The sequence below is a fragment of the Procambarus clarkii genome, chromosome 13, assembly GCF_040958095.1.
Source record: "Procambarus clarkii isolate CNS0578487 chromosome 13, FALCON_Pclarkii_2.0, whole genome shotgun sequence".
Classification (NCBI taxonomy): domain Eukaryota; kingdom Metazoa; phylum Arthropoda; class Malacostraca; order Decapoda; family Cambaridae; genus Procambarus; species Procambarus clarkii.
In genome coordinates this window covers 7,067,343-7,139,431 of record NC_091162.1, presented here as the reverse complement: position 1 = coordinate 7,139,431, position 72,089 = coordinate 7,067,343, and the positions used below count along the sequence as shown (strand labels likewise).

General features: G+C 41.9%; 2 protein-coding genes across 20 annotated transcripts in view; one reads left to right on the top strand and one right to left on the bottom strand.

The window, feature by feature from the left end:
* LOC123757310 (tax1-binding protein 1 homolog) overlaps positions 1-6,960 on the bottom strand; it is a 57,600-nt gene extending 50,640 nt beyond the window's left edge. For 5 of the 19 annotated variants that reach the window (XM_069323584.1, XM_069323585.1, XM_069323590.1 and 2 more), the window contains exon 1: positions 5,400-5,481. In XM_069323584.1, the coding sequence (XP_069179685.1) occupies positions 5,400-5,466 (67 nt within the window). In that variant the 5' untranslated portion in view covers positions 5,467-5,481. Of the gene's footprint in view, positions 1-5,059; positions 5,085-5,142; positions 5,349-5,399; positions 5,482-6,920 lie in introns of those variants that run through there. The other 14 variants (XM_069323581.1, XM_069323583.1, XM_069323588.1 and 11 more) reach the window with 9 other exon arrangements.
* Positions 6,961-13,441: 6,481 nt separating this feature from the next.
* LOC123757311 (Dihydrouridine synthase 3) lies at positions 13,442-51,339 on the top strand. The gene is made up of 12 exons (XM_069323565.1): positions 13,442-13,667; positions 16,399-16,508; positions 19,398-19,626; positions 24,151-24,253; positions 30,526-30,972; positions 31,709-31,903; positions 32,333-32,449; positions 39,246-39,422; positions 39,799-39,958; positions 41,423-41,574; positions 44,860-45,038; positions 48,240-51,339. The coding sequence occupies exons 1-12, from the start codon at positions 13,621-13,623 to the stop codon at positions 48,307-48,309; spliced, it is 1,986 nt and encodes a 661-aa protein (XP_069179666.1). The 5' UTR covers positions 13,442-13,620; the 3' UTR covers positions 48,310-51,339.
* Positions 51,340-72,089: the final 20,750 nt, after the last annotated feature.

Below are 72,089 nucleotides of genomic sequence, written 5' to 3'. Positions count from 1 at the left end.
TGTATATATCTCAAAAAAAAAAAAAAAAAAAAATATTCATGTTTGGTTATTAGCTTTATTTTTTCTGGATTGTATAAAATTAATAATACAAAAAGTGGTCCATCACTCTCTCCAAGTATACATATTGGTACTTTTGACCAAATAGTTACTGTAAGTACAGTATTATAATTTCATGAGGATGGGGTGATTTCAAATATTTATGACTTGTAATACTTATGGCCTGTTATTTAGTCACGTGACAAGATTAAAAACATGTATATTTTTTGTTTAATTAGATAAAAAAAAATTGCAGTCTGTGCAGCAGTTGATTCACTAATGATTTTATTAAATATAATCAAATGCAACCCATAAAATTTAGGAATTTAAAATTGGTAACAGCACAAACAGTCCTGGCTCAAGGTACCTCAGTATGCCTAACAAACTTCCAGTTAGTAGGCCTAGGGTTTGGTCTTATGTCATTACTGTACTTAAACCTGTTTTTGTATCATTTTCAGGCCAAATATATTGTATCATACTGTATACAAGGAGTGAAGCACTCACTGTTCCTGTAGAAAAAAATATGGTGTCCCATCAGCTTAAATTGGCTAGCCTATGCATGGGTTCCCTAAGATCCCATAGGAGGTTTAGTCAAATCTTACCCAGTCATTTTGAAAAAAGTTCATTTCATGGGTAAACCATCATGGGTACAAAGTGACACATGCTCCCCATATATACTAACATCAAATTTGATTAATTCACCCATCTTTTACACCCAACTTCCTACAGTCTCCTACATTTACTACAGATAAACACAGTTTATTAAGTGCATAATACTATTTTAAAAACTACAGAACTCATTTTTGGATGGATTTTAATTGTGTTACTTTGTGTGTGCAGGTTGTCTACAAGGTCTCCTTCAGTTATGTCGCAGGCTTTGGTTCAGACTCAATCCTGTCTTAGTTTTTGTGATGCATGTCACTTGGCTGGTAGTGTTTCATCTTGTATGTTTCTTCATAGGAGTTATGGTTCCAGGATCAATCATATGTATTTGCATCACAGCAATGGAAGGGTTGTTTCCTTTATCACTGTCCCTATTAGCTCCTCAGACCATAGTACTGTATGGTGGTGATGGGTGTGTTGGCTAGGGACCAGGTGAGGGTGGGTAGAGGTTGGTGGTAGTTGAATTGTAGTCTTATCCAAAGTCTAATTTCTTTTCTAGATCCTCCAATCTCATGACTGGTATTTGGGTGTCTGATGACACAACCCTGACAGACACAGATGGTATCTTAGGTTGTGTTCGGAGTGGTCTGGAGGAGCTGTACCAGCCTGTGGAAGGTGATGCTAGGCAGAGGGATGTATCTTTGGACACGTGTTTGGAAGCATTTATGTTGGGAACGGGTGTAGTGCTCAACAAGGAGACTTCCTTGATGGGGCTTGATAGTTATGTTTGAAGTTTGGATGGCCAAGCTCCTGGGTTTGGGTAGTCAGTTCTTTACAGACTCTTGGAATTACATGGTGTCAGTCCTATGGGGCAACATTGTGGAGGCAATGGAATGATGTGCAACATACTGTCTTAGTCTCTACGTCCATGTTGTCATCCAGGCACTTGACGCTGCTTCAGAAAGGGTTGATATTGAATTGTAGGGGGCTCTCAATGGTGTGGTTTGTTGCACATTATTTTCCTGCCACATGAGGTAACAAGGGCCATTGAAATGTTAATCTTTAGATGTATGTTGCGTGGGAGATATCAGTCAATCAGGCATACCACTCTATCTGGATTGTGGGAGTGGTGGGATTCAAATTCAAAATGTGTATAAGACTTTGGCCAAATTGTTTGTTGTATCTACAAGGGTGTCTGAGTGCTGGGGTGGGATAAGTATGCTGGGGCATTATTATTGTAAGTTAATGGTGAGCTATTTGCTGTGTATGACCGATTATGTTGAGCTTAATTATGTTTCTTTTGCCCCCCCTCCCACCTCCTATTGTATTCATGTGTATTTAATGTTTTATGGCAACTTTGTAAAGTGGATGCCTCATTCAGCTTATCTTGTAAAAGTGTTTATGGTATCCTGCTTCTCTGTGTACCCCCGCTATGGAGGATGCATTACCCCTTTACGATTGGCATGGGGTGTGGAGAAATGTGAATTTTACGTTTATTGTGCCGAGGCAGCATGAGATTGTACTGTATACCATTCAATCTATGACTTCCCACTAATGCTAGGCTGCATATGTTGGGCATTCAAGATAGTGCTAATGGTGTTTTATGTTATGAAAAGTCTACGTTTCATGTGTTTTACTCTTGTGAACTTAGGGCGGCGTTAGTAGTATGGTTGAAGCACTTTATCACAGCTCTGTGTCATCCGAGTGTGCATGTGGAGTTGTTGACATGTTTGATGTTACAGGACAGGGTCAGGTTTAATGTGTGGCATTTACACTTGTTGCTTTGAGTTAGGATGTGTTTTTTGTTTTTTGTTTTTGACCAGTATAGTAATCTCATATGACTGTCCTTACTTTTGATTCACAGTTGACTTTTCTGTGGTATTTTCTGTTCTCTGAAAATTTTTTGTATACTGCAGTGTTTCAGTTATAAATTTGGGGTTGGATTTAAAATTTACGTTACTTTTGTGACCTTTGTGTACATATTCTCTTGCATTCTTGTGACTTGCACTTCTGTATGTCCCTTATAAGTTCTCCCCCCCTCCCCCCTTCATGCATTTTTTTATATAGTATGGGTAATGTGACAGCCAGTTGGATTGGTGTGGAGTACGAGCCCTGCGAGGATCCATGTTTGTACATTAATGTTAAGATTGCCTACTTGTAATTACTACTTGATTTTATATTATTTTTATGGTAGAGTTTGTTGTGCTAGGGTTTTGTCTTTGGTTATCTGTACATGAGGATATAGGTACATTAGTAGTAATGCAGATTTTTATAGTTTACAATATGAAGATGTCAACAATATTAAGAGCTATTTGGACATACACTAATAAAGGAATGTTCCCTATGGGTTCAGAATGTTTGGTAATATGTTTATTTGTGATGTGTGTGTCTATGTATGTATTAACACGTTGTACTGAATGGGGTGAGAATAGCTTGAGCTACCTCATCCCTTTGTGTGTATTTTACCTCAATAAACTTATTTCAATTTCAATTTCCCTATGGGTACCTCTTTCATGCAATGTTTTTGTTATTGTATGGGTACTTTAGAGAGTTGGTTAGTGAGGTTCCAGGTCTGTACACTGATTGATTGATTGATTGTATGTAACTATTGTTTGAGCTTAGTTATGCTAAAGGTTTGTCGGTTGTAGGTGAAGATATTTCCTCGCTTTATTGTATGGACATATTGTATTATTCAACCCGTCCTCCTGTTTACATAGTACTTTTTGTAACTACAGTATGTGCACCATAATACAAACATTGACGTAGTAAGTAATTAGATAGTAGAATTTTGTACTTTTCACTTTATCGAGTCCAACAAAAATGAAGCCAAAAAACAAACTTAAATATTCCTAGGTCTAGTATAGCACACACGTGTACTATATCAGGCCTCAGATAGTGTGCATTAGGCCTAGGAAGTTTAGGATAGTTTGTCTTTGCAACATAAGAAAATTGTTTTTCCGTTTGTCCAAATTCAATACAGTACTTGTACTGTAATACCACTTTCTACTTTTTAATTGCATTGTACATCGGTACATGTACTGTGGTCCTCATCCTTCCTATAAGTACAGTACTGTACTATTAAAACAGAAGGATGGGCTGTATTATTGTATTTTAAATAAGAGAAAACAAAAATTACAGTAAACACATTAAAGCACACTAAAAGAGAGTGAAAGGTAAGTGACAGAATGATTAAGAATTTCATCCTAAAGAGTGGAAAATTGAGATGCAAATCTTAAGATTTAAGTACATACAACAAACCATCCACATCAACCTCCACTTGCAATAGTTTTACCCACATAGACAACATAACTAAAACACATGTGTGTTGCTGTTAATTATTTTATTTATATATACAAGAGTTCTTACATTCTTGTACAGCCACTAGCACGCATAGCATTTCGGGCAAGACCTTAATCCTATGTTCCCTGGAATACGACCCCGCGTGAAATCGGTTAACAACCAGGTACCCATTTTACTGTTGAGTTAAATAGAGGCTACAGTTAAGGATTTACACCCCAGTAAATCCTCCCTGGCCAGGATACGAACCCAGAACAAAGCGCTCGCAAAATGCCAGGCGAGTGTGTTAACCACTACACCACGGAGACTGCCAAGTTTACATCTCACACCTCTCTTGTTCAAGTAACACGCACACAGACCTGCCTGGAACACAGCAAGTGTTGTACGCTGCACACAGGGTGAAGACAATGACACAGGGGTGAAGACAATGACACAGGGGTGAAGACAATGACACTGGGTGAAGACAATGACACAGGGGTGAAGACAATGACACAGGGTGAAGACAATGACACAGGGTGAAGACAATGACACAGGGGTGAAGACAATGACACAGTGTGAAGACAATGACACAGGGTGAAGACAATGACACAGGGGTGAAGACAATGACACAGTGTGAAGACAATGACACAGGGTGAAGACAATGACACACAGGGTGAAGACAATGACACACAGGGTGAAGACAATGACACACAGGGTGAAGACAATGACACACAGGGTGAAGACAATGACACACAGGGTGAAGACAATGACACACAGGGTGAAGACAATGACACAGGGTGAAGACAGTGACACAGGGTGAAGACAATGACACAGGGTGAAGACAATGACACACAGGGTGAAGACAATGACACACAGGGGTGAAGACAATGACACAGGGTGAAGAAAATGACACACAGGGTGAAGACAATGACACACAGGGTGAAGACAGTGACACAGGGTGAAGACAATGACACACAGGGTGAAGACAATGACACAGGGGTGAAGACAATGACACACAGGGTGAAGACAGTGACACAGGGGTGAAGACAGTGACACACAGGGTAAAGACAGTGACACACAGGTCCTGCTGGAGACAGCAGCAGAATACCTGGTCCCGTAACCACAACAATCCTTGAACCTTAACCTCGGTTATGTTTGCTGTTGGAGCTACAAGCTCTCACTCGGAGGTGGAGTGTGAGGTAGACCTCTCCCCAGCTCTCCTCTCACCGTGGCAAGGTAGAGCAGTAGTGGCGGCGCCACACTCAGGACCAGTGAGGTGGCCACAAACTGTACACAACAACACAACACAATGACTGAGTGTTGCACCATCTCCCCTTCACCACCTCCTCCCTCACCATCACCACCCTCACCATATATCACCGCCTCGCCACCCTCCTCGCTCTCCAACACGCCCTCCCTCATCTCCTCCCACCACAAAATAGTAATATTATGGTATAAAATTGATGTGGTAAATCAATACTCACTCTCAGCTGCGGCTCCAGCCCATAGCGATGGATACACACACCAGGCTCGCCAACCCTCCTCACTCATAATGTGTACATGTGTATATAACATTAATCATTGTGTAACTAGCGTCAAAAATTGTTATTTGTTTAGCTAAATGAACTAGAGGGTTTAGTTCCTGAAGCGATTATGTGCCTCTGTAATTCTTTACACCACCGCCCACGGGAAGGGTATGGGGTGCATAATTAAAGAAATTGAATGAATTATCTCGCTCATTATCACTCATCCCACTTATTTTCAATTACAATTACTTACAAATGTAATTGCTAAATATAATTACTGGCGTGATTTTTAAGTCCAAGTGTTTATCTTGCGTGAGTGCTGAGATTGGTATGCATGATTGATAAACATTTAGTGACAGGTTGACTGACAGTTTTTATTTTTGTTTTTTATTTAACAAGTTTAGGTGTACACAGCAATGTGCTGCTGCTATATGCTATATGAAAGATTGCACAGTGTATATCTAAAACTTGCTATAAGTTTATCAAATATTCCCATCTGACAGGATGGTTAGTCATACATGGAGTCAAGCGAGAAATGACCTGTCTTAATACAATATCTCTCCAGTAATTTGACAGCCACGAGAATTGTTCAAAAGAAGGACAATCTACAGTATAATTAATGGCATAGCCGCTGGAACGAGGGAGGAAATTATCAGGGGAAGACGCCAAGCCATTACGACTGTATAGCACTGGGAAGGGGTCAGGATATAAGCATTGGGGGATGGGACGGGGGAAAGGAATGGTGCCCAACCACTTGGTGGACGGTTGGGGATTGAACGCCGACCTGCATGAAGAGAACCGTCCCTCTACAGTCCACCCTAAGTGGTTGGCCTAGCCCCTGGAGCGAAATATATATATGCGTAGATAATATGGAAGAGTCATTTAAGGCAACGGACCTTAGGACTGGTCGAGATATATTTTTATTTGTATTTATTTATATATACAAGAGTTCTTACATTCTTGTAATAATTAAATAATTCAGTGCTTGGCCAGCTGGTATATATGTACAAAAGGATAGATTATATTAGTTGTTATTGTTGTGTTAGATTCAGCTTTTCTGAACAAAAAGTTTCAAGTATAGCACGGGCACGGGCTATGGCAATATAAATTATATTGGTGAAATTTATGACTTAAAGTACTAACATTGGGTGAGTGGGTAGCACAAGATGCAGTGTCAGTTTGGAGCACAAGCTGGGAAACTATGAGGATGAAATTATGTACTCTTTAAATAATTTTACTCTTGAGTAGAGTATAGGCTGAGCAATTTTGTTTAATTCATTAGGGAGTGATCTCCATACACTGGGTCCTTTTATTTGCATGGAGTGTTTGTATAGATTCAGTCTTACTCTCGCTACCTGTCATATCATTTTGTAAATATTATCATAAAACAATTACATTTCTTGTAAAATTTGATGTCACAATGAAGTTATGGTTGGCAAGACACAGGAGCAACGAACTAACCTTGGGACAGGAACTCACCTGGCATATAAAGTCCTCCATGACGCACTGGCTGCAGTGCCTATTGCTGCTTACTATAACCATAGCTGTTTTATCAGTTTGTTATCAATAAATGCGAAAGATAAGCCGCGTGACGTGATAGCAAGAAATTCAAGCTAAGTCCTCCTTGTTATCTCAATAAAAAAAACTGAAATTGCTCTAAAATGATAAGCTCTCAAGCATTTAGTATTTTTAATTTGTATTATTGTAAGTACAGTACAGGGTTTATTATGGACCCCCAAATATTTATATTATGAATGATTGAGTAAGGTTAATATAGTGACAAATAATGAATTAATGGACCACAATGGTTTTATTAGTGAATTATGTATAATGATGTTCAGATATTTATCTATTAACCACTTGCAGGCGATGAGTCACAATAACGTGGCTGAAGTATGTTGACCAGACCACACACTAGAAGGTGAAGGGACGACGACGTTTCGGTCCGTCCTGGACCATTCTCAAGTCGACCATTCTCCGTAAAGGACTTTAGACCTCCTGGCCTATTGTACCACCAACTGTGTAACTATTTTATTGACTCAGGTGTTCTGGGCGACATCCTAACAATTTACCCAAAATTTGCTTGTCCATTTTAAAGAATGAAGAACAATTTCTATTTATATTCTAAGCTGTATCACTTATGAACCCATCCCTGCCCTTGTGTGGCAGTGCACAATAGAAAGTTGTTTTCACATATCCACACATTAAAACATTGATTGTAACCATGATATATATGTGCTTCAGCCTACAGTTTAGACCTATTGTCTTATGTATGACCCTCTGTCCTGCGTGACAGTGAATACTAGCATTATCCTCAATTTAATAAGACTATCAAAATCCTCAGATTAGGCAAAATTGTAATTAATTTTGTCAATAAAGATGTTAATAATAATAAACCATTCTCACACTCGACTTAAGAAGAGTCCAGGAGGGACCGAAACGTCGTCGTCCCTTCACCTTCTAGTGTGTGGTCTGGTCAACATATTAACTACTTGGGCTGGACGATAGAGCAACGGTCTCGCTTCACGCAGGTCGGCGTTCAATCCCTTACCGTCCAAGTGGTTAGGCACCATTCCTTCCCCCCGTCCCATCCCGAATCCTTGTCCTGACCCCTTCCCAGTGCTATATAGTCATAATGGCTTGGCGCTCTCTTCTGATAGTTCCTTTCCCTTCCCTTCCCTTTTTTAATCACTCTGAACGTATCCATGTGTATCTATTTAGTGGGCATGGGAAGTAAGTAAGTAATTATCAAAAGAAGGCACCGAATCGGGAAGGCTATGTAGGGCGCTAAATATCACCAAGGATGCCAATATGAGAACAGAAACGCATAAGGCGAACGATATCGAAAGTATCCGAGTCACCAAGAATTCTATCAAGGGACAATTGACCGCGAGGGACGGTCGGAAAGCAAGACTCACGCTCGTCCTGGAAGTCAGGACATTCAACAAGAATATGCACGACTGTAAGAGGAACAATGCAATTTGGACAATAAGGAGCAGGGCGGTGCTCCATTAAGTGACCGTGAGTTAAACGTGTATGGCCAATACGTAACCTAGCCAGAGCCGTTTCCCACCGCCGGTTACGGTGGTAGGAGGAAGGCCATGGGGACACATGACTCTTAAGAGTATGCAGTTTGTTACCAGTAACAGAAGACCAACAAGCCTGCCAACGGGCAAGGATGGAGGCATGAATAACTGGGTAAAAGTTGGAATAAGGAATACCTTTACGGGAGATGGGACAAGTGCTGATAGCTTCCTTAGCGGCAGCATCCGCACGCTCATTTAAAGACACCAACATGGCTGGGAACCCAGCAAAACTCTACCGACTTAAATTTACTGGAGATAAGAAACAGTCAATGTTGAATCTCGATGACCACCAGGTGGACCGGATTAAAGGACCCCAAAGCCATGAGGGCACTACGAGAGTCAACTACCACCACAAAGGAGGATTGACACTGGGAAAGCAGGAGACGAAGAGCATAGAGAATGGCATAAAGTTCTGCTGTGAAGATGCTAGCCTCCGGAGGAAGGCGACACATATAAGTGTGGTCAGGAAAAACAACAGAGTAGCCAATACCGTCCGCAGACTTCGACCCGTCGGTGAAGATGGGAATGGAGCGAGAGTGAGAAGAAAAGTGCTCAAGGAAAAGGCGTTTCAGAACTGTAGGAGGGGTAAAAGCTTTAGTGATGCGGGTCAGGGAAGTACCTAATTTGGGAAGGGGGACCCTCCATGGGGGCAAGGATGGAACAATACAAGGAGAAACATTGGTCATACGAACCGAAAGAGAATCTTTTAAGCGAGACAAACGGACAGAAAGAGGAAGGTGGTGAAGAGGAACAGGAACTACAGGAGGGGTAAAAGTCAAAGTACGTCAGAGGCGAGAGAGAGTTTGGTGTACCAAACCTTGAGATTCTTCATGGAAACTCTTGTACCAGAGTTCTCCCTTTCTCTGGGGGTCTGGGGGGATCTGGGGCGTGTCTGGGGGTGACTGGGGGCAGGGGGGATCTGGGGAATCTGGGGGGTGTCTGGGGGATGACTGGGGGCGGGGAGGATCCGGGGGATGTCCGGGGGGATCCGGGGGGTGTCTGGGGGGTGTATGGGGGGTAAAAGAGGTCAGGAGGGGTGCTTGGGGGGCTACTGAGGGCTGGGCTTCTAGGAAGGTAGGTAGGAGGGTCTGGGGTAGGGCCTGGGTAGGTAGGTCTGGAGTAGGAAGGGCATACTGGGTCTGAAGATTAGGGAGGGCATAGAGGGGTTGGGAGATAGCGTAAGGTTGGGAGTCAGATAGAGGTTGAGAGGTTGGGAGGGGAAAGGATAGAGGGGGTGGGGGGAACCTCCCACCCCCCTCGCAAGGGTGGGGGGTCACATGGAAGGAGAGGGGATGAGGAGGGTTGAGGGCTAGATAGGCTTTGGGTGTTGAGGGGATGAGGCTGGGTGGGTTCTTGGGGTTGAGGGGATGAGGGCTAGGTGGGTTTTGGGGGTTGAGGGGATGAGGGCTGGGTGGGTTTTGGGGGTTGAGGGGATGAGGGGGTCCTTGGAATGTGGGATGAATTTGACTGCAGTGGGGTCAGAGGGGTCAAGGGATGTGTTGGGGAGATAAGCAGGGGCGGCTGATTTGGGGAAGGGGTGACCTGAGAAGCAGGTGTGAGCTGGTTAGCATGGGGTGGATTAGCACTGGGGTGTGTAGCTACTCTCAAATGGGAAGAGTTGTATTGTTGTTTGCTTGCTCTGTGGGCAATCTGTTCCTCCTTCGACATGAATTTGTCAATATATACGTTGTAGTAATTTTCGCTACCTCTGAGTAAGTGTTTGTGATGCAGTATGTAATCCACTGCCTCTTCGTTAGTGAACTGTATCAGGACAGGTCGAACAAACCTATCGTCCCACAAACCTATCGTCCCACGTGGTGGTAGAAGGGTTGCTGCCGGGGTGAGGTCACGCGGTCAGAGTCCGGTGAGGTCTGCTCCACACTACACACTGCCACAGTACTTCCTCAACTATTTTGAATTACGCTATTTAAACTGTTTCTCTTCACTACCTTATGGCTTTGGTCAAAACCCAAGGTTTTTTCATTAACTTGTACACACTTATTCACTTCGAAGTTGCCTGATTACCCCTCCCACTCCACTAGTAAATAAATAAATAAATAAATAAATAAATGTTTATTTAGGTAAGGTACATACATAAAGAGATTTTACAAAGTTTGTTGGGTTAATAGATAGAGCTAGTACATACAATGCCTAAAGCCACTATTACGCAAAGCGTTTCGGGCAGGAAAAACATTAATGACTAAAGCTTAAAACTAATGGGTAAAAAGAATAAAATGTGTTGAGAACAAATAAAAATAGAGGTAAAAGAGGGGGGAACATAGTTGAAAAAGCAGCACAAATACAATTACAAATTATTACAGAAAATTACATTCAAACAGCGTTGTTTTGAAAACAAAAAACAAAAAACATACATGGGTTGACAACAGAGGGGTAAGGTAGGTTACAGGGAATTTATTAGGTAGTGCTTCGTTTTTATCTTAAACTGGTTGAGAGAGGTACTGTCTTTAACATGGTTGGGAAGATCATTCCACATTCTGGGTCCCTTGATTTGAAGAGCATTTCTAGTATGATTAAGTCGTACTCTAGGAATATCAAAACTGTATTTATTTCTGGTGTGGTGCTCATGGGTTCTGTTACAACCTTCAATGAATCTTTTGAGGTCAGGATTGGCATTACAGTTCAGCGTTTTATATATGTATAATACACATGAGAGAATGTGCAATGACTTATTATCTAACATATTCAGAGATTTGAGTAGGGGTACCGAGTGATGTCTGGGGCTAGAGTTGGATATTGTCCTAATAGCAGCGGTCCGTCTAATTACCACAAGCTACCACAAACTACACAAACTTCAGAAAGCTTCCTGGCAATACGTTAGTAATGAATAAATATGATATATTTACTCATTATAATGTTGGTGCTGAATGTACAACACGAAAAAACATAATTTTAATCTGAAAAACCCATTGTTGATGTGATGACTTATATTGAATTTTGTAACTAGCTCATCAAGATTGTAACTTGCTTAGCTAAATGAATTGTGGGGTTCAGTCCCTGAGCCCATTATGTGCCTCTGTAACCCTTTCCACTACCGCCCACAACATGGGTATGGGGTGCATAATAAATGAACTAAACTAACTAACTAACTAACTAAAAGTATTCAGCACAGTTTTGGCATTTACGGCTTCGGCGGGTAGGCGGTTTTCACCTTGTGGGTGAAAAAGCCTCTCCTGTTCTCAGTCTTACATTGTGGCTTGTCGAGATTGGAACCCTTGCTCCTTGTTTGTGTTACATCTGACCTTCTGAAGTAAATATCCGGATCAACATTATTTATTTTAACTTGTTCAGTATTTTAAAATAAAAACGTGTTCAGTATGTTAAAAAGCTTCAATGAGATCCGCCCTGTCATGCCTGGTTTGCAGTGTTGTTAGTCCCTTGGTCTTCAAGCGTTCCTCATACGCGAGGTGACTTACCTCTGGAATGACTTTTGTTGCCCTGTGTTGCACCTTCTCCGGAGCAGCTATAGACATATAGCTGATATTTCTATGTAGACATGGAAAGACTTTGAATCTGTATTGTTTTGATCATGATTTTTTTCGTAGTTTCTTTTTGTTTGATCTGATTTCCTGAATTAATTACCTGTTTGTATATCTCATAATCTATCTTGTTCTTTGTGGACTAATACTTGCTGCTCCAGAGATTTCGCTTAAACAATAGACATCCATCTAGTTCTCATTCTTTTCTTCCTTTCTTTGTCTTGGCACATATATTTTTTGAACAAGTTCAGTGATGATATATTTAAAGATCTCCCATGATGCTTTCAGGCCTTGATTGCCTCTTCAACATATCCAGTAAGTTTTTTGAGGTTCCTCTTTCATTCCATGATAGTCTCCTTGAGGATAATCTAGAAGGGCATCCTGGTCCGGACAATTTCTTCAGAAGGTCAGATGTAACACAAACAAGGAGCAACACTCTCAAGCTCAACAAGCCACAATGTAACACAAACAAGGAACAACGGTGACAAGCTCAACAAGCCACAATGTAACACAAACAAGGAACAACGGTGTCAAGCTCAACAAGCCACAATGTAACACAAACAAGGAACAACGGTGTCAAGCTCAACAAGCCACAATGTAACACAAACAAGGAACAACGGTGTCAAGCTCAACAAGCCACAATGTAACACAAACAAGGAACAACGGTGTCAAGCTCAACAAGCCACAATGTAACACAAACAAGGAACAACGGTGACAAGCTCAACAAGCCACAATGTAACACAAACAAGGAACAACGGTGTCAAGCTCAACAAGCCACAATGTAACACAAACAAGGAACAACGGTGTCAAGCTCAACAAGCCACAATGTACCACAAACAAGGAACAACGGTGACAAGCTCAACAAGCCACAATGTAACACAAACAAGGAGCAACACTCTCAAGCTCAACAAGCCACAATGTAACACAAACAAGGAACAACGGTGACAAGCTCAACAAGCCACAATGTAGGACTGAGAACAGGAGAGGCTTTCCCCCCCCCCACAGGGTTATTAACCCGTGGAACCGTCTACCCGCCGAAGCCGTATGCCAAAGCTCTGAAATTTAAAATCCAGCTTAAAAATATCACCAGGACAAATCGGAGTACTTTCAACATGCCCCAGTCTTCCTTTCCTCGTCTAGGCCACTAGACAGATAGTGGACCTCAGGTAAATTCAGGCAAATTCAGATTAAGATAGCCGCACATGGTTGTGCTCCTAAGCTAAAAGAAAAGAAGCTAAAAAAAAAAGAAGCTAAAAATTCTACTCTCATCGAAGCTGTTTATAAATTAGTTCATGTCACCTATAAATGTTTCAAATATTACAGGTAAGAATACTGCTATGTTATTTATTAATGGTATTAGTGTTAGTGTGAATGGCGAGTTGATTTAGGCTGGTGGTGGTGATGAAGGTTTAGGCTCGTGGTGGCCACAACACAGCAGCCGCCGTTGCCTGGGCCAAGAGCACGCTGGGGGGCGCATCCGATCCCACGATCGTCGTCGCCCCTAAATCAACACAACAAGAGCACGCTGGCAGTCTATATATTCTATATATTCTAAACGTATATGAGGACGCTGTTTGTATCTTCAGCACCCACACCATGAGCAACATAGACGTTACCGACGTGGTGGCGCACATCAAGCAGGAGTGAGGAACATGGCCCCTATTCTGTCTTGTGAATGGAAACGAGACGAATTTTCCTTTAGGCAAAGTTGGAGGTTGTAGCGTGCCCTGGGAGTAGGCAGTACCCTGGGGTAGGCGTGCCCTGGGGTAGGCAGTACCCTAGGGTAGGTGTGCCCTGGGAGTAGGCAGTACCCTGGGGTAGGCGTGCCCTAGGGTAGGTGTGCCCTGGGGTAGGCGTGCCCTGGGGTAGGTGTGCCCTGGGAGTAGGCAGTACCCTGGGGTAGGCATGCCCTGGGGTAGGTGTGCCCTGGGGTAGGCAGTACCCTAGAGTAGGTGTGCCTTGGGGTAGGTGTGCCCTGGGGTAGGCGTGCCCTGGGGTAGGTGTGCCCTGGGGTAGGCAGTACCCTGAGGTAGGTGTGCCCTGGGGTAGGCAGTACCGTGGGGTAGGTGTGCCCTGGGGTAGGCAGTACCCTGAGGTAGGTGTGCCCTGGGGTAGGCAGTACCCTGGGGTAGGCAGTATCCTGAGGTAGGTGTGCCCTGGGGTAGGCAGTACCCTGGGGTAGGCAGTACCCTGGGGTAGGTGTGCCCTGGGGTAGGCAGTATCCTGGGGTAGGCAGTGCCCTGGGGTAGGCAGTGCCCTGGGGTAGGCAGTACCCTGGGGTAGGCAGTACCCTGGGGTAGGCAGTACCCTGGGGTAGGCAGTACCCTGGGGTAGGCAGTACCCTGGGGTAGGCAGTACCCTGGGGTAGGCAGTACCCTGGGGTAGGCATGCCCTGGGGTAGGCAGTACCCTGGGGTAGGCAGTGGGCACTGGTATATTGAACCTGTCAGCTGCCACCACTGGACATGTCGCACTAATGTTGTTAAGTGCCATTTATATTGCTGTAAGGCAAAATGAACTATAGGAAATTGCTTCAAACTCAGAATATAACAGGTTATAATATATGCAGATACAGGTTACTGTGTACCCAAGACAGTTCAGTTGATTTTAAAACCCACCTAACCAAATGCAATTTAACTTGACCCAAATTTATACTAACATAGTCTCAGGATATGTTCACTTTTAGCACTTAATGAGCTTGTTTGGAGCACTATATGAACTGCCTCAAATCCATCCAACAAAATCAGCCCTATAAAATTGTTTTCCATTAAACAACATACAGTCCATTGTTCTGCTCTCCAAATATTCTAAACATAATGGTGTGCTCATAATATTTATAAGGCCTCCATTGTTTGTCAAAAAAAAGTGAAACTTTTCCTCGAGGTTACCTTACCTTGTGGTTACCTTGCAATTATTTTGGGGCTCAATGTGCCTGCTGCCCGGTCCTCGACCAGGCCTCCTAGTTGCTGGACTGGTCAACCAGGCTGTTGGATGTGGCTGCTCACAGCCTGTATGTAACATAATACAGTGCATCAATATTGCAAAAAAATATGTAGGACTATTATTTTTTATTTTTTACATTTCCTAAGTCATTTATGCAAACATACAATGCAAATAAACTTTATTAAAAATTGAAGTGCCTAATTTCCTTACCAAAGTACTCCATCCTATTATTCTATTTTGATTATTATTAAATCTGTTATCTTGAGGTTATCTTGAGATGATTTCGGGGCTTTAATGTCCCTGCGGCCCGGTCCTCGACCAGGCCTCCACCCCCAGGAAGCAGCCCGTGACAGCTGACTAACACCCAGGTACCTATTTTACTGCTAGGTAACAGGGGCATAGGGTGAAAGAAACTCTGCCCATTGTTTCTCGCTGGCGCCTGGGATCGAACCCAGGACCACAGGATCACAAGTCCAGCGTGCTGTCCGCTCGGCCCGGTAGGAATAACAATAAAATAATGAAGGAAACTAGGTCTTTTGGCCCATGCTGGTCAGCTCCTATTTGTACTAATATACAATGTTCATATTTGCATAATCTTCCAATACTGTCCCACAGCATATAATTTTATTACCCATGGGAGTCATATAGACCATTTAAACAATATTTTTCCATTTACATATACAGTTGAGAAATTATAGAGAAGGATGATAAGGCCAACATTTGGTATCAGACCTTTCCCATGAACACAGATTGAAGTGTTACAATCTGCAGTCGTTAAATGCGTGATATGGGGAAGGAGGGGAAGGATGTAAGCACTTGAAAATGACGGTAACTGCAGAAGGCCTATTGACCCATACAAGGCAGCTCGTATTTATATCCACCCAATCCCATTCATATACAGTATATGTCTAACCTATGCTTGAAAGAATCAAGGGATCCTACTTCTATTATGTTGACCGGACCCCACATTAGAAAGTGAAGGGGCAACGACGTTTCTATAGTTAACTTCTATCATGTTATGTGGTATTTGGTTCCACAAATCAACAACTCTATTACCAAACCAGTATTTACCCAGGTCTTTCCCAAATTTAAACTTATCCAATTTATACCCACTGTTATGTGTTCTGTCTTGTGTTGATACTTTTAATAACCTATTAATATCCCCTTTGTTATGTCCATTCATCGACTTGTACACCTCTTATCATGTCACCCTTAATTCTTCGCCTTTCTAGCGAATGTAATTTAAGCTTCGTCAATCATTCTTTATATTACTAATTTCTAATTCGGGATTAACTTTGTCATCCTATGCTGGACGCATTCTAATGAATTTATATCCATTCTATAGTACGGCGACTAAAACTGAACTGCATAATTTAAATGGGGCCTAACCAGGGCAAGATATAGTTGAATAAACATTTTATTGGTTTTGCAGATTCATCATACCTGTGGAGACACAAGCTAACAAGCAAGAAGCTGCTGAAGCCACAGCAGAGAGAGAGGACTCGACTGATGAACCTCCAAACAAGAAACAGAAGCTAACAGGTAAACAAGTTGATGGCATTGTGGTGCAGCAGGTGTGTCTGTACAGAGGGGTATGAGGGTAGACTTAACCCTTAAACTGTGCAGGCCATTTTGACATATTGTCTGTCGTGCACAAGAAAAAAAAAAATTCATTTTTTTTTTATCTTGACATAAAACTATGCATGTTTTCAAGAGACAATCTGATAAATATCTGTAGGAAGTACTGGACTCATCTGGGTTGTGGATATGTGGGCCTGTGGGCCACTGCAAGCAATAGCCTGATGAAATATGTTATTACCACAGAAGCCTGACCACCTGGCTGGGCTTTGAGAGTAGAACTCTCAAAACTGGATATAAGCAAGCAGGATTTAATTTTCCTATTGAGTCAAGAGTATGAAATAGCTAACTGAAGAAAAGTGAGATCAGATGTTTCTTGTTTTGCACTATAATACGATTGACTGATCACTCACCCCTCCCGATGTTGACTTCTGTCCATTCTATATACCCATAGGTTATGCTTTAGTAATGGAGTAATTTCTTTTTTATTCTCACTAGCTTCTATTGCCTTTTCTTTAGTAATAGATAATAGGTTATTCTAGGTCTTGTAAGATGTTAGTTCTTTATCCCTGATGTTGGGCATGATGGCACAACACTGACACTCAAGGTTTAAAAGCACCGATTCAGAAGGACCACAAGTTGCGATGAGGCCTCTGATAACTTTTGTATGCCTACTGGAAAAACAGGACCAGAATCTGGGTGCCTCAAAGAAGCATGGGGAGCATTGGGATCAGAGATCAACCTGCTACCAAGGTGAACTACACATAAAGTTTAAAGTGTTGCCAAACAAGCCAGTGCTCATAGAGAAATAAATAAAAAAACATGCATAGCTAGTGAGGGAGCTGCACAAAAATTGGTGTTTCATTACATTTAGCACTATTTATTTGTTGGACCACTCGCTGGTTTTCCTTAGCTACTTCGCAAGAGCACTCTATAGAGGATAGTCTTTTTGAAAGGGAAATGTTAGAAAATATGTACAGTGGCACCTCGACTTACAATTGCCCCTACTTATGATAATTTCGAGTTACGATGTAAATTTGATCGAAAAATGCGACTCGACATCCGATGGTGTCGTCGACTTTCGATATTTGTTGGTACACGTTCGGGTCGACTGAGCGCGTGGTTCCTGGTCACGAGGTCCGACCTGCCTCAGTTTACTACAGCTGCCCGCTTAGTGACGATCGCGCCTATAAGAAATTCCGCGTTTGTGATGATTTTTTGCATTTTGAACATTAAAGTAATTATTATATATCACGCCATGAGTCCCAGGAAAGTCAGTGATAAGGCTCAACATATGAAAACCCATGTAAGGATGACCATAGAGCAGAAACAGGAGTACAGAATGTCTCTTCCTCAACAATTAAGAAAATGTGTGCAGCATGGGAAGAATTGCAAACCTTTGCTGAAACGACTCGCCCAAATCAAGCTGCAGTAGGCCGTTGCCTTAACCTATTCAATGACACTGTGATGCATCATTACAGACAAATGCTAAAACGGAGGGAAAAACAAATGTCTTGACAAATTTGTAGTGAGACAAACAAGCACTGAACCACAACCAGGTCCTAGTGGTATGCAGGCAAAACGTGCCAGGGAGTGTATACTAGAAAGATCGTCACTGCCTGATGTTATAATGGAAGGGGACTCCCCTTCCAAACAGTAACAACTCTCCTCCTCCCCCTCATCACCATCTTCCATACACCATCAAGAGCCCTCCATAAAGGTAAGATCAACTTAGGTACTGTATTGTAGTTAGAAAAAAACATTGTATTCAGTATAAAATGTATTTGTATGTTAATATTTTAGTAGGCGGGGATCGGATTAATTCAATTCTCTTTATTTCTTATGGGAAAAATCGCTTCGACTTACGATATTTCGAGTTACGATCCGTCTCTGGGAACGGATTAGCATCGTAAGTCGAGGCCCCATTGTATACAGTACAGAAGGGCCATGGTGAGGACATCCTAAAGGCAGCAATCAGCCAGCACCAATTGGACTCTCAGAAAGCCCTAGTCATGATACTAGCAGTATTGAAAAAATGTTAGCTAATAAAGTTACAATAGCAGGATACTTAGACAAATTATGAGTATGGGGATAAACATTAGGCCGAGTGAACAAAGTGAAACCAGATTCCCTAAAAACACATCAACAAAATAGCTGCCAAATAACTTTCAGATCTAAAAAAAAACCAGGGCTAAGACTGGCGGTGTTAAATATGCCAAGACAAGAAGCTAGAAAGAAAGAGACAGTATGATCCGCACATACAAAAATAGTGACAGGAACTGACACGGTTGACAATAGGAGGAAGTTTTGAAACATGTAATTTCAAGAATGGTAGGCATATATTCACACTAAGGAAACAAAAGTGCAGAAAAAATATGAGAATTCTCTTTTGCAAACAAAATTGTAGTTGGTTGGAACAAGATGCCAAAAACATAAGTACAGTAGTTTCAAAGCATAAAAACAAAGCAAAGTTTTATACCCCAATCGAGAGAGCGTCGGCCTCACACACGTGGGGTTCATGGTTCAAGACCCATACAGCCCAGGTGAATGGAATAATTTCAAATCATTGTATGACAGATATAGAAAAGACAGGATGACACGAACAATTACCAAAGTGGAGTTACAGGACGAGAGCTGTACAAGTATTAATGGTTGTTGTTGGGTTTAAATAGAAGCTAACTTGCATAGGCCAATAGGCCTTCTTTAGTTTGTGTTCTTATATTATGTATACTCTAATTTATATGTAAAGTGTTTTATTATCATTGTACTATTGTTGCTTTACCTGTTACAAAAATTGCTGTATTTTAATGACCTATGATTTCTTTCTTTCAAAATATAACTTTTTTCTTTTAGGTACACACAAAAAACGCCCCAAGTTGATAAAGGCACCCAAGAGTAGCAAGTTGTGTAGGTCTGTGTGGTGTTTACGTGTGGGTGAAGATGTTAGTGGCAAGTGCACGTTTCCAAAATGTGACTTCATGCATGATGTGGCTGCATTCTTGAGTACCAAACCTGAAGATCTGGGATCAGTGTGTCACAACTTCCGGACATATGGCATGTGTCATTATGGTTTCACATGCAGGTAGGCAACGGGTAAACAATTGACATTTTGCTAGGGAAGTGATTTTTGTGAATTACTGTACAGTATATACCACTTTATTAAACTAGCAAGGAATGTTTAAAAGAAGTAAGAAAAGTAAAACTACTGTAAGCTAACAAATAATATGATGTGCTACTTTCTCAGTAGTTAGTCAGTTACTATACTATCAGCCAGGGTCTGCCCAGAACTCTACATAAATACCAGTCCCTCTGTGATTTTCTCTCCACTGTGGCAAGTGCATTTTACAATACTCTTGCCATGTGATAAGGAATAGAATCTATAGAAGATTATTCTCAATCCTCCATCAGAGCAACTATGCTATGAAAGAAAATAGGAGAAACAAACCAATTCAAATGATATTGAGGTTGCCAAGACATAAAATAGTATGTTTTAAACTACTGTAACTACTGTATTAGTCTTCACCTGACCACCAGCAGGTGATAACCCGAATTCCACAAGGCTATCAGGAAGCCGGCAACCTTACTCAACCTGGCCAATCATACAAGCTTGGGAAGGTGTGGGAAGGGAGATGTGCCAACCTAGTTGCTGCTCCGAGGGTACAATCACTAACTACCCTATTTCTGAACTAGCTTCCTTGGTTGCTCATCAAGACACTCCACAGAGCAAACTCCAGTTCATGCACATAAACAGGATCTCATGTGAATTAGCATGAAAATGAAGAGTGCAGAAGGACCAGAGAAACTAATGAGCAGATGTGGAAGATCCAGGGACTGGAATAGGCATTAGTGTTGGTGGGTGAGAGGAAGTCCAGAGCTACGGAGCACTTGAGGGCAAGGAAGATGAGGCAGTGAGCGACTAGCCAGCACTCGGTTCAACCTCCTAGTTCTCTATGCTCGAATCTCTTGGCAACCCATGGATAAAAAAAGTGGTGATGGCTGTAAACTTGCGTATATAGTATGTCCAAGAATAGAGGTAAAGCAGAAACATCTTCACCAAATCGGAGAGACGAGCCTTAGTATATGGAGGCAACGGCAGGTATTAAGAAAGAAGGCTACAGACTGAGAAACCAGAGACCCACATAAATAGCATTGCAATGATGCCATTGGACTGAATTGATGATAGAACTCTAGATAAATAGGTCAGGCCTGTGCCACAATAGGGCCTTTCACACGAAACCATGTTGAAAGTCCTGCATCAGGCCATATGGTAGTGTCAGTTACTTCCGTATAATAATTCACAGCAAGAAATCTGTCTCCTCCTTGAATATTGGGACCACATCAGCCTTCCTCCAAGTAGTAGTGACAGTAATCACATGTTGATTGATTTATTGAGTATTCATATTAGTGGTTCATAGAGCTCTGCTTCTCTCTGCACTTGTTCAAAACGTCTGAACACCTCATCTGTGTCTGGTGATTTATTTAGTTTTAATTTTCTAATTTGTTTAATCATGTTGACTATTAATGTGAATGTATGATACAGTAATTAATTTTTGTCACCATCTTTATATTGTTTTCATGTTGGGAAGGCTGGCTAAGCTTTCATTGGTAGACATGTAGGCAAATTCATTATTTAGCATATTGTTAATTTCTGTCTCATCATTTATCAGCCGGCCTGCATTTGTCTTTAGATGCCCTCTTTTTCTACCACTTAGTCTGGTAAATCTGGAAAAAAGCCTTCGGGATTTGACTTTGCATTTCATCCCTTTTGCCTTTTTTTTATTTTCCATTTAAAATGTTTCCTTTTTATTTTTCTCTCAAATTTATTAGGTAGGGGTCTCTAATTTTGTTTATCCTTTATATTGTACATACCCTATAAAATATAAAAGTTGGTGATGACCAGACCACACACTAGAAATTGAAGAGACGACGACGTTTCGGTCCGTCCTGGACCATTCTCAAGTCGATTGTGATGAGGACAGGTAGGGACAGGAATTAAATAGGCAAGAGAGAGCTGAGGAGGAAAGTCAGGTGTAGGGGATAGTAGTAATGAGAACTGCAGCAGGCCTATTGGCCCATACGAGGCAGCTCCTATTATAACCACCGAAGGAGATGGTAATAGGAATAAGAAGAGGATAGCAAGGGAGCGTAGAAGACAATGAACAGAAAAAGGGAGAAGAGAGAAAGAAAGGGAAAGAGAAAGAAAGAAATGGAAGGGGGAAAGCTTATGTTAAGTCACGTTTGTTAGAAAGATTAGAGCATTTGAGTATATACTGTGAAAGGGAAGAGTCCACAGCAACAAAGCCAGGACTCAAGTTCATGTTGGGTACATTGTTAATAAGAGCCGATTCTACAAGACGGCGTCTGTGTAGAGTAGAGGCAGGAAAGATTATTTTGGAGGAAGACCAATCAATGGGATGATTAGAATCCCTCACATGGCAGAAGAGAGCATTGTTAGTGTCTGCAGACTTAACACTTCTCTTGTGTTCTTTAAGTCTGTCATTCAGTGTACGGCTAGTTTCGCCAAAGTATTGGAGAGGACAAGATGAACAGGAAATAAAGTAGACACCAGCAGCATTAGAAGCAGGAGGAGCAGTGTGAACTAGATTGCTACGAAGTGTGTTAGTTTGTCGAAAGGCGAGTTTAATGTCAAGAGGACGAAAGGTATTGGTAAAAGTTTTGAGTTCAGATATGAAGGGAAGGCATAGTACAGTGCTACTAGTGTTGGAAGCAGGTTTAGGATGAAAGAAATTTCGTTTAGCTTGAGAGTGGGCACAGTTGATGAAATGCAAAGGATAACCAAGGCGAGAGAATGATTTGTAGATAAAGGTAAAGGATCTTGGTTGTTTATAATTCTCAGGTCAGACAAAGCAAACAGGGCCTTTTGTTGGTAAAGGTAAAGGATCTTGGTTGTTTATAATTCTCAGGTCAGACAAAGCAAAATACCAACTTTATAAATGTTGGTATTTTACTCTGTTAACCATTTGGGATCACTATTATCCAAATGAAAGTCTGTTAGGGATATTGTTTCCCTGTTCCATTTTAAGTGTGGATAAAATGTTGTATTCTTCATCTATTATGGTGAGATTAACCAAGGTCCATTCCTCTCTAGAGGAGTGAACCTCATCTGACCCAGCTAGTCTACTGGAGTTGGATCAGTTCTTAGTTGGCCACAGTATGTCTTCTGGAAATTTGGGACCCGAAGTTATAACTAGTGTTCTTTCACACAGTCTCAAAGCTTGTACCATTACCATTGTACCATTAAAACAATTCCTTTCAAGTTGGTAATTTACCTTAATTTATCATGGCAACCACTCACCACTAACACTGAATCTTGACAAAATTCCACATAGGATAGGAATTGCTTACCTTTTCCTAATCATATCTAGCGCTAACTTGAATCTATTTAATAATTTCTTACTTCGTCTCCTCCAACATTATCCTGTGCTCATCCTGTCAACTATCTCGGTTATCCCAGCCCCAGGAAAACACACCTTCATCCTCTTACATGTATGTGAACCCCTTCAACAAAAGGCCCTGTTTGCTTTGTCTGACCTGAGAATTATAAACAACCAAGATTTTTGTACTTTGTTGAGATGTTTCATTGCCCTACCTGGATTATACCTGGAAGGGTTTTGGGAGTTTGTCTATTTCTCAAGCCCAATCCAGTGTCAGGCCTAATTTTTTAGAGCTTGGTCTAACAGGCTGTTGCTTGAGGTCGGCCTTCAGGCCCTCATATCCACTACAACCTGGTTGATATAGTATTTCTTGCAGAAAACAGTCCAGTTTGTTCTTGAAGTCCACTTTTGTTTCAGGAATATTTCATATATTTGCTGGGTGGATATTCAACAGCTTTGGACCTCTTATGTTTATGCAGTGATCTCTGATTATGCCTTCTTCCATATTGTTGACTCCAGTATGTTGCTATTTTACTGTGCATATTTGGGACTCGGCCATCTAGTATTTCCCTACCTGGATTGTGCCTGGATGGGGTTCTTGGAGTTGTTCTACTCCCTAAGCCCGGCTTGAGGCCAGGCTTGACTTGTGAGAGCTTGGTCCTACAGGCTGTTGCATGGAGCGGCCCACAGGCCCACATATCCACCACAGCCTGGTTAGTCCGGCACTTCTTGAAGAAAACTATCTAGTTTTCTTTTGAAGGTGTCTGTTTGTTTTTCTGTTGGATCCCTACTTAGATTTTACTCTGCAGCACAAAGAACTGGTTGGGAGGCCTCCACTGTTTACTTTCTTATGGTTGTTCCACCATCCATATATAGGATTCATTCTACTACTTCTTGTACCTACTAGCTATCCCGTTTAACCTCCATGACATTGTTTTGCCCCTGTCTTGTAGTTTTCTGCACTGATGTCTACTCTTTCTTACAATGTTCCCTGCCATCTATCAGCCGATGTACTGCATTCCTCTCTCTGTTGATTTTGACCATGAGTGACAAGCCAAGTTGGAACAGTGCCTGGGAGAAAGTCATGGGGTAGGCCATTACTGTTCATGGGCCCCCATTAATCCTATGACAAGAGAACACTGGGAAATTTGTCTATCCACTTCACTCACTAGCTCATGTCATACCTCATAATGCTTTTAATTATATTGCAGATATGGTAGGGATCACATTGAAGATTTGGGTAATAAAGTCAACAAGGAAATCTGGGCTAAGTATGAGAAGAGCCCAACAGTCAGCAATGTATTGCAGAAGGAGGTGTGTATTTGAGTTTTTATTTGAAGTAGTTTTCTGTGAAGAGCTCCTCCGGCTCCCCGGAGCTATACCGAGCTGATGTGTATATATATTAGACCGTGTCAACAGTCAATCGCTGGAGTTCTAGACCTACTGGGGACCACAAGCCAGAACCTGGCCTCCTCAGAGAGGCACGAGGAGCAATGGCCTATAGACACTCCCCCATGTGGTTGGAAGCAGTCTATGTCTGCTTTCTATCAGGTCATGCACCCAGAAAGTTAGGAATCCCAAAACAAACTACAGCTGGTTAAAAATTGCAAACCGAAAGCCGAACGAGCAGGCAGAACTCCCCAATCAGAAAACAAGCAAACAAGCATGACATCACAGCTGCCGTGTCGGCTACCCAATCCTCAGTTCTGAGAATGTATTGGGTGAGGGTCAATCGACTGGCTCCAATCCTTGAGCAGTGCTGTGCCTTGTGGTGGTGTACGAGCCAGGAGTAATTCCAGAAGTACTGGGGCTGCATGCACCTAGGGTCACCTTCCCTAGGTGCCCTGTAAGTACTGCCCTTGTGGTTTAGGGTTATCTTCCATAAGTCGTTCGGGGACTACCTCCGCAGGGTTCTTTTGCTGCTCAGTGATTGCCCACCCTTGGGGTCAGCTGGGGTTGTTCCTGCCTCTGTTTGCCCTTGGGTAGGAGGTAGTATCGTCGCTGGCTGGGGCGCGAGGTAGTGTGCAGCTGTCTGATATACGCATAGCGGCTGGTTCTGTTACCTTGGAGACGTTGTGCTTTTGTGGGTTTTTTTCTTTTCTTTTTTGTTTTGACTGCCTTGTGTGGCTATAGGTCCACTTGTATTTTTGGTGGCCCTTCTCTAGGCCCCCCTGTGATTGTACTCGTCGTAGGGGGTTCAGCTTTTAGTATGATTGCTTTGTAACTGGAATAACCAGTTATCAGTACCTTGCCTGGGCTTCCCTTAGCAGTCAGCCTAAGGACCTGGAAATTCCCATTGAGGCTCATTTGTCTGGTGGAGGAGTCCTCTGAGTCCCACTCACCTCATGCGAGTTTGAAGGTTGCTCTGTCCCTTTGTCTCGGGGTGACATTCACCGTCTTTGTCTGCCATGTTGCCTCTTGGGTCATCTTAAGAGGTTATCTTGAGATGACTTTGGGGCTTAGCATCCCCGCGGCCCGGTCCTCGACCAGGCCTCCTGTTTGTTACACATCCCCCAGGAAGCAGCCTGTAGCATCTAACTCCCAGGTACTTTACTGCTAGGTGAACAGGTGCATCAGGGTGAAAGAAACTTTGTCCCGTTTGTCTCCGCCTGCACCAGGTATCGAACCCGGAACCTCAGGACTATGAATCCTAAGTACTGTCCACCCAGCTGTCAGGCGCCTGACAGCTGGGTGACACCTGGGTGACACCTTTAACCCAGAGTCTTGTGAGTGGTGTTCCATGTGTGTACTCCAGTTCACCCAGTCCGATAATACTGTTGATTGGGCGCAGGCAGCATCTGCATTTCATGCATGGTTTAGGTGAGAGGAAGTCTCACCTAAACCTTAGGTTGCTGCAACACTCTAGGTTAATTGCATTTCTGGATGCCCGTGGCTGCCCTGCTTTGGTTATAAGGACCCGGACTTGGGGGTGTTAGTCGCATTGACTCTGGTTTCGTCCGCACCCTCTTGTCCTTCCCCTGCTGTGGTTCATCCTTCTCCCCCCTCCTGCTCCCGGCTCCAAACGTCTGAGGGTTTCGGAGTCAAGGCAGGGTCTTCTTAGTGGTGAGACTTGGGCAGCTTCAGGGACTGCCCCTTCAGGATCGGAGGAGGAGGCATTCGAGCCTGCTCCTCCTGGCTTTTGAGTCGCGCCAGCGGGTTTCTTCATCCCTGAGCCTGAGGATGGCTCAGCCCCGAGTCCTGATGTGGAGGATCACGGGGCTGGGGAGGAGTTGGGGGGGGGGGCATAGGCCCCGTTTGACTCTGCTTGGGGTGTTGGTGCTCTCAGCAGCACGGGGCTGCTTGTTACAGGGGGAGGGTTTTTTCTATTCCCCCCTCCCTGTACGAGTTTGATGTGGGTTCGACTCCTCCCGGGTTCGGTTCTGGGTTACCTTGGGTTTCTCGGTTCCCTCCTTCCGGAGGTTTTCGGCTTCCCGCATCCCGCCGAGGGGGGTGTGGGAGGCCCTTGCGGCTTACCTCCAGCAAGACCTGGATTACACCTCGATAATGGATCCTTCTTCTTTTAAGTTTGGCTCTCCTTTTCCTTGCTGGGTGCATTATGAGGTGCCGGAGTCTTCATGGCTGGCATACTGCCCTTTCTCTTCGTTGGGGGTTTGGCATGCATTCTGTCGGACCTGCATGCTTGAATGGCAAGAGTTGATTACAGTCGTTCAGGTTTACATGGGGGCGAGTTTAAGCACTTCAATGTGTGCTTGTGCGCCCCCATATTTTCTCGTGATATCGGCCAGGTGCAACTTCACGTGTAGGTTAACTCCCTTTCAGCATCCCTGGTGGTTGTGGATTTGCGCGCCCGTGGGCATTTGGCTTCGGTCTTGTGTTTCTTTTTCCTACTGGAGCTGTCTTTGGTCTGGCTCGAGGAGGATATGGAGGAGCTGGGTTCTGGGCTGGTGTCCTGGGTGTTTACCTCAGCAGCTTGGGCGTCGACTCCCTTGATGAAGTTGAATGCGCCGATTCTGAGGGAGGCGGTGTTTCTGTTCTTTGCTTCTCGCCTCACGTGGACTTTGCCTTCTGGACCTCCAGGACGCATGTTGGTATGTCCCGATTCATCCGAGGTTCATCCCACTTTATGACAGATTTAAGGAACACAAAAGAAGTGTAAAGTCTGCAGACACAAACAATGCTCTCTTCTGTCATGTTAGGGATTCTTATCATCCTATTGATTGGTCTTCCTCCAAAATAATCTTTCCTGCATCTACTCTACACAGACATTGTCCTGTCGAATCGGCCCTGATACACAACATACCCAACATGAACCTTAATCCTAGCTGTTGACTCTTCCCATTCACAGTACAGTACTGTATATACTCAAATGTTCTAAACTTTCTAACAAACGTGACCTAACATAAGCCTACCATTCCTTTTATCTTTCCTTTTCTTTCTCTTGTTTTCACTTACGCTCCCTTTCTTATTCCTATTATTACATCCTTTATTACACCTTACCTTCCGTACCTTTGGCCTTGCTCTCTTCTTCCTCTTAAGATTTCCATCTCACCTCTCTCTCTTGCCTATTTATTGCCCTTGCTTCCTTCGCCTCATCATAATCGACTTTATAATGGTTCAGGACGGACCGAAATGTCGTCGTCTCTTCATTTTCTAGTGTGTGGTTTCGTCAACTTAATATACAGTGGTACCTCGGTTTAAGAGTTTAATCCGTTCCTGGAGACAGCTCGTATTCCGAAAACTCGTATTCCGAAGCTAATTTCCTCATAAGAAATAATGGGAAATGAATTAATCCGTTCCTGATTACCCCAAAAACCCCACATCAAACTAAATTTTATACCTAATTCATCTAAATAAACCTACAAAACTATGTTCAAGTTATTACTTACCCTTGTTGTTGAATGCTGTAGGCGTATGGAAGATGGTGAGGAGGGGGGAGGAGGAGAGGTGTTACTGTTTGGAAGGAGAGTCCCCCTTCCATTATCACATCAGGCAGTGAGGACCTTTCTGGTGTGCACTACCTGGCACGTTTTGCCTAAGTACCACTAGGTCCTGGTTGTGGCTCACTGCTCGATTTTCTCACAACAAATCTGTCCATGGAAGCTTTTTTTTCCCTTCTTCGCAAGCTGTCTCTGTAGTAAGGCCTCACATTGTCATTGAAAAGATTAAGGCAACGGCCTACTACAGCTTTCTCTGGGTGAGTCTTTTCAATAAAAGTTTGAATCTCTTCCCACATCTGACACACCTTAATTTCTCCAGAAGGGACATTCGCTACTGCCTCATCCTCCTCCACTGGAGAATCATCAGCTGCGTCGTCTTGCTGTTCCTTTTGAAGGGCTTGGAGTTGACCAGACCACACACTAGAAATTGAAGGGACGACGATGTTTCGGTCCGTCCTGGACCATTCTCAAGTCGATTGAGAACTTGGTCAACATACTTCAGCCACGTTATTGTGACTCATCGCCTGCATACGGCTTGGAGTTCTTCGGTGGTCAGTTCTTCGTTGTGTTCTTCCACCACCTCCTCCACATCATCACCATCCAATTCCAAGCCCATTTGTCGGCCCAGAGTAACAATTTCCTCAACAATAGGCGCATCATTTACAGGCTCAAACCCTTCAAAGTCTAGTTCTTTCACACATTTAGGCCACAATTTTCTCCAGCCAGAAATCAGGGTTCTTTGAGTCACTTCTTGCCAGGCTTTGTCAACGAGTTTTAAAGAACTACAAATGTTAAAATGGTGTTTCCAGAACTCTTTGAGGGTGAGGTTTGTGGTTTCAGTCACTTCAAAACACTTCTGGAAAAGTGCCCTTTCATACAGTTTCTTAAAATTTGCTATGATTTTCTGGTCCATAGGCTGAATTAGAGGAGTGGTGTTAGGAGGAAGGAACTTTATTGTGAGAAATTTACTGTATCTGTGCATCAATTCATCTTCCAATCCTGGAGGATGAGCAGGAGCATTGTCGAGGAGAAGCACGGCCTTGAGTGGCAAATGTTTCTCCTGCAGATATTTTTCTATGGCAGGGCACAGCACTTCATTCACCCACTCTGAAAAAATAAGCCTAGTCACCCTTGCTTTTTTATTAGACTTCCACATCACACACATTTGGGTTTTCTGCACTTTATACTGTTTGAAAACCCTTGGATTTTCAGAATGATACACTAGCAAGAATTTAATTTTTAAATCGCCACTTGCATTTGAACACGGCACAAGCGTAAACCTATCTTTCATAGGCTTGTGTCCGGGCAAGGATATTTCCTCCTTGGTAATGTATGTCCTCTTAGGCAATCTTTTCCAAAACAGTCCTGTTTCATCACAATTAAACACTTGTTGCGGTAGGTATCCCTCAGCCTCTGCAAACTCTTTAAATTCTTCAATAAATCGTTCAGCGGCTGGTTTGTCTGAGTTGGCTGCCTCCCCATGCCTCACAACACTATGGATACCACTTCTTTTTCTAATTTTTTCAAACCATCCCCCTGCTTGCCTTAAACTCTTTTGTATCTGCATCACTCGTTCCAGGGGTTTTCTTTACAAGGTCTTCGTGCAGTACCCTGGCTTTCTCACAAATGATGGCCTCCGAAACACTATCACCCTTTAACTCCTTGTCGTGTATCCAAATTAATAACAACTTTTCCACTTCAAGTATTTGTGGTCTTTGTTTCGTGATTGTTCTTACGCCTTTTGCCACTTTAGCACTCATAATCTCATTTTTCTTCTTAAGTATAGTGCATATTGTTGATGTGGCTTTGTTGTACTGCCTACAAATTTCAACAACACGAGTACCATTTTCATGCTTCCGAATGATCTGTTGTTTTTCCTCTACTGTCATCCTCACATGAGCTTTCTTGCCTTGATCCTTACCACTGGCTTTCTTGGGACCCATGGCGAGATATATAATAACAACTTTTATGGTCAAATGACCAAAAATCCAACAAAACACTGAAAATCCGGGTGAAGAATTGACGTGGGATAGTCACTGGGCACGAGGCACTGGTAAACTGAGGGGTGAGGGGCGACGATCGCCGTACCACCACGCGCTAGGTCGGCCTGTACGCGTATCAACAAACTCGTGTTCCGAGGTAACCCGAGGTTACGTCAAGCCATCGTCTCACATTCAGACTCTGAGTGTGAGATGATGGCTTGATCTGGGAATGCCATGTGCATGCTGCATGCTAGGCTGAATGTGTTATCTTGAGGTTATCTTGAGATGATTTCGGGGCTTTAGTGTCCCCGCGGCCCGGTCCTCGACCAGGCCTCCACCCCCAGGAAGCAGCCCGGTCCTCGACCAGGCCTCCACCCCCAGGAAGCAGCCCGTGACAGCTGACTAACACCCAGGTACCTATTCACTGCTAGGTAACAGGGGCATTCAGGGTGAAAGAAACTTTGCCCATTTGTTTCTGCCTCGTGCGGGAATCAAACCCGCGCCACAGAATTAAGAGTCCTGCGCGCTATCCACCAGGCTACGAGGCCCCTTATTACATGAGGCCCCCGTGTGCATTAACAATTATTATTGATTTATATAATACAGTAATATTCTTTATGTAATACTGCACATTTTGATGTACAATGACTAACGTTTTAAGAAGCTGTTTAAATTAACATTTGTAACAATGGTTGCTTAATTACAGGTCCAGCAAGAATTACGAAAGCGGCAGTATGATTTCACAAAAGCATTACAGGCTCATCGGAAAGCACAGTCAGAAGTGGCCAAGAATAATACCACAGACAAGAACAAAATTCTAGACAAAATGCCAGACGAAACTCCGATAGAAAAAAGTGGTGCTACAACAGAGGACCAAGGTGGTGACGAGCAGAGTTTATTAAATGGTTCTCAAGAAAATGCAGACAAGTCGGAAAAAGAGACTGTGCTGCTTGAGGTCCATAAAAATGGCTCGGATAGTGAAAAGGTGGAAAACAATACGTTTGACGGTGAAGTACCCCAGAGGGACGAGGGTACTGTGAAGCACAACACTCAAGCTGCAGAAAAGGAAGCAACGCATGCAAGAGATAATAATTTTCTCGGACCAGCTCCTGAAGAAGATCTAATTAAACTCAATGCTAGAGAAAAAAAGAAGGTATGTTAATTTAATTTCTTGCCAAGCAAGCATAAATAATTTTTTCATTATATGATAGTTCAAAACTAAAATTTAAGGAACTGATGCTATCCACTAAATATTTTATTCATAAAAAATACTGTATACTTAATGTACTCTAGTGTCATTACAGTGATGCTAAAATTTCAGAAAAATGCTTGCTTAATAACCATTCTATTAGTGTCTTCCTGATGAAACTCTTGAGCACTGTGTAGGCAGATCTTTATCAAGGAACCAGGCAAAGATCACTTTGGCCAACCACCCCCATCACTTCAGATGATTGCTTAACCAGTTTGCATTTCCTTGTCATTGCAAATCATCTGACAGAGGATGCAAGTAATGTTTGTTTTCTTTTTGTGGCTCGATAGGGCAAACATTTTCAAGCATTCATTTATTTTTATTTATGCCCTTTAGTACTTATCTCTACTCTAGAGCATTCATTCCCAAACATTTTGACACAAAATTCATAATTATAACACACAATAACTTGAAGTGTATAAACATTTTATGCATTGCTGAGTGGGTCCCTGACATGACCAGACCAGTATTGCACCAGGTGTGTGGCGAGGGGGGGGGGGGAATATTCATAGAGCACTGGACGATGATAATTTTCTGGATATAAATATTTATTTGTACAGATTGCAGAGGAGAATTAATCTTATGCTGAAATAGTACAGTATTATGTTTATTACTAAGTTTCTAATTTCTACATATTCAGATTGAGTGGAGAGGCAAGACCTACTTGGCTCCTCTCACCACACTGGGAAACCTGCCGTTTCGTCGCATCTGCAAGCAATATGGTGTGGACATAACATGTGGGGAAATGGCACTTGCCTCGTGTCTTCTGCAGGGGTCTCCTAGTGAGTGGGCCCTGGTCAAGCGCCATGAATCTGAAGATCTTTTTGGGGTCCAGGTATTTAATTATTTTTGCAAATTTAAATTAAGAATTATTTTTGTAAAGATAGCATCATGATATAAAGGTATAAATGGTACATGAAAGTACAGTATAATCATTCAACAAAGTAGTTTCTCAAGTTTAGTTAAGCTCTCAGCTCAGAAGGATCCATAGTATTGTACATGTATTAAAATGTGCAAAAACTTAGGTGTCTGAATATGTTTAAAGGGAGGAATATTAGCTCTTTTTCATTGAGTGTAAGGTATTAAAAATGTCAATATTTCTTGTTATTAATGTGAACTTGGGGAATGAAATCAAAGTATGTCTCTTGATAAAACAAAATGTTTGAACTGTTGGTGGTTCATGACCTAGAGCATTTAATGAAATATTCAAATGAAGTTTTTAAATTTGTGGCATTTTGTACAAATGATTTATATTTGGCTGTAGGTGTGTGGAAGCAATGCAGAAACCATGATTAAATGTGCCCAGCTTTTGGATGAAAATACTGATGTGAACTTCATGGATATCAACATGGGCTGTCCTATTGATCTCATCTATAAACAGGTGTGTTACATATAAACAAGGTTGTGTGGTGTGCCTACTGAATGGATGGTTGTATGTCAAATTCTTCGTGATGCTAGTTCGGTATTCCTCCAAGGAACACCTTATAAATTTCACCGAAATAATTTCTGTGTCCTTACATTTGGCTGCTTGAAATAAGATCCCACTGTATCCTTAAACATTATCATGCAGTCAGGCTACATTCAGAAAGACATCAGAGAAGTCACTGGGGAAATAAATAAATTAATTTAGCCAGAAGGCATGGCAGGATGTGCAGAATACCCCCCCTCCCCCCATTGAAGGGCAGATAGGTATACAATAGGTACTCTGAGAGAGAACTCTATCAACATCAGAGGCCGAGACTGTTCAACACGCTTCCACTACACATAAGGGGCATAACTGGCCCACCTCTCACAGTGTTCAAGAGAGAGAGAACTTTATAAACACCTTCAAGTCCAATAGCCTGGTTGACCAGTCCAGCAACAAGGAGGCCTGGTTGACGACCGGGCCGCAGTGACGCTAAGCCCTGAAATCATCGCAAGGTAACTGCAAGGTAGCCCAGAAATGACCAGCAGGGTTTAATTCAGACAAATTCCAAGCCCTTCCTAACTTTCACTTGGCAGCATTGGGCATCCAAGGGGAGGTCCTTGGAGCGTACCTCTGGCAGGACCTGGTTTCTTCTTGGTGTTGGATCCGGATCTGAGTTCAGTTTCTCTTACCCTGCTCGAGGGCATTTCATGGTTCCGGTGCCTTCCTGGCTGACAGCCTGCCTCGTTGACTGGTTGGTGTAGGCTTCCTCCTGGGGTTTGCTTGTCTGCTGGCCAGGGATCTGGTTCTTTCCCAGCTGGCTGGGTTCGGGTTCCTGGTGACTTTGCGGAAGTCCCAGTTGGTTCTGTCCCTGGTTCGGCCTTGGCTGGGCCCCGTGTGGGATTCTCGGATGGCGTCTGTCTCTCTCCCTCCTGCGGCTTTACTTCAGCTGCAGTCCCGCTTTCAGCTGTTTTTGAGGTGGACCCGGGTCATGCGGCAGTTGCTAGAGCAGCTGTGCGGGAGCCTGAGCTTTGCCTTGCTGGTTTTCCTGTGGGGCAGGGTTTGGTTTCGATGGCTGTTCTGGCACCTTCGGGTCAGCCCCTTTCGTCGCTCTCGCTGGGTTCGACCCCGGGGTCCTTGCATTGGTTGCTGCGTCTCCAGCTTCCTCTTCGGTGTGTTTCAGGGTTCAGTGCCATGGTGCATTCCCTTGCCCTCCTTCGATGTGTTTCCGAACGCCTTGTCCCTCGGCTGGGGCTTTGTGACCAGTGCTCACCAGGCTTGCCAAGGGCGTTGCGCTCCTTCTTCTGTTGGGCTCACAGCATGGTGAGAGTGTTTGTGGCTGTGCGGCAGGCGCTGTGGGGGTTTGGATCCCTCGGGGATCTGTGATCCAGCTCCATTTGGACTGTGCCCCAGTGGTTTATTGTCTCAACCGGGAAGGGATGGGGGGAATCTCTGCAGTCTGTGGCTCTTTGGGGCTAATCGCTTCGAGTGGCTTTTCTGCTGAGATCTCGGTGTGTGGCTCTCTGTGCTGTTAACTTTCACGGAGTGTCCGCTGTCATAGCAGACAGCCTGTCGCACTTCCTTCCTCTTTCGTTGGAGTGGACAGTTGATGACGCCTCCTTACCTTTCGCTCTGCTGGACGTTTGGGTGCCCGGAGGTGGACCCTTCGCGTTGGTGTGGTCTCGGTGTCTCCCTTTATACGTGGCGCCTTCCCTGTCTGTGAGGCTCTTGCGGTTGATGCTTTTTGGCAGGATTGGATGAGGTGGCTATTAATGTACCTTTATACCCTGGTCCAACTGTTGCTTCGGGTGTTTGCTCGGCTCAGATCTAATCGGGGGCGTGTGCTTCTCCTGGCCCCATGGTGGCTGGCCCAGCCTTGGTTTCAGGCTGCTTGCTCGGTGTGCGAACCCGCAAGTTTTTCGGCGACTTCGCCTCCTTCAGTGGGTCGGGCTGGTGAGGTACCTAGCTGGTTTGCCCTACTCTTCTGCTGTTCGCATCTGATCGTTTTGACGCAGGTGTTTCGCCTTTTATATGGTGATCAGGTGGCTTCTTTGATGGTGTCCCACCTGCAGTCTTCCTCTCAGCGACAGTATGACTTTCGGTGATCATTCCGTCATTTCTTTTCCCCTCATAGGGTTCCGTCGGTGTCTGTTCCGGTTGTTTTGTCCTTTCTTGTTTTTTTTTTCAGGACCTTCATTTCAAGCCAAATACTATCACTACTTCTTGTGTGGCGTTGGTGGAGCCACTCCAGCTTGGGTTCAGGGTGGATGTCGCTTCTGCTCCATTCCGTAAGCTCTCTCATGCGTCTGTCTCTGGCTTTGTGTGCCTTGGACCATCTGTCACGGCCTGGAGTCTCGTCTTCGCCTTGAGACCTGCGGTGCTACCGCCTTCCGGGTTAATCCCCTCTTTTTACGTATCTGTAGGTAGTTAGCTTGAGGGAGCCAACGGGGCTCCCCCTCAGAAAACCAGCGTTGAATGTATTGAAACGCCATTTTCTGGGTTAGCCCCAGGAGGCTCCCTGACACCCTCCCTCCCCCATCAGTCGGTGGTTTTTTCATTATTCCATGAACTGGAGGTGTGAGCTGCTGGCTTGCCTGAGTGGGCTCCCCTCTCCCAAGGGAGGGGGAAGGGAACTAATAAGCAGGCACGCTAGTTGGATGAAGATTTGCTTTTTTTTGGAGGGGGGGGGGGAGCTCTTTGGCTCTGTTTGAAAGTAGGTTTGAATTTTTCCCGGTAGAGGGTCTGTAGTGGTTCGCCTACCTTTCTGGGTGCCTTCCCCAGTCGATGGCAGACATGACATACTCGAAATATAGAGTGCTCATATGGCCATTGCTTCCTGCGCCTCTCTGAGGGGGGCCAGGTTCTGGCTCGTGGTTCCCATTAGGCAACAGAACTCCCGTAACTGATGTCCCCAAACTAATATAGCACATATCAGTCTGGATAGCGTCAGGGAACCTCCGAGGCTCACCCAGAAAATGGCATTTCAATACATTCAACGCTGGTTTTTTCTGTGCAGATATCTGTGGCAATGTGTAGATTTTAAATTTTTACTGAGAACCTTTGTGGGTATACAATGTACCAATACAATTACAAGGTTTTTGAATTATAGCCCATTTTATATATCATACATTGCCAATAGTGTATCAGGGATTAATGTTATTGTTATGGGAGTCTAGTTATCTTTTTAAATTATTTGTGTAATATTATGTATGTGTTGAAAGTCAATTGGCTGTTGTGAGAAATATCGGGTTTAGTCAAGTAACTAGTTCGTTACGTCTAGAAGGATTGCAAGTACTTTGCCATACTCAGTCAAGTAGAAAATTTTCATTCAAAGTTAATTAAGGAAATTTATTTAATTTCTTTTTTTTTAGGTTAGTTTCAGCTTCCGTTTGAGCTTGAACGAGCTTCATGCCTTGCTTCAGCATCAGGGTTTTATTGCATTTGGTAGGGGCTGTATCTATACGCACCTACATTCCAACCCAGGTTTCCTTGAAAAGAATGAGACTTCATCTTTTTGCAGGAGACCTCCTTTTGTCATTCAGGCTTCTTCGTCGTGTCCTGTAAAGAGAATTGAGCTTGGGGCTCCTTGTGATGCAACCGCACCTTTGCTGTGAAGTACAGTACCTTCCCAAGCTCCCCTGCTTAGGCCGTCAGTGTGTGGCCCTTGGCAGATTCTCCTCCCACTGAACCTTATCAGTTGTGGTGGCAGTGCTGGTGCCTGCACCTTCCATTTCATCTTGGCAGGACAGCATTCCTCCTCTCAGTAACATGCTGGCAAATACTCTGCAACACAGGTGAGTATTTCTCCCAGTTTATTTTCTTCGTCCATTTTATCCTTTCAGTGCTGAATTTAACCCCTTTTCCACTTTTACTCTTAAAAACTTCTATAGTTTTCCACTATAAAACTTCTCTGTACACTGAGAGATACACAATCAACTCTTGACTTTGGAAATTGGAAAGAAAATGTGCTGGTGCATTGTGTCAAGTGATTGCAATAGCACAAAATACGGTTTCTTTCATGCCACTGTCAACTTCTCTGGCATATATATGTTATTCTAATTACCATTTTTATACTGTTTATTCAGGTTTCTATTAAATTATGGTGTCTTGAGCATCATAACATAATATTTACATTTGATTTATATACTTTTATGCATACTGGCATAAATTTACGAACTATATCATATTGTTGTTCTGTCGATCCTTTTTTTTTCTGAGCAAGGCCCCCTTCAAATGTTGCCCTGAACCCCCTGAGGCATAGTAATAATCCTGCATCATCACTAGTACTCCTTGCTTGAGTAACTTTGAACCACAGAGACAAGTAACCTTTGGAATTGTTTTGTTCCATAATTCAGGGCAAGTAGCAAAGTGAAGATCTTATCCTAATCCGCCCCAAGGAAAAACTTCTCGGGCACCAAAGAGCACATCGGAAAACGTAACTCTCACTCTGAACAATGATCGAGGTTTCTAAAATAGCCAGTAACTGTTCTGAAACTGCATTACTAGCAACTACTCTTATGTCAGTCATCACCAGGTGGCAGCACTAGCTAATACAACTAGATTGTGGAAAGTGGATGGATGTCAGGCCTTATGTATAGCATCCATCTCACAAAGTGTGCTGCTCTACAGAAATTGATGAGTATGTACTCATGAGTATCGAAATGACGAGTATGTAAAGCGGGAATGGCTACTCTATTCACCATCCCAAGGTCTGCGCTGCTTTGCACTGCTTTGTATGTCATCTATTGTCCAAGAAAAGTTTTTCCTTTGTTTCATTGGGAGATGTACAGCCAAAGAGTTCCAGTACATTATTTAAGGGAGAAGGATAATGCAAGAGTTCTGAAATAATATATATAGCCCCTCTCTGAGCAGTCATTCATCTGCTCTTGTGCCCCCCCGCTTTCTTCCTCTATCTCCTGTGTACAAAGTTCATTTTTGTATCTGCTGGTATACTGGCTGAGACTGGTCAATGGCCCGGGGTTGGGCGTGGCAGTGTTGACCTGGTGACTCCAGCTGGTAGTTAGTGACCTGGTGGCTCCAGCTGGTAGTTAGTGACCTGGTGGCTCCAGCTGGTAGTTAGGGACCTGGTGGCTCCAGCTGGTAGTTAGTGACCTGGTGACTCCAGCTGGTAGTTAGTGACCTGGTGACTCCAGCTGGTAGTTAGTGACCTGGTGGCTCCAGCTGGTAGTTAGTGACCTGGTGACTCCAGCTGGTAGTTAGTGACCTGGTGACTCCAGCTGGTAGTTAGTGACCTGGTGGCTCCAGCTGGTAGTTAGTGACCTGGTGACTCCAGCTGGTAGTTAGTGACCTGGTGACTCCAGCTGGTAGTTAGTGACCTGGTGACTCCAGCTGGTAGTTAGTGACCTGGTGGCTCCAGCTGGTAGTTAGTGACCTGGTGGCTCCAGCTGGTAGTTAGTGACCTGGTGACTCCAGCTGGTAGTTAGTGACCTGGTGACTCCAGCTGGTAGTTAATGACCTGGTGACTCCAGCTGGTAGTTAGTGACCTGGTGACTCCAGCTGGTAGTTAGTGACCTGGTGACTCCAGCTGGTAGTTAGTGACCTGGTGACTCCAGCTGGTAGTTAGTGACCTGGTGACTCCAGCTGGTAGTTAGTGACCTGGTGGCTCCAGCTGGTAGTTAGTGACCTGGTGGCTCCAGCTGGTAGTTAGTGACCTGGTGACTCCAGCTGGTAGTTAGTGACCTGGTGACTCCAGCTGGTAGTTAATGACCTGGTGACTCCAGCTGGTAGTTAGTGACCTGGTGACTCCAGCTGGTAGTTAGTGACCTGGTGACTCCAGCTGGTAGTTAGTGACCTGGTGACTCCAGCTGGTAGTTAGTGGTACTCTTCACTTGGTGGACAATAGTGTTGTTAAGCCAGGATTCAGTAGGGCTGACAATGTTTATGTTCAGTATTGATATTTAATGATAGTTCTGGGGCTGGATTTATTTATTTCTCCAGTGACTTTTCTTCAACACACTGACTGTAGAGTCATGCTTGAAAATTCCCTACAGAGCTATGTTGTATAGCCTCTTCCTAACAACATGGCCATGTGTCCAAGGACAGTGGGATCTTACCCGAGGGAGCAGCCGTGTTGTATATAGCCTCTTCCTAACAACATGGCCATGTGTCCAAGGACAGTGGGATCTTACCTGAGGGAGCAGCCGTGTTGTATATAGCCTCTTCCTGACAACATGGCCATGTGTCCAAGGACAATGGGATCTTACCCGAGGGAGCAGCCGTGTTGTATATAGCCTCTTCCTAACAACATGGCCATGTGTCCAAGGACAGTGGGATCTTAACCGAGGGAGCAGCCGTGTTGTATATAGCCTTTTCCTGACAACATGGCCATGAGCAGCCGTGTTGTATATATATAATCTGGGAAGCTTTGTTATGATAATGAATGAATGCATTAATCACTGAATATCAGTATAACTTAAACTTTGCTGAAGAATTACTGTATATTATTTGTTTGGAAACTATTGAAAAAACTTTGTTATAATAAGCTGAATGTGTTAAATGTTTTTACATATTATATTTTACATATTATTATTTTTACTTGTTATCACAAGTTGAGCCTGGCCCCCAGACCAGGCTCAGGGAGTAGAAGAACTCCCAGAACCCTCTCCAGGTATATTGTGGACTTTCTTACTGTATTCTTGTAACTGTATACATGAAAGGTGTACAGTGAAATGGTTAAAAAGAATTTGACTTATGCACTCATTTATTAATGCATGAAATATGAATACAATGTGAGAGGGGTTTGTATTGTCAGGGTGGTGGTAGTGCACTGATGCGACGTCACGGCTGCCTGGAGCACATGGTACGAGGTATGACGAGGGTTCTCTCCAAACCCCTCACACTGAAGATGAGAACAGCTATTTATCGTGATACTCAAGTTGCTCATAAAATTATTGAGAAAGCCAAGCTGTGGGATGTATCCATGGTTACGGTGAGTTTTGTCCTGTAGTCCTGTTTCTTGTGCAGACGTTATGACAATGCAAAGTGAATATAGTAATCCATAGTATAAATTAACATAAGCCTTGACTTCTAAAGTCCATATATTAATTCCTGTCTTTGAAACAATTTTGACTATTTGCATTATATGTAAATATAGTGTTGATAAGTCATTTCATGACCAGTATTAGTAAGGGAAGTTGTTATTTTACTGAGCTGTTGTCTTTTAAAATAGGAATAAGTGTGTGGTATTAGTTATAAGTGCTACACTTTTTCTATTGTTCATTTTTAGAGTGCTGTATTAGAAAACCAAATTTGTCATGCAAAATAATTAATTCCTCAAGTTTATAAAAATGGATTTGTAATTTCAGCTTCATGGACGTTCAAAAGAACAGCGATACCTGAAAGTTGCTGACTGGGATTACATCACTGAGTGTGCTGAAGTGGCAGACCCCATGCCATTATTTGGAAATGGGGATGTCCTCAGCTTTGAAGATTATAACTATCATCGGGAACATTCAAAAGTAGCAGGTAAAGTCATTTTATTTACAATATACAGTACTGTATATGTATTTATAATCATGGTCCCCAAAGTATCAGTACAGTGCTTTGAAGGTTGGTGAACTTAAGTGTATGGATTAGTTTTAACACCTTCGGACTCTTTAACGCCGCTGGCGTCAACCGTTTTTCTCTCGAGTCCAATCCGGTGATGCAAGCGGTGTCCACATTTTAAAATATTTGTTAAAAATTTTAATTTTATCCGATCAATCTGGGAGTGGTTTTAGAATGAGCGCATTTAGAGTACGCACAATTTGATACTCAAATGAAAGATGTAACACGAAAATTGATGTCGGAACACTGGAAAGATTATAAATACGCTTTTGGTCCAAAGTTTAAAATATTTGTTAGAATTCTATTTATTGTGTTATTATTATGGGACTAGTTTTATAATGTGCGCCTTTAGATTGCAAACAATTTGATACTAAAACAAGGGACGTAACACGAAAATTGATGTTATCAAACTGAACGAGTATACACATTAGGTTGTGGTGTGCCAATTGGTGTTCGTTCATGGGTAACTTTAGGCTTGCTGCGGGGAGTCACGCTGGGCTTTTAGACATTATATGCATATACACCTGCAGGGAATTTAATTGTGAATACATTTATACCAAAACGAACGATGTAGCACGAGAATTAAGGTGAGAAAACTGAACCAAGTATACACATCTTACTGATTTTCTGAGCTCACGGGTAACTTTTGCAGAATTTAGGCTTTGCTGTGTTGAATCACGCCAGGCTTTTGGACATTGTATGCATATACACCTGCAGGGAATTTAATTGCGAACACAATGATACCAAAACGAGCGATGTAGCACGAGAATTAAGGTGAGAAAACTAAAACGAGTACAGTATACACATTTCTGTGTCGCCGTGTGCTCGCCCGCACCGCTGGGGGGCATGACCTCAAAGTTTTTGGCGCGCATGCCCGGGGCACGAAAGTGTTAACCCTTAGATGATGGTTTATGTCATATGACGACGTGGAGGGAGGAGGAGCCAGCTCAGATGAGCCATCAGCCCGCCGCTCCAGTTCTTGAACTATGAAGATTGCCAACTAGAGGAAGGGAGGGTGTCAGAGAGTCTCCGGGGCTTCCCAAGAAAATGACGTTTCATTACATTTAATGCAAGTTTTTTGTATTTTTCTTCACTCACCCATATTTATTGTAAATTTTCCTGAAGGGGGATAGGGTAAAGTTTTTATTATAATAATGAATAATAATAATAATAATAATAATAATAATAATAATAATAAGAATGTTTACTTTGGCATGATGTAGCCCCCTCCAGGGTTTCAATAACAATAAAACAATATTGTCAGTCTTCTGGCCATATGAGTTTGTTCATTTTTTACTCCAGTAGCTTGCTCACCTCATTTGATATCTCTTTTATTCCAAATTTGATACTCTGTGACGTATTAAATAATATTTGTTACTGCAGGAATGATGATAGGTCGGGGTGCACTCATCAAACCCTGGATATTTAAGGAAATTAAAGAGCAGCAGCACTGGGACATCTCCTCAAGCGAACGTTTTGACATGCTCAAAGACTACGTTAATTATGGCATGGAACATTGGGGTAGTGACACAGAGGTAAGAGTTGCAGGAAATGTTTTAAGCCACACACTGCTAGTCACCTATTTCTGCATGTAGGCAATATTAAGGATACGCTATACAAAATCTAACATACAAAGGAAATATTTAGAACATATAATTGTGGAGGAATATACCGTATAAGATACAGAAACCTATTGTTTTGGCAATGTTAAACTCACAAGAACTGAGGTAAGTCCAGAGATAAACAAACACAGACACTGATGTAATGTGAGAACTTGGAAAGTAATGAGCTCATTTCCACATCTGCTGTCTTTTCCCCCTGGCTTCAGTACTGGGTGCCTAATTTATCTGGACTGCCAGACAATACTCTACTGCAATTTTGTCCATGTGAATGTGTAAAAGGTATTCCATTAGCTGGTGCATTTGGAAGGAGGTTTTCCTTCATCTTTAGTGTTGTTCTATTTGGGTATTATATATATTTTCTGAAGAAGGAACTTTTTACACCTCCTTATTCTTAAAGTTTGGATAATTTGCAGTTACTTTTGCAATTTTTTTAATGCAGAACCTTGTTGCGGCAGATTTGAAAGCTTGGTATTTCTTTGGAAATGTGCTCAAGTTCTTTGATAGTCAAGAGTTTATTTTCCAGCTTCGGGTGGACTTAAACTGATGGGTTTAAGCGAAGTTCCAGCCTTCTCTTCTACAGAGGTAGCAGCTAATTTACTTGCCAGGATAGCTGTATTTAGCTGTGGATATTTGTTTTGCATTCCTTGCCTGCCTGCATGCATACATGTTTTGTATGCATGTGGTTGTAAGCCAGTTTTTAAGTCTTCCATAGTCAGTCTCTGTCTTGCTTTCCATCCTTTCTTGGCCTTTCTATTTACAGAGAATAAAGTGCAGAAGGTGCTCTTAGAGCCAGTCCATATTCCAGCCATTGACTCATGCGTTCCAGCTAAAGTCTGATTGGAGTTAGTGGTTCAGCTTTCCATTAACTTGCTTGAAACAGAAGTTCTGATCTACATGATTGTTACTTGAGTATGGACTTCCCCTATTCTGTCTTGTGGCTCCTTTCACAAGTTCAGGGACTGTTGTTTTGGGAAAGATGCACAGGGGCCTCACACTCATGCCTTTCTTGCTTCCTTACATGATAAGTCCCGGTGGTGGTGAGGGGAGGTGGTGTCTCCAGACAGTTTGTTAGCCTTTCAGCTGTTCATCCCTAGACTTAGGAAGTGGTGTGGAAGGGTTTTGTTTGGGCGTGGTCTGTCAGGTCTGTCCATCTCAGGCAGCCTTCCTTTTCACTTCTGTATGAAAACCCTATTGGTTTGTGTCCATCGATATGAAGGATTCTTTTGGTACATTATAGTCCACCTGGAGCTCAGAGACTTCCAGGATTTTCTGTTGGTAACATAAGCTTCTACTTGAGAATGGCTAACCTCTTCATTGCACAAGCATTTCAGGAATCTTTCTCTGTGTGTGCAAGAAAAACAAAATTCTTCAAAATTATTTTGCCTTATATTGCTGAAATATGTTCGTCCTGTTCATGAGAAAAATAATATAAAATTTATAAATCAACTACTTTGACTATAATGAAGAGATGAAGTTTTGACGGCTGCATAAAATCTTTACCACTCATGATGTATCTTCAGGAGGGGTCACTCCTGGAGGAGGGGGGGGGGGTTGCTTTGTCCATTTAATGTATTGTTTCTAAGAGGAGAGCCTCTTGTGGTTCCCTGAAGCTATCCCACTGAGATAGCTCCAAACTACTAGATCACATAAGTTGTAGAGTTCTGTTTGGCCTCCCGGAGATCAGAGCCAGAACCCAGCTCCCCCCCCCCCATCACTATCAGAGGTGCAGAGAGCAAATAATATGCCACCTCACTTGGAGAGCATTCAGAAAGTCAACAAATCATTACAGACATTTTGTGGGTTCAAAAGAATGAAAGCCTGGAAAACTGCCAAATGAACTCTCCAAAACAATGTAAACAAACAATTGAATCTCAAAACTAGCTCCAGCTCATTAATACCAAACTACTGCCACCAGTGAAGTTGGAGCCCCAGAGCTTCCCCAGCTCTTCCAAATCAGTTCTGTTGCTGACATGACAACTCCAGTTGTCCACTAGAGTGCTCCTGGGTTGCCAACCAGTCACACGGGTTCCACTGCTTCCAAGCTAAGTTCGAGCCATACTTGGACTTTGTCCTGTCGGGGGTCATTTGTTTGTTTATTGTTCCAATATTTGTACTGTATTTGCTTCACCAGCTTCCTCTATGGGCTTTTTAGGGTTGGGTTCCATGGTGGCACCCTCTCCCATCACTCGACATGTTTATAGACGCGTCAACTCTGATCTGGAGGCAGATCAGGGTAAACAGGGTTTACCTCTTAAACCCTTCAGGGGTTTAAGGTTTGCAGGGCAAACCGTCAACCCTGGTTTGTGTCTCAGAGATACTGCAGGACCATCAACAGGGGTTGACGGTTTGCCTGGTTTGTGTCTCGGAGACACTGCAGGATCCGTGTGAGGGCAGGTGCCCTCCCGGTTGCAAGTCTTTTAACCATGTCGTGGCACAGTCGATTAAGGCGTGTCTGGGATCCTCTCGGACATAAGTTCGAACATTCATCACGGCCCTTGTGGATTTGTTCATTTAATGCATCACGCTATTGTGATTTCTGTGTGTAATGATTTGTTCATCTGATCTTGGGCTTCGTGGCCTGGGTTTACCAGGTAGCTCAGGGTCGCAGGTCGGGTCCATTCTGTTGAGCACGCAGTCTAGTGTGTGAATTTGTGGCTGTGGTATGCCTTGAGGAGGACTTGGATGCCTCTGGACTCCATGTTTCAGCTTTATTGAGATTGCTCCTCTGTAGTTTATTGCCTGAACTGAGGGAAAGGGGGTGCTTAGGTACCTTGCCTTGTGGAGCTGGATGTGCAATGTGTTGTGTGTACTGTACAATGGTGGTGTGTGTAAGTGCAGTCTAACTCCTATACATCATGTGCCGAATATAATGGTGGTGAGAATACATAAATTCCAGAATCCACAATTCTGTTTTATATTATGGAGTAGGTGAAAGATGTTGGTGGTCCTGAGTGAGTTTGTGTGACAGAGAAAAAGAAAATGAGGAGCTGAGGGAGAGAGTGAGAAGTGGGGGAGAGGAAGATGAGCAGGGAAGAGGGTTGGAGAGAAGGGTAGAGGAGGGGGGGAGTTGAGAGAGTAGAGATAGATAGATAGATAAAATGTATATGTATGTATGTATGTATGTATAGAGATAGATATATGGATAATTGATAATTGACTGAGCACAAATTAAATCTTGCATCCACTTTGGTATTTCAGGGTATTGAAAAGACTCGACGATTTTTGTTGGAATGGCTGTCCTTTTTGCACCGTTATATCCCTGTGGGCCTCCTAGAACAAACCCAAAAGATTAATCAGCGCCCTCTGGCATATCGTGGTCGCAATGATCTTGAAACTCTGATGGCATCTCGTAGCGTTAGTGACTGGATCAAAATCAGGTGAGAGAAATGTGTCTGTATCTATTCTTGCTTTAATAGAAGATTTTCATGTAATGCAGAGAATAAGATAAAATAATGTGATTGAAAATTACCACCCAAATCCTTGTACACGTATTGAAAGGAAAGTGACAACATTTTGGTTCTTCCAGGACCCATCAAGTTGTATTGAACATTTGTCACTTTCCTTTTTTTTCATAAGAGTAGGTTGTTTATTAATTTTCATTAATTGTTCAATTTATTTAAATCTTAATATCTTGATACTGTACTCTGAATCCTAAACCCCAAGATACATGCTACAAATTTAGAGGTGTCAGAATATGAAATTAAATACTAGCATGATGATGATACTGATGATGATGATACTAGGTGGTCATGTTAAACTTAAACGAGCCGCAACTAACATTGTTGAACAACCCTAGCAACGTGGGTTGCTAGGGTTGTTCAACAATGCTAGCCAACCCATATAATGTTCAATCCATATAATGCTAGCAACATGGGTTGTTGCTAGTATTATATGATTATCCCTCTACCCTCATGCAGACTATCTGGAGCCATATAGCAATTGTTTTGTGCTTGTTTGTAATCATTTACTTGTATGCCCACAACTGTTATCAATATTTAGTGTATATGTAGTACAGTACTTGTGATTTGCATATGTTAAATCATTACAACATTTACTACAATCCCTGGTAGCTTTAATTTGGCTTCATGAACAACATTGTATGATTTGCCCAATATGTTGGCTCATCAGGAGTGGAAGGATTGGATTGGGGACCAATCATTCGAAAACTTCTTGCAACTGAAGATGAAAATTGCCTTGGATCTGGGACCTGTACTACTACTGCCCAGGCATCAGACAACAAAGCAGGATTGTGTTACTGTACTATGTTGAATGTCAGGAATAGAGGCTGATTGTGGTGAAGATTGAGTACCATATGTTGGGTTTATGTGAGACATGGGTAGCGATGATTCACTATGTAATTCACACTTGACTTTTTTCCTGGATAGTGAGTGTTATTTCCTAATTGCTTTTACCCTCTAGGTATAGAAAATGGCTATTACAGTGGAACCTCAGTAGCTGAACGTCTCAATTTTTTTGCAAATTTTTCGGGTTACATGCTCAATTTCTTCGTAAAATTTGAAGCGGTTTACAAGCTTTGCCTCGCTTTGCGAGTTTGTTGATACACATATGGATCAACCGAGCGCGTGGTTCCTGGTGGCACGGGCAACTGCGCTTCAGTTTACCAGTGCCTCCCACCTTGTGACGATCGTGCCTCCCACCTTGTGACGATCGTGCCTCCCACCTTGTGACGATTGTGAATTCTTTGTAAAGTATTTCATTGTATTTTCTGCTTTTTTGGTTTCTAAACATAAAAGTAATTACTGGCATTATATATCATGCTATGGGTTTCAAGAAAGTCAGTGGTAAGGTTCAAAGGATGACGATAGAGGAAAAACAAGTGTTTTAGAGAGATTCTTAGTAAGACAAGCAAGCAGTGAGCCACAAGCAGGTCCTAGTTGTATGCCTGCAAAACGTAGGAGAGAGAGTACCTCAAAGAAGTCATCACTGCCTGATGTTATAATGGAAGGGAATTTCCCTTCCAAACACTAACACCTCTCCTCCTCCACCCCTCCTCATCGTTTTCCATACTCCAACAAGAGTCATCAATAAAGGTGAGCTGTAACTTGTACATACAATAGTAATAAATATTTGTGTGTATTAGGTATGAAATGTATTTTGAAGTTAATATTTTTAGGAGTGTGGAACGGATTAATTCAATTTACATTATTTCTTATGGGAAAATTAGTTTCGGTTTGCAGATTTTTGGTTACGAGCCGACTCTGGGAATGGATTAAATTTGAAAACCAAGGTACCACTGTATTTCCTGCAAACATTCCTTTTGTGATCAGAATAGACTCTGCTTCTGTCACAGTGTGAGTAGTCTGTTCCAGGTAATTGCAATAACCTTTGAGGCACCAACGAGTGGTGCCTCAAAGCCATGTTGCTACTTAATGGGAACAAATACCTATCTCTTCCTCCTGGCTCATTTGGTTTCCCTCAAAGAGGATTACAACAACATAAAGACCTTGCTGGACACCTTGCAGTATGATGAGTCTGGCTGGGAGGTTATGACAGACAAAATAGTAGCATTCCTGATAGGTTTCCCATAAGAGTTTTACTAAATTTCCCTGCTATCTTTGACTTTGGGACAGCAGGGACACCAAGGGATATTACCACAGGCGGGATTGGCCACAGTGGACCTATTTATCTTTGGGGAGAAACATCGTCAAGTGCGAGTTACTGGTGAACCTCCGGAAGGTGCTGATGCACTGCCTTATGAAATGGTGTCACAAATCAAGATGATAAGTTGGCAGCCTTCTGTTCAAGACTTCTTCTTTAACACTTTGACGTCGTGATGACGCTCTCGGTGGCATCAAAACAATACACACAGTGTGCGACATGACAACGCCATCAACAATTAAAATATTTCTAACAATTCCATTTATTGTCCAATTTTTATGGGACTTGTTTTAAAATGCGCACTGTGCTATTGCCAACAATTTAATACTATAATGAATGATGTAGCACAAAAAACAAGGTCAGAAAACTGGAAAGAGTATAAACATTTGAGTAACGTATCGCTCTCTGGCAACGCTCGGCCGACTTTAACCTTAGCTTGGCGGTACACGCATCAGGCTTACTTTGAATTTCCAACATTATCTCACTACTATATTTACAGATCGGTTTCAGTTGTCATCATTCATAAAAATTTATTTGTATTTCCTTATACTTTCACTTTATGTAGCCTTATTAAATTGATCTTTATTCACTTAATTCATTCCCTTGTCTGTTTTTTTTTTGCAATGAGTTTAGAATTGCCCTAATTACATTATATGATAGTTTAGCCATTGAATTATGCAATTTATTCTGTGGCCTTTGCTTCTTGAAGTGCTGACTGGTAAAAATGTTGTCCACAATTTTATAGAAACACCTTGAGTGCCTTTCCAACACGAATGCAGATAAAATAAATAAATATATATATATATATATATATATATATATATATATATATATATATATATATATATATATATATATATATATATATATATATATATATATATATAATTCGGTATTTTGTAATGCATGTTTTTTTGTGTAGGAACTTTCTAATCATTTTGTTGTTCCTTTGTTCTCAGTGAGATGCTGCTTGGGCCAACTCCGTCCGACTTTGTGTTCCTACCAAAGCATAAAGCTAACGCCTACTGAATTACTTTGTTGTTTGTTTACCTGACATTTATATATTAGTAAGATTTTGCAGTGCTCTGTGAATGATATGCTAGTAAGGGTCATCTGTTTGTTGTTTGACCTGCTGGGGAGAGATAATTGAATATGTTTATTGCAATTTACTCTTAAGATGTGATCATTTATTTTAGTCTAGTGTTCTATTGCAAATATTTTAGAAATAGAAGACAATATAATTATATTGTACTATATAGCATTTTATTGTGCGTGCCAGTATCAGTACTGAATTTTTATGAGGTCAAGTATCATTGTTACACAAAAATTATCGATTATCAAAATTTTATCTTTATACAGATATGTCCTCTAGTTTTTTAATGTTCTATCGATACGAGTATGGGACTACTTCAGGGGCTATGACAGGGGACTGCTCCAGGGACATAAGTATGAGACAAGAGACTGCTCCAGGGACATAAGTATGAAACAGGAGACATACAGGGACATAAGTATGAGACAAGAGACATACAGGGATATAAGTATGAGACACGAGACATACAGGGACATAAGTACAGTATGAGACACGAGACATACAGGGACATAAGTACAGTATGAGACAAGAGACATACAGGGACATAAGTATGAGACAAGAGACATACAGGGATATAAGTATGAGACAAGAGACATACAGGGACATAAGTATGAGACAAGAGACATACAGGGACATAAGTATGAGACAAGAGACATACAGGGACATAAGTATGAGACAAGAGACATACAGGGATATAAGTATGAGACAAGAGACATACAGGGATATAAGTATGAGACAGGAGACATACAGGGACACAAGTATGAGACAAGAGACATACAGGGACATAAGTATGAGACAAGAGACATACAGGGACATAAGTATGAGACAAGAGACATACAGGGACATAAGTATGAGACAAGAGACATACAGGGACATAAGTATGAGACAGGAGACTGCTCCAGGGACATAAGTATGAAACAGGAGACATACAGGGACATAAGTATGAGACAGGAGACATACAGGGGCATAAGTATGAGACAGGAGCCATACAGGGACATAAGTATGAGACAGGAGACATACAGGGGCATAAGTATGAGACAGGAGACATACAGGGACATAAGTATGAGACAGGAGACATACAGGGATATAAGTATGAGACAGGAGACATACAGGGACACAAGTATGAGACAAGAGACATACAGGGACATAAGTATGAGACAAGAGACATACAGGGACATAAGTATGAGACAGGAGACATACAGGGACACAAGTATGAGACAAGAGACATACAGGGACATAAGTATGAGACAAGAGACATACAGGGACATAAGTATGAGACAAGAGACATACAGGGACATAAGTATGAGACTGCAGTAATGAATGAATAATGTACTTTATCAGAGTACTTTCACAAGGAAGAATAACAGGGATGAGTTGACTATGAAGGATAGTTTTACTTGTAATAACTTGGTACATGCTATAACATTGAGAGTTTGTCATTTCTTGCAGTTGACACCAGAAATTTACCATATTTGTAGTTTGTAAACAATATATAAAAAGATCAATTATAATTCATGTCTTGCAAACATATGTATTGTATGTAGTAAGGCATATAATACATAAGGGGCTCCTGTGGTATGAACACATATGGGGTTCATATATATGATTGATCTGTTTATATGTGGCCAGTCACCTATCTAGTTCTCAGTGCATGAAAATGTCTTGCTCGTTGCTGTTAATTTGATTTAAATTTTCATGCAATACAGGTGTTTTGAGCAAGCTGCAATTTGGAGGCTAGCCTACACCTTGATGATACCACCAGTAGCATGTTGTGGGTGGGAGCAGATACTATAAGAATACTTACACAAAAGTGGCAGCTGTCATTCATCTGTTGTGTTAGTGATAGTATCAGAAGGATTTATTTTAAAAGTTTGAGGGACCTTGGACAAAAAAATTCAACCTGGTTAAGGAAGTTGTCTAAAAAAGGTACCATGTCTAGAGTGAAGGCCTCAGGGAAACCAAAGTATGAAGAGATGGCGCTAGCCATGATGATTTTTGAAGACTGGTGAAAGCACAAAGTTTTTCCATGAGGATGAGTTACCTTAAAATAGACGTGCCTTCATCATCTTTGAAAGTTGGCCGAGTAGATTATGTTGTTGAACATGAGCAGATTTATTAAAGAGGCATTTGAAGTAGTACTTCTACCATCATGGCCTGCTCTAAAGGTAGTTTGGCCTCTTTTTATTTTTTTTTATTTTTAATCAATACTTTTTATGTTGTATTTTTAGTTTGGATGCAACTGGGAGAGAGATTTGGGAAGACGTGGCCACATTTGGCCCAAGTTCTTAATTTTGTGACATGGGGGGGGGGGGGGTTATTTACACATGATCCTTCCCACTGTGGGATGTTGGTCTATGATCCTTCCCACTGTGGGATGTTGGTCTATGATCCTTCCCACTGTGGGATGTTGGTCTATGATCCTTCCCACTGTGGGATGTTGGTCTATGATCCTTCCCACTGTGGGATGTTGGTCTATGATCCTTCCCACTGTGGGATGTTGGTCTATGATCCTTCCCACTGTGGGATGTTGGTCTATAATCCTTCCCACTGTGGGATGTTGGTCTATGATCCTTCCCACTGTGGGATGTTGGTCTATGATCCTTCCCACTGTGGGATGTTGGTCTATGATGGTTCAAAATCCTGAAGACCCAGGTAGAAAAAGTGTTAGTTAATGTTGCATTATAGGAAATTATAATTAAAGCTTGCCCAACAATAGGTTGTTTTATATTGCTTAGTATTGTGATAGAGATTGAAGTGACAAGTTTAGAGTTAACCTTCAGGTAATTACATGGTTGCAGACTCTGTGAAACATCATTACAAATTACGTTGTTAAATATCTTGACAGAAAAACTAGTTTGGATTTATGGATCTAATTTAAGGATATTTGCAGATACTTTATTAATATTGTAGTAGCATAAAATTTATAAAGAAAAAGCATCTGAATAATACAATTTACCCACAAACTATAATTGTTTTAACCCTTGGATAACGGATGTGGAGAAATGATCATACCAGCCTATGCACAAAAAATATGGAAAATTTACCCCCCAAATTATTCATTTTAGAATTATTAATTTGCATGCAAAATGTAAGAAAAAACATGAAACAATTAATATTTGCAGTTTCACTGGGTGGAGGCGCTCTGTAAGTCTGCGTTTGGCACTTGTCAACGCCTGGTGTTCGATTTTGCAGAAGCTTCCTGTTTTATCCTCCGATGTTTCACCAATTGTTTTGAAACAATTGGTGAAACATCTTGATTTTCTTTATTTACACCCACAGAGAGCTATTATGTCCATACAGTATTTGCATTTGTACACTTGAAACACCAGACAATATTTATTTAAATCGTCATATAACTATGACTGCATTCCCCTAGTATGTAACATTCTTGACCAAAACCGCACTGTTACCACAGAATTTATTTATTTAAGTTTTTTTTATTTATTTTATTTACAAGGTGTATTGGGTTGTGAGAGTACATAACATTGGTGTTCTTACATTCTTGCAAAGCCACTAACACCCATTTGAGAGAGTGTTAGATAAACACCTAAATTTTGAGAGAGTACTAAGAAGTAAGATCACAAAATACATGAAATCACAGCATCTCCATAACCCCGGACAACATGGTTTCAGAACAGGGCGCTCTTGCTTGTCGCAGTTGCTGGACTACTATGATATGGCATTAGATGCAATGGAAGACAAACAAAACGCTGATGTAATTTACACAGATTTCGCAAAAGCTTTTGATAAATGTGACCATGGTGTTATTGCACATAAAATGCATTCAAAAGGAATTACAGGAAAAATAGGCAGATGGATCTACAATTTCCTGACTAACAGAACCCAATGTGTAATAGTCAACAAAATTAAATCCAGCCCATCAACCGTGAAGAGCTCAGTCCCCCAGGGTACTGTGCTTGCTCCAGTACTTTTTCTCATACTCATATCGGACATAGACAAGAACACAACCTATAGCACTGTATCATCCTTTGCAGATGACACTAGGATCTTCATGAGAGTAGGCAACATAGAGGACACGGCAAACCTCCAGTCAGATGTAAATCAGGTCTTTTTATGGGGTACAGAAAATAATATGGTGTTTAACGAAGATAAGTTCCAGCTCATGCGCTATGGAAAAAATGAAAATATAAAAACGGAAACCACATACAAAACTCAGGCAAATCATAACAGAACGAAAAGGCAATGTAAAGGATCTGGGTGTACTCATGTCGGAAGACCTTACCTTTAAAGAACACAATAAAGTAGCCGTCACAACTGCAAGAAAAATGACAGGTTGGATAACAAGAACTTTTCACACTAGAGATGCTATACTGATGATGATACTTTTCAAAACGCTTGTGCTCTCTAGAGTGGAGTACTGCTGCACAATGACAGCCCCTTTCAAAGCTGGAGAAATTGCTGACCTGGAGAGCGTGCAGAGATCCTTTACTGCTAGAATCCACTCAGTAAAACATCTAAACTATATAGAGCGTCTATATAGAGAGTAATAGAGCGTCACCAGGGCAGGGCGAGGTATATAATATCTGATCTTAGAAAGAATGCCAACAGTTTTAGAAACTTTTTTTGCTATATTTAGAATGTGTCTCTGGAAATTCAGCTTGTTATCGATGAGGACACCAAGGAATTTACCATCAACTTGGTAATTTAGTTGATGCTCTATCAACACTTGATTTGTATATTGTTTATTCTTAGATTAATTTCATTTGAGGATTTATTACCAAACAAAATATAGAAAGTTTTGTCAATGTTAAGGGTGAGTTTGTTAGCAGTTAGCCAAAGATGGACTTTACTTAGTTCAGTATTCACAGTGACATTTAGAGCAAGAGGGTCAGGACTGGAGAAAATGAAAGTTGTGTAATCAGCAAATAAGATTGGTTTGAGGAGTTGGGAGGCATTTGGAAGGTCATTAATGTAGATGAGAAAGAGGAGAGGGCCCTGTGGAACACCAATGTTTATGGGTAGTGTAGGAGAAATGGAATTATTCACAGAAACATACTGGAGCCTGTCAGTAAAGTAAGACTAAAGGTATTGCAGGGAGTGACCTCTGACTCCATAATGAAGTAATTTAAGAAGGTTTTGGTGCAGGCGATGAGTCACAATAACGTGGTTGAAGTATGTTGACCAGACCACACATTAGAAATTGAAGGAACGACGACGTTTCGGTCCGTCCTGGACCATTCTCAAGTCGATTGTGATGAGGACAGATTGATTGATTGATGAAGATTAAGCCACCCAAGAGGTGGCACGGGCATGAATAGCCTGTAAGTGGTGGCCCTTTCGAGCCATTACCAGTATCAATAGATGATACTGGAGATCTAGGGAGGTGCGACTGCACCCTGCGTGACGGGAGATGTCTCCCGGACCAAGTGGTGACCAGATGATCGAAAAGGACAGGTAGGGACAGGCATTAAATAGGCAAGAGAGAGCTGAGGAGGAAAGTCAGGTGTAGGGGATAGTAGTAATGAGAACTGCAGCAGGCGACGAAACGTCGTCGTTCCTTCAATTTCTAGTGTGTGGTCTGGTCAAGGTTTTGGTGGTTGACAAGTGTCAAAAGCCTTACGCAGGTCCACAAATAACCCAACAGGGAACTCATTTTTATCAAGAGCTGTATGTATCAAGTTAATCATACTAATAAGTGCATCGTTAGAGCTTCGTTAATATCTTACTTAGGATTTTACCCTCGAATTTGGTTTGGTATACGTAATGCAATAATTGTCATTTGTTTTCAATAGTTTTGCTTAAAAAATCTCAATTAGTTCCTTAGTTTTGTATTTTGTTTTCCACATTGTGCTGGGAGCGTTCTGCGTATTAGTGGCTTTAGGTGTAGTACTTGCCTTACCTATAAATCATTCATTCTTCTTGTATCCTATGTATGTACTTATGCTTAAATAAAAATTATTATTATTATTATAGTGTAATATAATCCTAACGTTGCATGTTTACTACAAAGACTTCTTTAGTTATGCCTACACAATATGAATCTCATCATTAAAAACGAAAATGAATATCACATGAAACTTCTTGACAGACTAATATATTAATGTTTATTTGTGTGTATATATTTTATATATATTTTGTGGAAATTTGCTTTAATATAGATTTTTCTTGCAAATTGAAACACTTTGTTGCAAAAGCAGTTTGATCAGATGTTCAGTAGGTTCACATTAATATACTTGTGAGCGACATTTGAGTCATGTTGGTATTTAGAATTATTAGTATATCATATTTCAATATAAAAAAAACAATACAAATAATTATATAGAAAATAATAGAATATCATGATTTTGCATGTGTTATATAAGTATATGCATCTGTCACAAGTTTTAAAACAAAATAAACAAATTTATATAAAACTGAAAAATATGCCATTTTAGCATTAAAAATAACTAGTTGCATGTTATCAGCCATGGCGGCTTGGTATCACTGACGTCTGATGCTCTCTATTATGATTTTATACAGTGGACTGTATAAACTTTTTTTACTTGGCCTAACTAACGTTAGTTAGGTCGAGATGCGTTTACATTTGCAATATAAATTCTTCTGAACTTGGAGCAGGCTTTCTAAAGTCCTGTTAAATTACTTTTTCTGAGGTTGGAAGAAAACGTGCTCAGATTGGGGACTTGTTTATTTTATAATGGTAAATAATAAATTAATATATAAAATTAATATATAATAAATTAATTTATTATATAAATTAATAAATAATAAATTAATAGATAAAATTATTATTATATAATAAATAATAATAATAATAACAAATAGTATAATGATAAGCAATTATTTTTAATGAATCAAATAGCTAATTAGGATGAATGATAAATAATTATTGACTAGTGCATAACAATAAAGTATTAAGGAATAATTATAATGAATAATCCTTAATGATAAAGTAGAGATCAATTACAATTAATAACTACATCCATAGGTAGTAAATGAAAGTTGCATTAATTAGACTAATTACAATTCATGGGAATATTTCTTAGCTATCTGCAGGCTTATCACTTTGGGGGTTCCGGCGGAGCACCCCCAATCCCGCGAGGGCCAGCGGGAGAAGGATTAAGGAGAAGGGGTTCCTTACTCTTACTAGCACGTAGACTGGGCAAAGGATTAGCTGCGGACAGCGGGACACTTGGGGACCGGCGCTGCACCCCCACCGCAGGCCAGCTGGCCGGACCCCCCCCCCCCCCGAAGGGCGAGGCCCGCTGGTCGCAAGGAGGCCTCAGAGTGGCAGTGCAACAACGTCCCGGACGTAGTCAGCTGGGTGTTCCAGCTGGTTGCTGGACCCGCCGTTAACTCCGATGGCTAGCCCGTCAAGAGAGCCGAGTGGCCCTGTCAATTCTAAAGGTAAGAGGGCGTGGTCGGCTGAAGGCGAGCCTAGCTCTGCGAGGGCGGCGCGAATTAATCGCCCTGAAGAAGTGTTGCCTGTTCACTGGGCGCGGGCCGGGTAGAACTTGCCGGGGGGCGCTCGCTGGGCTAGGGTATGCGTGCGTCCTGCACTGCGCTTGTAGGATCCGAAGAGTGTTGATTCCTGACCATGTATGCGATACCTGGTCCAGTCGGAGCGTGCGTCGATTTTTTGTCGCGTAGATCACCTCCCCCGGGCCAATTATAAACCAATTATAACTATAATTAATTATAACTAATTATAAATAATTAAATTGCAAAACAAAGTATGCTCAAAATAAAGCTGGACTATAACTCGTTAGAGAAACGGGATTAACACTTTGAGCCGAGGAAATACAACCAAATACATTAACGAAAAGGAGTGAAAAAAGACACTTCGGCTGGAAGGCTTCAGCTGGAACTTCGCGACCAGCGGCCTAGGAGGCCGCTGTGACATCCGGGCTACACCGGGCAGACAACACGTCTGGATAAACCAGCGGCCTGGGAGGCCGCAGTGACATCCGGGCTACGCCGTGCAGACAACACGTCTGGATAAACCAGCGGCCTGGGAGGCCACCTATTTATATGACCAAATAAATATAAAACTGAAAACATCGCCGGCTTAACTCGTCACAGGAAGGACGTCGGCTGGGAAGCCGCAGTACCTTCCGACTAAATTGAGGAATAAACTGAAAGTCTTCAATATACGTCGTGACTGAAAGACCCCATAGCATAACCTAACTAGCTCGTCCTAGCTGACTTAACTTAAAACTCAATGACAAATATTCAAAGTTTCAAATATATAAAGTAAGTAAATATATAAGTAAATATATAAAGTTTATATTAAAATATATAAAGTAAATATATAAATGATGCGCAGCACAAATGTTACTAAATAAGTAAGATGTAATAAATTGTGGTAGGCTAAATGGAACATTTCGCCCTAGAATAAATAAAACCAATTTTACATTAAGAAAAACGGAGGAGAAGCATAACAAAATATATCCATGTAAGGAAGGTGAATAAACTGCAATAGCTAAGCATAAACTACTGTAACTACCGATGAAACTAGGCAAAAGTGCAGGGCCAGGAGACGTGAAGCTAAAATAAGGGCCCGCGAATACTGCAACTAGCACATCCTGGCTGACTTTACTTAATAATTTACTTAGTAACTCTGCAACTAGCACAACCTGGCTGACTTTACTTAATAATTTACTTAGTAACTCTGCAACTAGCACAACCTGGCTGACTTTACTTAATAATTTACTTAGTAACTCTGCAACTAGCACATCCTGGCTGACTTTACTTAATAATTTACTTAGTAACTCTGCAAATAGCACATCCTGGCTGACTTTACTTAATGACGTAAGGCAGGGTAAAAGTGGGCGAGCATACTGAACACAGCAACGCAAAATTAAACATGCGACATGAGCAAAGCATCAACTGTCGGAGTAAATTAAGGAGGCTGTTTGGGAAAAAGAGTCCGTGGTAACCTGAAAGCAGGAGGCATGTTAGTGCTGAAATGTAGAACATAATTATGAATAGGGCAAGGCATGGCACGTGGTATCTGCAAGTACAAAATAAGGGTATACAATCGGCGTGTATATATAGCCATTTTTACATTAAGAGAACGGAGGTGATGCATAACAAGTATAACCAAATAAGCAACGTGAATAAACTGCAAGAGCCAAGCGTAAATTACTGTAACTACTGAGGAAACTAGGCAAAATGCAGGGCCAGGGAACGTAAAGCAAAATAAGGGCCCGCGAATACTGCAAATAGCACCTCCTGGCTGACTTTACTTAATAAATTACTTATAACTCTGCAAATAGGACATCCTGGCTGACTTTACTTAATGACGTAAGACAAGGAAAAGTGAACAAACATACTGTAACACAGCGAACACAAAAATTGAACATGCGACATGCACAAGGCATCGAAAGAATGAGTAAATTAAGTTAGGCTGTTGGCAAAATGGATCCGTGGTGATCTGAAAGCAGAGGCATGTCAGTGCTGAAATGTAGAACATAATTATGAATAAGGGCAAGGCATGTCGCGAGATGTCTGCAAGTACAAAATAAGAAACCTTCCATATAAAGTGTGCGAAAAGTCTTAATTTACATTGTCTAGGAAGGCAAAGAATGGGATATCATTAAATATACGACGTTCCCGACGACGCTTCGACGCCGCCATCTGCTGGAGGAATCGTGCCCCAGGCAACATGGGGCCCACCCCCCTGTCCAGGGCACTGCCCCTGGATCTGGACGCCGAGGACTTAACGAACACCGAGGGAGACGAGTCATCCTGGATTGCCGGCGGCAACGCCGAACCCAGGGCCTGTGGTGCGTACCGTTAGACGTAAACCTGCAGACGTCGTCGAGCTGATCTCGGGTCCGTGCTCCAACGCCAGCGTCTCCCTCCGACGAAGAAGAACGACAGACGACACAAGGCGGACGGGCAGGGCGCGTAAGACAAACGCACCGGGCTACCCCGGCCAGGCGGGAGCGCCTGGGAACCAACCTGCCGGGCAACACCGGCCAGACGGAGGACATGGAGTAACGGTCCTGGCTACCCCCCAGGCGAGCAGGACACGTGCCTGAGGGCCTGGACGACGGAAAGCTTGAAATAACACACCGGGCTACACCGGCCAGACGTACGTCTGGGACTACATGCCGGACTTACACCGGGCAGACGGACGTCTGGGGACAACTTGTTCGGCGACAACTCCGGGGAAGACGTACCTGGGGACTCCGGGACACCAAGGGGCCTGGGACTAACACCCCGGGCAACACGGCCGGGCGAGACGTCCGAGGGCGACGTGCCTAGCTGAGAACACACCACACACGCCAAGGACCCCGTGGTCATTACTTGCCAAATTACAGTATTACAAATTCATTAATAAATTAAGGAAACTTATGGAAAACAAGTCCATAAACAAAGCTAGGGGCCAGAGGCCCGTGACACTGCAGCTAGCCTAACCTAGCTAACTTTACCTACTAACTTATAGGCAAAGACCAAAAGTTAAAACAAACCTAAATGTAAAACCAGCTAAAGAAACATGCAGCTTAACACTGCATAAATTTCAGTAGTAAATTAAGGAAACTTGTGGGAAAACAAGTCCATGAAAACAAAGCTAGGGGCCAGAGGCCTGTGACACAGCAGCTAGCCTAACCTAGCTGACTTTCCCTAATAACTTTGTGACGATAATCTCCTTCAAGAGATTGAGCCTGCTCTTCCCTCCAAAAATACGTCGATACATCTATATAAAACTACTATGGAAGAAATGTCCAACAACGACAACAACATCTCCAAGGTTTGCCAGAGAGCAAAACGTATGCAGCCAGGAACACCTGCCTCACCTCAAACCGCCAAACTACCTGTCTTGTTACCGGCTCCTCGCTGATTGGCCGCCGGTCTGGCTGCAACTGCACTCCACCCACTATACTACTTGATGTCTGGGGCCGCCACGACCTCAGTCCTCAGAATATTCAGTGCTTTCATACGGTTAACACTTCTTCCTAGTAGACGGAGCTTTGGCTTACGTGTACTAAGAGAGGTGATAGCTTAAAGCCAATATTCCTGCACCAATATTTATGTTATTTGCACTTCTTGTTATTGCTCACTTGTCTTAACGTAACTTTTCACTTTGTCATTTAAATTATTCTTATTATTTTGATTGATTGATTTTATTATACGAATTTGTATGTCCATTTTATTCATGTTTTGTTTATTTAACGTAATTAAAATTTCATTGTTAAAGTTTACTTGTGTTTTGTGTGTCTTCTCCTTACCTTACCACAGACGAAGTTCCAGATTTTCTATTTTTTTTTAATACTGTGTGACGAGGCCATACCCCTAGCTTTGAACAGCCGAACACCAACGCGTTACCATCACAACTTAAAGGCAATAAGCTAAAGTTAAATAAACCTAAATGTACAGCCTGCAAAAGAAACATGGAGCTTGACACTGCATTAAATTCATTAATAAGTTAAAGAAACTTATGGAAAATACTAGTCCATTAAACTTAAAGCTGGTGGCCAGAGGCCTGTGACTCGGCAGCTAGCCTAACCTAGCTGACTTTACCTAATAACTTATAGGCAATAAGCAAAAGTTAAAACAGACCTGAATGAAAAGCCTGCAAAAGAAAACATGCAGCTTGCCACCATTAAATTCATTAATAAATTAAGGAACTTATGAAAATACAAATCCATGAAAATTTAAAGCTAGGGGCGAAAGCAAAGGTAAAATTACAGTAAATATTGTAGCGTGAGGAAACACACCCTGACTAACAGTCAGACTGTAAGGAAGGACTTATATAAAGAACGTAAATAATAAATAACGGCATACCTCACGTCGACTGGGTGAGGGAGCTTAAGGACAGGGCGGAGCAGATGGGGAAGGTGAGGGTGGGGGTGGACAGGCCTCCTCCCGAGTGTGCTTCAAATAACAGCCACCTACTGGAGAAAACCCAGTGCCCCATAACACCGAGGGTCACCTCCCCCTCTAGGACCACTGCACCTGCATTTGGTCACCAAGGCTGGACCAACAGGCGTGCTTCAGGGCGCGCGCGCCCACAAAGAGACAAACAGTGGTCCGACGCGCCAACAACACATACACTGGTCCGGCGCGCCAACAAAACACAAACACTACCTTAAATGTTGAGAAGGGCAGGACGCCCCTAACGGGTCGCTCCGAGAGGAACTGGTGTAGGGTCCATGCTGGGAGAACAGTTGAGCGGGCTAAACTTCTGTGTTTACGACTCGCTGAGCAGCAGTGAGTCGTTATGTAAGAGCAGCTGCTGGCTTGGGAAAGGGGCCCACGCCGTCTCCGTCCCGGTTTATATAACCTCGGGTCAATGCCCGCGCAGCTTGGGGCGGTTAAAGTCAGCTTCCAGACATACGTTTTCTTCCACTCAGAAAACCCACTGTTTTTGGGAAACAGTGTTCTTATTATGGCCTAGCGCTGTTAGTTCCCTACAACACAATTAAAAGTCTCAGGGCAAGTTAAATATATTGGCTAGAAATGGGAACAAACTCATTATTTGTATCAGTGCCGATGGAAATGGTGTAGGACGAGGTAGGAGTGAGGCACTGATACTGAGGTTTAACACAGCCATATAATTAGTTATGAGCAAGGGAGGAATCCCGATCATATGTGGCATTCTTCCAAGAAAGGGAATTGAAAATAAATGGTTGTCGAGGGCACTTATATATTGGACATATATGGACATGTATTGTAAATCAAATGTAATATCATTCATTGGTAACTGGGAACACTTCTATGGAAGAAATGAGATGTATGCTCTGTTGTTGTTTTAGATTCAGTTACTCGGAACAAAAAGTTCCAAGTAGCACGGGCTATGGTGAGCCCATAGTGAACTTATCTGGCACAGGAGTGGGATGGGGTTGTTACTGTTGCTAATTCATTGGAACCTGTGGTTGGAGGGGTTTGTTTGGGTTTAAACTGTTAGTAGAAAATGATATGGGAATTGATATGAAGAAAGGAGGCAATAAAAGTATATGTTGGTGGTGGTGGGGGGGGGGGGGGGGGGAAGGAAATTAGCAAAATGAACAGGGTGTAACGTTTTATTTATTTATTTATTTATATACAAGAAGATGCATTGGTATCATGGTGTGAGGATCTGTTGGAACCCGTTCTCGCACTTTCGTACAGTCACTATTGACTTATTAAATAAGTGCATATGTGACATACTAATTTATTGTGAATATTTTAGTTTACATTGAAAAGCTTCATAGAAAACACCGATCTCACCTAACCTTCTTAGTATGTTAAGATAAGCATCTTATTGCTTCTTAATTACAATTATTACTTAACCTATTATAGGTATAGGTTAAGTAATAATTGTAATTACGAAGCAATAAGATACTTATCTTAACATAAGTAAGGTCGGTGTTTTCTATGAAGCTAGGTATAGGTTAAGTAATAATTGTAATTACGAAGCAATAAGATGCTTATCTTAACATAAGTAAGGTCGGTGTTTTCTATGAAGCTTTTCAAGGCAAACTAAAATATTCACAATAAATTAGTAGGTCACATATGCACTTATTTAGGACGGTTAGGTCAGGTTGGGGGTTTCTATTCAGCTTTTCAAGGTAAACTCAAATATTCACAATAAATGAGTATCTCACATATGCACTTATTCATAAGCAAGATATTGACTGTAAGTAGGTGTGAGAACGGGTTGACCACAGAGTCTTATCACAGATTAAGAAAGTAATTAGAAACATAGCAATGCAAAAGGTGTACAGTGACCACAACACAGCAGTTGCAACATCAGGATCTGCGGGTTGGTACAAGAATTCAACCAACTACGAACCACTTAGTTTGATGAAAGGGAGCAGTAGAGCAACAGAAGTACACTTACAGCGCATCAGGCTTGGATACCCATGTGCATGGGAAATAGGCTTACAGGTTCCGGAAGATGAGAGGAAATGTCAGCACAGTGGAGAAATGCCCGACAGACCACTGGAACATTATCTAACACAGTGCACAGTTACAAACCCATTAAGATTTCAACTCAGATTCAACAGAGCAGAAGAAGTTGTTAAACACATATGGCAAAATCTTACTGAAGCGACCTTACGAGTCATAAATACTCATACTCCGCCCAAGTAAAACAGAAACAAGCAACACTTAGTGGGCCAGCCAGAGGCTTAGGACCCGCGCAGGAATATCCCTGCAAAAAAAAAAAAAGAAAAAAAAAAAAGAAAAAAGTTCCTGAATCGATTATGTGCCTCTGTAACCTTTTACACCACCGCCCACGGGATGGGTATGGGGTGCATAATAAAGAAAGAAATTGAATCCCAATTACTATTAAGTTTTAGTCTAAGTGTTTTTCCCCCACATCTTGCCCGATTTATTTAACATAATTTATGTGCGGGGGATCAGAGGTATCTTCAGTAATGTCTCTGAACTGGAGAGGTGACTGTTCCAAGCCTAGTCACGCAACCATAATGTCTCTGAACTGGAGAGGTGACTGTTCCAAGCCTAGTCACGCAACCATAATGTCTCTGAACTGGAGAGGTGACTGTTCCAAGCCTAGTCACGCAACCATAATGTCTCTGAACTGGAGAGGTGACTGTTCCAAGCCTAGTCACGCAACCATAATGTCTCTGAACTGGAGAGGTGACTGTTCCAAGCCTAGTCACGCAACCATAATGTCTCTGAACTGGAGAGGTGACTGTTCCAAGCCTAGTCACGCAACCATAATGTCTCTGAACTGGAGAGGTGACTGTTCCAAGCCTAGTCACGCAACCATAATGGAGTTAATGTGTTGATTATTCGCTGATGTTGAAATTTTCTGAGGTAGCACCGGTCCAGTAAGAAATTTGCCTCTGGCTAATAGCAACAAATTCATTCCTTGTTGCTTGGTGCATTCAGTGAAAAATTTATAATATTAATCGATTTATAATAATATAATAATAACGATTTCCTGGTCATTCGTACACTCTACTTTTGCAGGTTCCTCACCATGAGGTTGTTTAGAAGTTTTGTACCTAAAGCTTCTGCTACGCTCACCAAATCTTCTACATCACAATCTTCAACTCTGCCTGCATTTAAAGTGTTTTACCTGAGTGTGTGACTTCCGTCCGGGTTAACCTGGTTTACCTCTGGAATCATGCCTACACCATTGTTAATTATTGATTGTTAAAAGTCTATAAAACTTCCAACCTCTCCACCTCAACATCTGAGCCTCAACCCTCAACCTCTCAGCCTCAACTCTCAACTTCTCGGCCTCAACTCTCAACCTTCAACCAAGACCTCAACCCTCAACCTTCAACCAAGACCTCAACCCTCAACATTTCGGCCTCAACTCTCAACTAACACCACCGTACTCCTCAAGAGTACGAATAGGATACCGAATGGGAGATGAAGTCCTTCACGAAACGGACAGAGAGAAAGATCTAGGAGTTGATATCACACCAAACCTGTCTCCTGAAGCCCACATAAAAAGAATAACGTCTGCGGCATATGCGAGGCTGGCTAACATCAGAACAGCGTTCAGGAACCTGTGTAAGGAATCATTCAGAATCTTGTACACCACATATGTAAGACCAATCCTGGAGTATGCGGCCCCAGCATGGAGCCCGTACCTTGTCAAGCACAAGACGAAGCTGGAAAAGGTTCAGAGGTATGCCACTATGCTAGTCCCAGAACTAAGAGGCTTGACTTATGAAGACAGACTACGTGAACTTCACCTCACGTTGCTGGAAAACAGAAGAGCTAGGGGAGACATGATTACCATATGCAAAATTCTCAGCGGAATTGACAGGGTGAACAAGGTTGGATTATTTAACACGAGTGGCACACGCACAAGGGGACACAGGTGGAAACTGAGTGCCCAAATGAGCCACAGAGACATTAGAAAGAACTTTTTCAGTGTCAGAGTAGTTAACAGGTGGAATGCATTAGGCAGTGATGTGGTGGAGGCTGACTCCATACACAGTTTCAAACGTAGATATGATAGAGCCCAATAGGCTCAGGAACCTGTACACCAGTTGATTGACAGTTGAGAGGCGGGACAAAAGAGCCAGAGCTCAACCCCCGCAAGCACAATTAGGTGAGTACAAGACATCATTCCAAGATGGTATGAGGAGAAATACCTGGACTGGTGGCGAGTACCTTATTAAGTAGTATTTATTGTTATTACCTTACAATATTCTGTGGTATTTTGTTTGAAGTATCTAGTGAAACTATAATGTATTCTTATGTACTTTTGTCCATAATATTATTATTTAAATGTCTGGGACGATTCAACTAAATATCCGATTTCAAGAACATATTCAATCACGATTGGAACCAAGCTAAGAGGATTGGAGGTTGTTGTAAGTGTAATGGTCTAGAAACTGACTTTACTCTCTTGGTTTGTTAATATGAATAGTATTGCAGTACTATAATTCAAATTTTGTGTTATTGCTGCAGTCTTCTTTAGTTACTCCTAAACAACAGGAATCTGGTCATAAAAAACGAAATTGGATTTAAGGTGAAATTTCTTGATAAACTAATAAATTTATGTTTAAATGTTTGTTATATATATTTTGTGGATATTAGCTCTAATATAGGAATTTTCATCCTCATTAAAACAATTAAATGCAAAAGCAGTTTTCATCCAATCTTTAGTAGGTGCACAATAATATAGTGGGGAGCTACATTTCAATAATGATGTCTTTACTGTCGTTGGCTATGACATCATTTTAAGACTTGAAAAAACAATACAAATAATTAAATAACAATAAAAAGTATATCATGAGTATGCAGATTTGTTGAGTTATTATGAAAGAAATTGCTCAAATGTTTAACAATTGTATAAATACACTTCAGTTTTTAAATACTGAATGATAAGTCTTTTTAGTATTTAAATTTTATACAAGTGTGCTATCAGCAATTGTTCCCTGGTATCACCAAATGTTCGGGTTATTAAAACTGTACATGGAATTATGAAAGTTTTTGAATGCTTAATTGCTAAAAAAAGTAAAGCCCTTTTCTTTATATCTAATTACGAGTTAAAATCCAATTATCAAGTAAGTACACATACTCCATATATGACTTATTGGTTGTAGTCAATATTTGGTTGATTAATAAGTTCATATGTGGTATATGTCAAGCTCATATATCATCTCTTGATATATGTCAGTACGGTCTGCTGCATGATGCGAGGAGGACGTGTTGCTCCGCATCTTCGTGTTTGCACGTCGCTGCTGCAGCTAGATGTTGTGTGTTTGTTCTCGACTGTTGCAGTGATACAGTGCCTTTGTGTAACGAGGAAATGGCTGAGGCGGTCTGCCTAGGTGATGGAAGATCCTGCACTGGGCCTGGAGAGTGTGACAGTGGGGATGGCAGACAGGATGATACTAGGCCGTATCAAGCAGTAGTGAATAAACGGCGAAATATTCAAAGACAGCGAGACGGAGACAGTGAGGAGGAAAGAACAAAGAGACCAAAAAATGAAGCCATGCTCATCAGGACGCGGGAGATGCAGACTAATGGAAGGAAGAGGCTGTTGTTCCCTACAGCGTGTCAACTGAATTTTCATCAAAAGCTGGAGTGGACGGTTCGTTTGGCTAAGAAGTTTTTTTAATATGAACCACTATTCAAGGAGGGTCTTCACCGGCCCTACATGACAGTTGGGACAGAAAAGGCTGTGGAACACCTAACGAAGGATGGGCTTGAGAATATTGTGATGGTTACTCCGGAAGAAGGTATGATACACACCTAGGTCATAGTGTTTATGTATCCAACTTATTTGGATCCTGATTATCTATTGCTCAACAATGATAGTGTTGTTCGGGCAAAGAGGAACAGTGTTCGTGGTGAAAAACAGAGCCAGGTTGTTGCCTTGGTAAAGGGTGAGGATCCAGAAAGAATTTTTGTGCAAGGACTAGGCTACAGGAAAGTTGCAAAATACATTGAGGAGCCCATATTGTGCATGAAGTGTTCTCGTTGGGGACATATGGCTTGGAAATGCCAGTTTGACTCCAGGTGTCGGTACTGTGGTAAGAAACACGACTCTCGAGAGTGTAGAGTCAAGATTAAAAACGGTGAAAAAATCGTCCCATCTTGTTGCAATTGTCGAGGCAGCCACAATGCTGGTTTCTATCTATGCCGCATGAAGCCTCATCTGAGAGACTCTAGGACGGGTGCTACAAGCAGGATAGATGTATCCTCGAAGGAAGGAAAGATTGTGCAGCAGGATCATAGAGGAAACAGCTGGAAGTCAATGGCAGCGCCTATGAACAATGTGTGGGAGAAAGGAACGGAGACACTTAAGGTGAGCCTAGGGAAAGTAGGAAATGCAGCTGAAAAAATTAAACCTTGTGGAAACAAGGTTCAGGACAATATAGTGAACTCTGAGGTTGGTACTCAAATATTGGAATATCTAAAAAAAACTAGACAAGAGGATTGAGGCATTAGAAAAATTAGTTATGGAGGGTAGACGGGGTTATCTGGAGATGATTTCGGGGCTTTAGTGTCCCCGCGGCCCGGTCCTCGACCAGGCCTTCACCCCCAGGAAGCAGCTCGTGACAGCTGACTAACACCCAGGTACCTATTTACTGCTAGGTAACAGGGGCATAGGGTGAAAGAAACTCTGCCCATTGTTTCTTGCCGGCGCCCGGGATTGAACCCGGGACCACAGGATCACAAGTCCAGCGTGCTGTCCGCTCGGCCAACCGGCTCTCCAAACCGGGGGTGAAGATGGTGGTGAAACAGGACGTGAAATGGAAAGTGAAACAGGACGTGAACTGGAAAGTGAAACAGGACGTGAAATGGAAAGTGAAACAGGACGTGAAATGGAAAGTGAAACAGGATGTGAAATGGAAAGTGAAACAAGACGTGAAATGGAAAGTGAAACGTGTGTTGAAGTAAGGAAGAACATAACGTATTGATGATAGAGGACAGTCAGGAAAATGAACTTTCTAGTAGTGTTAGCGGTGTTCAACCTTTTGTAGTGACAAATGTTGAAACAAAGGTTAAAGTAAAACGGTTGGTTGATGGGGTTCTGGGAGTTCTTCTACTCCCCAAGCCCGGCCCGAGGCCGGGCTTGACTTGTGAGAGTTTGGTCCACCAGGCTGTTGCTTGGAGCGGCCCGCAGGCCCACATACCCACCACAGCCCGGTTGGTCCGGCACTCCTTGGAGGAATAAATCTAGTTTCCTCTTGAAAATGTCCGCATCCGTGCCCGTCTTCCCATTTTTGCTGTTAGGATTAGGATTAAACAGTTAGGATTTCCTGAACTGAAAAAGGTACAGATACGGTTATACGAGGCTAATGCTCTTAGCTAAGCAGCGTCTGGGATGGGACCCTGGGGAGCCAACTCCCCAGGGTCGACCCCGTGGCTGGCGTTGTCCCTGCAGGCCCGCCCACAGTGACACGCACTAGGGTGGCATGCCCTTGGGCTCCATCCAGTGTTCACCATTCAACGAGGGTGCAGTGAATTGAGTATCGTCCTTCCAGTTGCAGGGTGAAGTTGTTGTGAGTTGAGTATCGTCCTTCCAGTAGTAGGGGGGAATGAAACTTAAGAAAGGCGGAAACTGTAGAAGGCCTATTGGCCCATACGAGGCAGTTCTTATTTATATCCATCTCACTCATATGTATGTCCTGAAAACTGGAATAAATAAACACAGGTTAAATGGAAAATATATTGTATTGACGTGCTATATTGAAGCTTATATGGGGATCTAGTTTGTACATGTCAGGGCTTACATTAAGGCTGTTGTTACACTGATCAGAGTGGAGTCAATCACATTTCGTTCAACAAAACCCGTAATTTTAACAATACATTTCGCCTTTCTGAAGTCAATAGAATGATCACATAAACTGGAATGTAAATACAATGCACTGGAGTGCTGGGCTGTACGAATGGCATATGAATGTTGTTTTAAACATGAGGAAAGAGATTTACCTGTCTGGCCGATGTAAACACATGCACACTCATTACAAGGGATGAAATACACACAACCTGCTACAGACGAGGGCGAGTTCTTAATTAACATGGACTTAACCGTTTTATTATTTTTAACACTGGGTTAATATTAAGGTTTTTCAGAGCTGGGGCAAGATTTACTAGTCCATCAAAATGTGGTAATAACGAGTTTTTTTTAGTTCTGGTTTAGACTTGGGAGCATGTTTGTTGAACGTCCTTTTCACTTGACAAAATGCAAAATCCAAGACCGATTTTGGGTATTTTAACTTCTTCCCAATTTCAAATATTTTCGTTATTTCTTCATCAAAAAATTCCGGGCTGCAAACTCTCAGGACTCTTGAGAAACATTCCAGAAAATTCTGTCTGCTTAATTAAGCTGAATATGGTGATTTGAGTAGTTTAGTTCATCTATTATGCACCCCATACCCATCTTGTGGGTGGTAGTGGAAAGGGTTACAGAGGCACATAATGGGCTCAGGGACTGAACCCCACAATTCATTTAGCTAAGCAAGTTACAATCTTGATGAGCTAGTTACAAAATTAAATATGTCGTCACATCAACAATGGGTTCGAGATCGACCACAAGTACAGTTTCTAAATTAAGCAACTGACATATGTGGAGAGCTAGTGTCACAATTGATATGTTTGTCCTGCACACCGCCCCCCATCCAGTGGGCAGCGGTGGATAGGTTACAATCACTCTTAGTTACTACCTACAGTTAGCAAACTGAGGATATTTGGCTAAAATTTCTGGTAGCAGATCATTTTGAATGAAATATTTGCACATCTTTGGAACATTTGTTATAGAATTGCCTCTGAATTCACGTATCTTTTCGCACTCTATCACATAGTGACGGAGTGTGTGCGAATAATTTTGTTGACACATTTAATTTGAGTAAAAATGAACATACGAACACACATTAGTAGGTTCCCTATAAACATGGATTTTGAAACTCCTACCGATTCTATGAATCATAATGTCTGAAAGGGCAGAACACCATCCTTTTCATTCTCAGTTGTGACATTAATAATTGTGTAACTGGCGTCAAAAGACTGTTATTTGCTTAGCTAAACGAACTAAGGGGTTCAGTTCCTGAACCGATTATGTGCCTCTGTAACCCTTTCGCCACAGCCCACGGGATGGGTATGGGGTGCATAATAAAGAAAGAAATTGAATTGAAATTGAATTGTGAATTTAATTGACGGAATCAGCGATTTAAGCTGAATGAGAAACTCAGTTTGGTCACGGTTAACTGGTCACAGGCATGAAGTATCGTCAATGTACCTATACCACACTAAATTCGAGGGTAAAATCCTAGGCAAGATATTCGTTTTAAAATACTCCAATTACAAATTGCTGAAAACCGGGGAGGGGATTACCCATAGCCATTCATTTTATAAACAAACATTTGGCATGGCTGTTGCTTTAGGTTCAGCTACTCGGAACAAAAAGTTCCAAGTAGGTGAGTCCACTACGGGATGTGGTGAGCCCGTAGTGGACTTACCTGGCACAGGAGCGGGGCTGTAACTGTTGGAATGACGATAGGTAATCCCCTCCCCGGTTTTGAGCAATTTGTGCATGGAGTGTTTTGAAACGAACCAATCACATCAAATCAAATCAAATGTTTATTCAGGTAAAAGTATATACATAGAGGATTAGTTACAAACATAATGTTGGATTTATAGATAGAGTTAGTACATACAATACCTAAAGCCACTAGTACGCATAGCCTTTCGGGTAAGGTGAGGTGGGGAAAAAACACTTAAACTAAAACTTAATAGTAATTGAGCTTAAAGTATAAATGCGTTGAAAGAAAAACAAACTAAAAGATAAAAAAGGGGGAACATGGTAGAAAATAGCCAGTATACAAGTTGGTCAACAAACAGCATTGTTTAAAAACAGTAAGACATGGGATGACATTTAGGGGTAAGGTAGGTTACATGGAGTTAATTAGGTAGTACTTAGTTTTCATCTTAAACTGGTTGAGAGAGGTACAGCCTTTGACATGATTGGGAAGGACATTCCACATTCTGGGTCCCTTGATTTGTAGAGCATTTCTAGTGTGATTAAGTCGTACTCTTGGAATATCATATAGGTATTTGTTTCTGGTGTGGCGCCCATGGGTTCTGTTACAACCTTCTAAGAAGCTTTTATGATCAGGATTGACATTACAATTCAGAGTTTTAAATATATAGAGTACACATGAGAGGATGTGCAGTGACTTAATGTCTAACATATTCAGAGATTTGAGTAAGGGTACCGAGTGCTGTCTGAGGCCAGAGTTGGATATTGTCCTAATAGCAGCTTTGTGTTGGGTAATTATAGGACGTAACGATTTTGGGTAGTAGAACCCCAAGCACAAATACCATAGTTGAGATAAAGATAGATGAGAGAGTAATAGAGCGTCACCAGGGCAGCGCGGGGTACATAATATCTGATCTTAGAAAGAATGCCAACAGTTTTAGAAACTTTTTTTGCTATATTTAGAATGTGTCTCTGGAAATTCAGCTTGTTATCGATGAGGACACCAAGGAATTTACCATCAACTTGGTAATTTAGTTGATGCTCTATCAACACTTGATTTGTATATTGTTTATTCTTAGATTAATTTCATTTGAGGATTTATTACCAAACAAAATATAGAAAGTTTTGTCAATGTTAAGGGTGAGTTTGTTAGCAGTTAGCCAAAGATGGACTTTACTTAGTTCAGTATTCACAGTGACATTTAGAGCAAGAGGGTCAGGACTGGAGAAAATGAAAGTTGTGTAATCAGCAAATAAGATTGGTTTGAGGAGTTGGGAGGCATTTGGAAGGTCATTAATGTAGATGAGAAAGAGGAGAGGGCCCTGTGGAACACCAATGTTTATGGGAAGTGTAGGAGAAATGGAATTATTCACAGAAACATACTGGAGCCTGTCAGTAAAGTAAGACTTAAGGTATTGCAGGGAGTGTCCTCTGACTCCATAATGAAGTAATTTAAGAAGGTTTTGGTGGTTGACAAGTGTCAAAAGCCTTACGCAGGTCCACAAATAACCCAACAGGGAACTCATTTTTATCAAGAGCTGTATGTATCAAGTTAATCATACTAATAAGTGCATCGTTAGAGCTTCGTTAATATCTTACTTAGGATTTTACCCTCGAATTTGGTTTGGTATACGTAATGCAATAATTGTCATTTGTTTTCAATAGTTTTGCTTAAAAAATCTCAATTAGTTCCTTAGTTTTGTATTTTGTTTTCCACATTGTGCTGGGAGCGTTCTGCGTATTAGTGGCTTTAGGTGTAGTACTTGCCTTACCTATAAATCATTCATTCTTCTTGTATCCTATGTATGTACTTATGCTTAAATAAAAATTATTATTATTATTATAGTGTAATATAATCCTAACGTTGCATGTTTACTACAAAGACTTCTTTAGTTATGCCTACACAATATGAATCTCATCATTAAAAACGAAAATGAATATCACATGAAACTTTTTGACAGACTAATATATTAATGTTTATTTGTGTGTATATATTTTATATATATTTTGTGGAAATTTGCTTTAATATAGATTTTTCTTGCAAATTGAAACACTTTATTGCAAAAGCAGTTTGATCAGATGTTCCTGCAGTTGGTTCACATTAATATACTCGTGAGTGACATTTGAGTCAAGTGAGTATTTAGAATTATTAGTATATCATATTTCAATATAAAAAAAACAATACAAATAATTATATAGAAAATAATAGAATATCATGATTTTGCATGTGTTATATAAGAAATATCTATCACAAGTTTTAAAACAAAATAAACAAATTTAAATAAAATTGGAAAATATGCCATTTTAGAATTATAAAGAATTAGTTGCATGTTATCAGCCATGGCGGCT

Bases quoted from the DNA above. Each gene is read 5' to 3' on its own strand.
- LOC123757311 (XM_069323565.1), top strand. From the start codon at position 13,621: ATGAGCAACATAGACGTTACCGACGTGGTGGCGCACATCAAGCAGGA. The intron at 31,904-32,332 runs GTATTTAATTAT...ATTTGGCTGTAG, and splicing joins AAGATCTTTTTGGGGTCCAG to GTGTGTGGAAGCAATGCAGA. The intron at 39,423-39,798 runs GTGAGTTTTGTC...TTGTAATTTCAG, and splicing joins GGGATGTATCCATGGTTACG to CTTCATGGACGTTCAAAAGA.